At 33.1% G+C, this 69,073-nt stretch overlaps 1 pseudogene; it reads left to right on the top strand.

Annotated features, from left to right (window-relative positions):
• Nucleotides 1-9,618: 9,618 nt before the first annotated feature.
• Nucleotides 9,619-16,882, top strand: LOC131183248 (ribonucleoside-diphosphate reductase small chain C-like; annotated as a pseudogene).
• The last annotated feature ends 52,191 nt before the right edge of the window (nucleotides 16,883-69,073 follow it).

The following is a 69,073-nucleotide window of genomic DNA, read 5'->3' as shown; positions in this document are numbered from 1 at the left end:
TTATTTAAGCATATTTGCATGAAATTTAAAGAAATAAATTAGAGTTTATTACTAACCTTTGTGTAGCAATTTCTAACTCCCCTTTTCTCCAATTTGCTTCCTTTTCTTCTATTCTTTCCTTGCTCAAACTTCTTTTCAAGTTTCCAAAACAAGTTTTAAGTAATAAAATTGGGGAAATCTATGGTTACTTTGAAGGTTTGAAAGCTTAAATTTAAGCTTTCATGGAGGATTTTGAGAGAAAGAGCTTGGGAGAGAGAGGGACGGCAAGGAATGGAAGACCACTTTTTTTCTCTTTTCTTTTCTTTTTCTTTTTTATGTCTTAGGAAGACCACAAATTTAAATTAAATAAATTTTAATTATAATAATTATTGCATCATGCATGAGGTCATGCATGATGTCATCACTTTTTTACTTTTCTTTTTCTTTTTTTTTATTTATTTTTCTATTAGTTCTTTAATTTAATTTTCGATTCTGAAATTTCCTTTTCTCCGATTTTATTTGACAGTTAGGTCAGGAGTCAGCTCTCGGGGTCAATTGACCAAATTGCCCCTCGCCGGTTCAACCCAGTTTGAAAATAATTCAATATTTCTTCTGGATCTCTGACCTAATTATTTGACTGGCTTAAAATTCTTTTTCGTGATTTTTCTCTTTTCCACTGTGTTCGTAATAGTCCTAAGGATCGCGGCATCATATTTTACGGTTCAAAATTTGAGTTTAAATCGACCTTGCAATCCTTCCCGAGAAGGTCACCCATCGCTGTGACTCTCGGCTCATTTAACTTCTTATGTTCTGTTTTTCTTATTTGTACTTAACTAATTGACAATTACTAATTATTTGTGTTTAGAGCTTATCTATTTGTCTTAAGTGTGGTTCTAATCCCCTTAATTGTCCGGACCGACTCCGGTCACCGAAACAGTGAAATATACTAGGCCATACAAATAGGAGTGTTACACTACAGCCGCCATTTCCAAATCATGGGTGGGGTAGTTCTACTCATGCCTTTTTAGCTACCTTGAAGCATAAGCCACTACTTTTTTATTCTGCATCAAAACACACCCTAAGCCAACTCTGGAGGCATCACAGTACACGGTATATCCTTCACCACTCATCGGTAATGTCAACACAGGGGCGTTGGTTAGACACTCCTTAAGCTTCTAGAAACTCTCCTCACAATCATCTATCCAACTGAATAGAACATTCTTCCGAGTTAACTTAGTTAGGGGAGCTGCTATCCTGGAAAAATCCTACACAAAACGCCTATAGTAGCCAGCTAGGCCTAGAAAACTTCGCACCTCAATGACTATTGTAGGCCAAAGCCAATCAGTTACAGGCTCAATTTTCTTGGGGTCCACTTGAATGCTTTCACTTGAAACCATGTATCCTAAGAATGAGATGCTTTCTAGCCAAAATTCACATTTTAAAAATTTGGCATATAGCTGGTGCTCCCTCAAAGTCTGCAGCACCATCCTCAAGTGCGCCACGTGTTCTTCCTAGGTCCTAGAGTATATCAAAATGTCATCTATGAATATGATGACAAAACGGTCCAGGAATGGCCTGAACACCCTGTTCATCAACTCCATGAAGGCTGCTAGTGCATTAGTGAGTCTAAAAGACATCACCAAGAACTCATAACTCAACTCAACTCAACTTAACTAAGCTTTTATCCCAAAAATTTGGGGTCAGCTATATGGATTCGCTTTCTCCACTCTGAACGATTTTGGGTTAAATCCTCAGAAATGTGTAATGCTTCTAGGTCATGTTGTACTACTCTCCTCCAAGTCAATTTAGGTCTACCCCTTTTTTTCTTTCTATCCTCTAACCTAATGTGCTCTACTTGTCTAACTGGTGCGTCCGTATGTCTACGCTTCACATGACCAAACCATCTCAATCTCCCTTCTCTCAACTTATCTTCAATTGGCACCACTCCTACCTTTTCTCTAATACTCTCATTGTGGACTTTATCTAGTCTAGTATGGCCACTCATCCACCTTAACATTCTCATCTCTGCAACTCTTATCTTAGATGCATATGACTCTTTCAGTGTCCAACATTCACTACCATATAACATAGCCGGTCGTATGGCTGTACGGTAAAATTTTCCTTTCAATTTATTGGGAATCTTACGATCACCTAAAACTCCCGTGGCACGTCTCCACTTCAACCATCCGGCTTTAATCCTATGACTAACATCCTCGTCATATCCCCCATCTACTTGAAGGACTGAGCCTAGATATTTAAAGTGATTACTTTGGGACAATATCACTCCATTCAAACTAACTCCTTACCTATCACCAGTTTGGCCTTCACTGAACTTGCAATGCATGTATTCTATCTTCGTTCTACTTAACTTAAAACCCTTTGACTCTAGAGTACTTCTCCGAAGTTCTAGCTTTCTATTGACTCCATCTCGTGTCTCATCTATCAGAACAATATCATCCGCAAGCGTCATGCACCAAGGAATACTCTCTTGTATATGTTTGGTCAGTTTATCTAAAACTACTGTAAAAAGGTAAGGGCTTATGGCTGATCCTTGGTGTAATCCAATTGAGATCGAAAAATCTCTTGTGTCCCCTCCCACTGTGCGCACAATAGTTGTTGCTCCTTCATACATATCTTTCAATACTTGTACGTACCTAATAGATACCCTCTTTTATTCTAACTCCTTTCATAAGACCTCTCTTGGAACACTATCATAAGCCTTCTCCAAATCAATAAAAACCATGTGTAGATCTTTCTTCACATCTCTATATTTCTCCATCAAGCTTCTAATGAGAAAGATCGCTTCCACAGTTGAATGACCGGGCATGAAACCAAATTGATTGAGAGAGATAGAAGTATCATGACGTAGTCGATGCTCCACAACTCTCTCCCACAACTTCATAGTCTGGCTCATGAGTTTAATCTCCCTATAGTTTGAACAACTCTGTATGTCTCCTTATTTTTAAAAATAGGTACTAAAATACTCTTTCTCCATTCATCAGGCATTTTCTTTGAGTTTAGAATCTTATTAAATAATTTAGTTAACCATGCCACTCCCATATCTCCCAAATACTTCCACACTTCAATTGGTATTTCATCGGGTCCACAGGCTTTACCCACTTTCATTCTCTTAAGTGCTTCCTTTACTTCTAAAGATCTAATCCTTCTAGTATAATTCACATTCTTTTCTATTGTTCTATAATCTATATTCACACTATTACTATTTTGACTATTATTAAAGAGATCATTAAAATAATTTCTCCATCTTTCTTTAATGTCCTAATCTTTTACCAACACTTTTCCTTCTTTATCCTTAATGCACCTAACTTGATTGAGATCTTGACATTTCCTTTCTCTCTTCCTTGCTAATCTATAAATATCTTTCTCCTCTTCTTTAGTTTCAAGTTTCTCATATAACTTTTCAAAGGCCTGTGCTCTTGCTTGACAAACTGCCTTTTTTGCCTCTTTCTTTGCTATATTGTACTGTTCATATGCCTCATTATTATCACATTTAGGTAATTTCTTATACCATTCCCTTTTTCTCTTCACTGCCTTTTGTACTTCCTCATTCCACCACCATCTCTCTTTTGAGGGTGGTCCATGTCCTTTAGACTCTCCAAGTACTTTTCTAGCTACTTCTCTAATCTTTGATACCATCTGTATCCACATATCATTGGCCTCTATGTCCAGCTTTCATACTTCGGACTCGAGAAGCTCATTTTTGAACTTCACTTGCTTTATTCCTTTGAACTCCCACCACTTTGTTTGTACTACACTATTTCTTCTGACCTTACTTGAATTGCTCCTAAACTTGACATCCAAGACCACCAACCGATATTGACTTGTTAAAGCCTCTCCTGGAATGACCTTGCAATCCTTGCATAGAGCTCTATTTGTCTTCCTAGTTAAGAGGAAGTCGATTTGGCTCCTATGTTGCCCACTTTTGAAAGTCACTACATGTGACTCTCTTTTTATAAAGTAGGTATTTGCTAGTATTAGGTCGTATGCCATAGCAAAATCAATGATGTTTTTTCCCTCCTCATTTCGACTGCCAAAACCAAAACCTCCATGAACATTCTCATAACCTTGTCTATCACTTCTTACATGTCCATTCAAATCTCCACCAATGAAAACATTCTCTTCATTCGGTATGCTTTGCATTAAATCATCCATATCTTCCCAAAACCTTTGTTTACTCTCACTATCTAGTCCTATTTGTGGGGCATAAGCACTAACTATATTTATTGTTTCTCCTTCTAGTACTAACTTTACTAGCATAATTCTATCTCCTACTCTTTTCACAGCTATTACTGTGTCTTTCAATGTCCTATCTATGATTATGCCCACTCCATTCTTGTTTCTCTCCTTTCCGGTAAATCATAGTTTGTACCCTGAATTACCCACTTTCTTACTTTTCTCTCTTACCCATTTAGTCTCCTGAATGCAAGCAATATTCACCCTTCTCCTTTCCAAGGTATCCACAAGCTCCATTAATTTTCCTGTAAGTGATCCAACATTCCAAGTACCAACCCTGATCCTCCTCCTATCCTCCTCCTTCCTAATTGGTCTCTTTCTATGATATCTTCTATTGTTTTCTATGTCTATCTTGTGTTCTGTTCCACTATTTATTCTACTATCTGTCCTATGGACTAACTTCTTTACCCACACCCGTCCATGATGTGGGAACCCTTGCTCACTTAACACCACACCCGGGCGCCGGCATGGTGCGTCGCTTTCGGTGAATGCCCTACACCCTTGCATATTTCTCACTACACCCAGGCTCCGATGTAGTGTGTCGTTAGTAGAGGACGCCCCAACGTTTATATCATTTGAATCCATATCATAGGGTGTGATGAAATTTTTACGCTGGTTGTCACCTACCGCAACCCTCCTCCTTTATCCGGGCTTGGGACCAGCTAAGCGCAAACTACTTAGGCGGAGTTCACCAAGAACTCATAATGACCATATATTGTCCTGAATGCTGTTTTGGACACATCCTCATTCCTGATTCTCAACTGATGGTAGCTTGATTGTAGGTCTATTTTGGAAAAGAATCTAGCCTCTTAGAGCTGATCAAACAGATCATCGATCCGAGGAAGTGGATACTTGTTCTTCACAGTCACCTTGTCCAGCTGTCTATAGTCAATACACAACCTCAATAACCCATCTTTCTTTCTCATAAATAGAATATGAATGCCCCAAGGTTAAGTTCTCAGACGTATGAAACCCTTGTCCAAAAGCTCCTATAGTTGCTCCTTTAGCTCTTTTAATTCTGCTAGTGCTATCCTGTAAGGCGGCATTGATATGGGGTTTGTACCCGGCACAACATCAATGCAGAACTCTATTTCCCTTTCTGGTGGCAACCCTGAAAGCTCCTCGGGGAAGACATCCATGAATTCTCTAACAACAGGAACTTTTTCCATGTTGACACCTTCTATAGATGTATCTCTCACCAATGCCAAATACCCTTGACATCCACGCCTCAATATTTTTCTAGCACTAATTGCTGAAACCAAATTATATGGAGCCACGTTCCTGTCACCATCAAAACTAAACTCTTCCACACCAGGTATGTGGAAATACACCTTTTTGTTCCTGCAGTCTAAAGTGGCATAATGAGTTGCCAACCAATCCATTCCCAAAATTATATCGAAATCCATTACTGGTAGAGGAACCAAGTCTGCTGGGAGGATTCTTTCATCCACTACTACTGGGCTACCCAAAAAAACCATATCTACATCAATATTATCACTAAGCGGGGTAGCTACAGCTATAGGGCATTCTAAAGTTGTAAGGTTCCTACCCAATCTCATGGCAAAAACTGGGGAGACAAATGAGTGCATAGCACCCGGATCTATCAAAACACGAGCCTCATAGGAATAGACAAGAAGAATACCTGCCACAATTGCATTGGAAGCCTGAGCATCCTGGTGGTCAGGGTGAAAACCCGAGCTTGACCCCTACCCTGTGTTGTAGAACCCTGATACTGACTTCTACCTCTTGATCTGCCTCCAAATCCATGTCCTCCTTGTCCTCGGCCCTGTTGGGCACTGAACTGACTGCCTACTATGCTGGAAGCACCAGGATACAGCAGACGAGGAACATTTGCAATAGAACCCTGTGAACCCATCTGTGGCTCACTAAACACGGGGCATTCTCTAGCAAAGTGACCTTGTTGGCCACACCTGAACCCATCATACAAGGTCCTGAATGTCCTCTTCCATATTGTGCGCAAGGTGCAAGAGAGGATCCTGAACCAGACCCAAAACTGCTGTATCTCGAACTGTGACCACTGTTGGATCTGTACCCTGGTCTGAATCCTTGAGATTTGTGTCTAAAACCACTCTTCTTGTTCCTATTTCTTCCTCTTTAATGACTTTGGCCTCTGCTATCCATAGTATCCATGTGGGGAATACCTGAAAAACCCTCTGCTCTATTTTTCTTTGCCCTTCCGCTGTCATCTCCTGTATAGCTAATGTCAATCTGTCGGGCTCGATTAACTACCATAGCAAAAGACTGATCAGATATTATGGCTAAGTTTGCATACCTCCTGTCGAGCTCCTTTAAGAACCTTTTCACCTTCATACTTTCTGTAGCCACTGCTGTAGGGGCATATCTGCTCAATTCCAAAAATTCTGTAGCATATTCATCTACAGACATGCCATTCTACCTTAAGGCCTTAAAGGCCCACTGCTTTTGATCTCTAAAACTTTCTGGCACAAACCTGTTGATAAACAGTTCCACAAACTGGGTCCATGACAAACTTTCCATCTCAGGTAATATATAGTCATTTATCCATTGTCTAGGCATAGGCCCCATGACATGCTGCACACACTCTATAAGTCTCCTATCAGTCAACTGCAACTCTATCCCTGCCTGTTTGCAGGAATCCAAAAATCGATAAGCATCGTCTGACACATCATAAGTACTAGACACCAACTTCTTGAAATTAATTATTTGTTTATAAGGTTCCCCTCTTGGTGGGGTAGACTGCTGCTGTTAGGGAGGGTGGACCATATACTGTGCCATCATATCGACGGTTCTCTGCAAACCAGCTAGAGTAGCTGCCATTGGGTCCATGGGACTCGGGGCCATAAAAGACTATTCCTGAACTGGTGGTGGCTGATCCTCTACTTGAGTAGCTCTAGGCCTCCTACCCCGCCTCCTCGGGGTAGGCATCTCATCCTGTGCACACCTCGTCAGGCACATCTGGTTCTGGTGCAGTGGCAGCTCTCCTGCTTCTACGCATTTTCATAAAATTCAACAGCATTAGCCCACAAAAATTTCAAAACGGCATGTTACACAACTCTATAGACTCATTTACACACAATTATATAAAGCAGAAACTAGAAGCAAAGATGACAATGCAAGACGAATGTGGACCCTATATTCCGCATGTGACTCCTATTAGACTCTTCCCAACACTTTAGATAATTTTTCCCTATGAATCTGGAGCCTAAGCTCTGATACCACATTTTGTCATAACCCAACCTATGGGTGGGACCGGCACTAGGACCTGGGCCAGCCTAAAGCCCCGAAGGCCTATAATAAGCCTAACTATTCCTCAAGCCAACTCTAAGGCCCATTTGAGCCCAATTTTAAGAATTCAACCAGACAGAATTCAGTCATAAAATGAACCATTTAACGGGGAGTTTTTGACTCACCTGACCTATAAACACAATATATAATCATCTAGGGAGCTCAGCTCACCCTCCATATAATCATGATGCCATAAAAATAAATGGGAGCTTGGCTCCCTCATTCAGTCCAACATATATGCATTTAATAAGTTTACAGGTCCAACATGGCAATTATATTACAGACCCAAATTAAATAAATATTTCTAACACATGCGGAATTCTAGGAGTTAACAGAATTATACAAACATTAATAGATGACCTGTGAAGGAGAGAAGCAGGTTAGAACTCAACAAGAAATCTTCTGTATCCTGGAAAAATAAGGTGAACAGGGGTGAGCGTTCGACTCAGAGAGTAAAATATCAATTTTAACCATAATCTCTATAGCTATCTAAAGCTAATGCACCCTGTGAAGTGAAATGCAACATCGTTATAATTTTCATACAAGCCACATCAAAAAGGCAATTTGGAGCACTCACACACCCGATAATGTCAAACAATACACATATGGGAGCTGATTCCCTATACAGCCCTCTTAATCCAACCTCTGCCAGCGAAGATCTCAAGCCGGACTTTCGCTTAATAAACTAAATATGGGGTCCCAGCGAAGATCTCAAGCTGTGTCTACCCCAAAGGACTGGGTCCTAGCGAAGATCTCAAGCCGTGTCTACCCGTCCTGTCCATATCCAGTACCATATCACACGCACACCAACGTACACACACTGCTCCAAATTTCCACAAACAATACCCATGGCAATTCATCAATTAAGAATGCAATATAAAACATGCCTAGTGTTTAACTAAATAGATATATACATATAAGTGATGTATGAGCATGCTTGAACATAGAGTAATATCAAAATTACAATTAAAATTAATATTTTACTCACAGACTTAACCGCAGTTACTGTGGCGGCTGGGCGGAGGAGGAAGGCTGTCCCAGCTCACCTGATAATTTTATTACAATTATTTAATACATTTTACTCAATACAAATTGAGAAAAAACCAAAGATGTCCTAAGTCGTGCCGAAAATCCAGCAGAGTTTTCCTTATACCTAGGACTTACCCAACTTGTAAAAGGGCTTAAAACGTACTTTTATATGCGCAAACCGTACATCCACAACTCAATCACATCACACAGCCCCTCCTGGGCCCATCCAAATAGTCATCAATCACAATATGTAAAATTACAATTTAGTCCTTATAATTGACCCTTTTGCAAAAACTACCCAAATAAGCTCTAAACATTCTAAAACTTTGCCCCGCGGTCCTTAGCAATATTACTAAGTTAATGCAAAAAGAATCATAATTTTTTGAACCACCATGAATATTTTATGGATTTTTAATTCAATTCAAGCATTAGACAATTAAGAAAAAGCAAGGTTCGGATTTACCTATACCGATTTCAACCCCAGGGACGCGCTCGGGATGTTTGACAACGGTGGGATAGCCAAAATCTCGACCCAATTTCAAGACTTTTTCGGTAGCCTGTCTGTCTGGCAGGAAATTTACACACCCGGGCAACCGTTGAATTTTCGCGAATTAAAGGTACCTACACAAAGCCCACAACACGAGGGTTAGTATATAATTTTTATGAAATTTTCTAAACTCATTTAGTGCTCGAAAAAATACTACGAAGTTTCGCGGGACCCATCGAAAAATGGTGTCGAAAAATTTTGAAATTTATATTGCCGCGAAGCTCTCGACGAGTGAAGCGCTCTGGTACTCTCAGTTTTCTCGTTGGATTCACGGTTTGTGAGAAATCTAGCCCAAAAATTTAAAATGGGCTAAAACTTTTCGGACAAAAATTGGGCAAACTGCTCAATGGATTTTGGTGTTCTTGGTATCTATAGAAAGCTCTCGAGGTGTAGATGAAGTTTAACACAAGAACCAGTCCGATCGGTGGCTGGATTGGCCGAATTTTGGCCGAGAAGCCGAAACGGTGCCCGAGCAAGGGAGGATTTCACGCATTGTTTCTGGCCACCTGGAGCGCTGGCCGGCGATGGGGAAGGGTTGGGGCAACGCGCCGGCAAGGTGGGGAGGCTGGGGTGGAGGCTGGTCGGCGAGGGGAGGTGAGAGGAGAGAGAAAACGGGAGGGGAAGGAGGGACGTCGGGCGCACGCGAGGGAGAAAGAAGAAGAAAAAGAAAAGGCCGGTTCGATTCGACCGGTCCGATCCGGTCTGGTTCGATTCGGCCTGTCCGATTCAAGATACAAAATTTTGAATTTTTACTCTGCCTTAGGACCGAAAACGAGGCCCAAAAATTCTGAAAAAAATTCTAGAAAATCCAGAAAAATTCGTAGAGTCTAAATATATTTTTAATTTTGTCACTTGGTCTTTAAATTAATTTTTAAAAATCAACAAAGTTTTATATTTTTGGAAAATCGAACCCAATTTCTAAAATTCGAAAAAATTTCAAATAATTTCCTAAAATTTAAATAAAATAAAATATAATATTAATATTTACTCACAAAATAATAAATTTAAAATTAAGGGTGTTACACTATAAATTTATTTGACATTTCTTAATAATAGTACAGTATATCATATGTATATTGTTTATGTCAAAGAGATATGTACACTTATTTTTAACTGAATATAAACGCCTTCAAATTCAAGGAAGACATGAAAATGATGTGTCATACTTCAGTTGCAGTAGTTTGATGCATGTGCATTTATTAGATGAATTTAATTAAAGGCTAAAACTTGGAGCATGATAAGTAAACTTAAAATATAAGATCAAGGGCAATATTGGGACATTTATATTTATAGAAATAAATTCTAAGATAAATTTAGATGCTTAGAAATTTGCTATGTATAGTAGAAAGTCATATGGACTAAATAATTTAATCAAATTAAAATTGTACAAATGCTCTTAATTAATTCTAAATATTAATTTGTAGAAATTAATTCTAAGCAATTTAATCTTCAAAATAAATTTAATTTTAATCAAGGATTAAGGCTTGCATGGCTTGCATTTCTAACTTTTAACCAAAACTGATTGCTTGAGAGTTTGGAGGAAGAAGTTTTTCTCACATTTAGTGGGTTTTTTTTTTTTTTTTTGGGAATGAAATTGGATGTCCGGAATGGGATAAAAAAAACCATATATAAAGTTATATGAACTTTTTAAGTAAAATAAGCTCTTGTAAAGAAATGGTAAAAATCATTAAAAGTGAAGTTATTAAGTTCTCAAAATAATTAAAACATTGTCAAGTGGACAACATAAAATTACTTCATGCATACAATTGATGCTCAGTAGGCAATTTAAAATCCTAAATATATATGCACATGGAGAATACAAATAGAAGATTTACTTAGAAGTAGAATAAAAATAATTAAGAGTAAAGAAATTTGATGATGTGTACCTGATAGGCTATGTAAAAAATTAAAAGCATTTTTCCAATAGGCATTTGTACACACATATATATATATGACAAACAGAATAATTATTCGAGTACTCATTGCTAATGGCACATTTAAGAGCTTCTCTTGAGTAACAAATCAGTTAGTGTCAAATTTTGTAAATGACAATAAAATCTCATGTAGCTAACAGTATTCTTGTAAATATGATCGCAAAATAAGGCATAAATAATGATGACAAATTTGTGAAATTGACCAAACTTTAAGGCCATTCAATATCAGTAAAAAGGTGGCATGTTACATAATTCTAGGTAAAAATAAAACAACAATAGGTGGTAATATTGTAGAATTTAGCTGCTAAAAAAAATATTGTAGAATTTAGCTTAATCATGTGAGCCCATTAATCAGTCGCCCATTTTGTAATTTTGAGCAAAAAATAGCCTTTTCATCATCAATGAATCAATGGCTCGAGCCAAAATTAACAATGTAGGGTACTTCTCTACATATAAAGGATGACCGAGAGCAATAGGAGCACGCCTAATTGCCTCATCTTAATATTTCGAAGATCAACATTTTTCATAAATTTAAAACTTCAAAAAACAAAGAAATTAAAACGTTCAAGTAGAAATTATTTTTTTCAATCTCACTTGGACAAATAAGAAATAAGATAGATAAGAAATAATGAACAAACCTCTAATTATTTTTAAAGATTCTTAAACAGTGTGATAAACTTTATTGGCTGGGTTGTCACAAACTACAAGCCATCCACTTATCTGATACCATTCTACCAATCTCAATGTAAAATGTGAAAAAAAAAAATTGAAGAAAAGACATGACTTTTTGTGCTGATTCCTACAGACGGTGCCACTGTTGCGGTCCATGGAAATTCCATGTGGGTGTGGACTTGCAAAATAAAAAATAAATGGGTCACAGATCCACTAGATATGAACCCAGTGAGACTCTCCGACGCTCAAGTTAGAACTGAGCTAATATGAGAAAATAGTGTATCAGATTGATTAGGGAGAAGAACATACCTCTATAGATGATCTGATCTCTTTATATAGGATATAAACAATAGTTAGTTATGGTAAGTCAATTATATAATTATATGAATATTATTAGCTAACATAATTCTACCAATATTGATTGTCTTTAATTAAGATTCTTTGTTTTTTATTGAGTGGGTCTTACCGTAGTTGAACCAACTAAATGAATCTCATAGCTGAACCATTAAATATGATCAGACTCATAAACTATTTAAAAACTCGAGTAACTGGATATATATAGTTTGATACAAGATTAACAAGAGAAAATATTTATTACTAATATAGCTGCCCAATATATATATCAAACACCCCATTAATTGTTTAATCTTGTACCAAACACATTCTTAGAAAAGAATAACATACTACAAATAATTGAGCAGCTCAAAACACTTAACACGTAAATTTCTGACCTTCAATTTCTCATAAAATTCTATGGAACTATCATAAACCTAGTAACCTATCAAGTACCAACCAAGTTGGGCAAATGAAGACATGAATAAATAAAATAGAGAAAGATGCAAAGAGTCAAAGGAATGCCATAATCATTCCTTGGCAAAATTTTCCAAAACATTGATGTTGGTTAATGCAACAATACAAGCCATAATGAATGAATAATAAAAGAAAGAGGCTTTGGCCGCTTGTGACAAATTTGGAATTGGTGGGTGAAATTTCACAATTAGATTTGAAAAAATTATTAGGTGTACTTGAGCACTTAATTTTAGAATTCCTTACATTCATAAAAATATGAGTTTTTTCATAAATCATAATAAATGAATTCTACATCTACATGAGCAAAAAAGCACATACTTCATATGTATCGTAGAATTTGCAATTGCATCCCTAGCTCTCTAGTCGATCCTCTAATTGATCCTATCATTAAATTGTGTAGGGTTCACTAAAAAAAAAATTAGATTAGCAACTGACCAAATCAGTTGCTAATATATTATAATCGGTTGTTAATCGATTTAGCAATCGATTCAGTCGGTTGCAATGAGTGCTTGCAAATAGCAACAATCAAATCAGTTATTAAATTAATTAAATTTAAAAAAATAAAACTTTTGGTACAAAACTATCGATTGCTAGCAGCAGCTGATTTTAACAATCAAAATCGGTTGCTAATAACAACTGAAACATAATAGTTACAGAAAATTTAGTGTCTTTAATTTTATAATTTTGCAACCATTTTATAAATCGATTACTATTTGCAACTAATTTAGCAACTGAAAAGTCGGTTGCTAATTTAAAAAAAATTATAAAAAAATTAAATTTTCAAATAATAAATAAAAAATTCAAATGAATAAATTTTTTAAAAAATTACTAAAATAATAAATTATTAATGAAAAATTAGTACTAAAAATTAATATAAAAATATTATAAAAAATTACTAATAATAACTATTATACAAAATATTAACAAAAATTAAATATAAAAAAGATATTTACACGACAAATTACTAAAAAAAATTACCATTTTTATATTATAACAAAAAGAATTACTAAAAATTAATACTACAAATAATTTACTAACAAAAAATATATTTGTACAAAAAATTTTTATTTTATGGCAAAGAAAAATAAATTAAATAAAATAAATGAGAAAAAAAAAAGATGATGAAGAAGAAAAATATGAGAAAGAAAACGATGATAAAAAAAATAGTGGAGAAAGAAAAAAATGATAAAAAAGAAAATAGATAAGAAAGAAAAAGATGATAAAGAAGAAAATATATAATAAAGAAAAAGATAAAAATGAAAATAGATGAGAAAAAAAGAGATAAATAAAATAGATGAGAAAGAAAAAATTATGAAAAAAATATGTTAGAAATGAAAAGATAAATAAAATATATAAGAATAAAAAAGATGACGAAGAAAATGAGAAAAAAGAGAAGAGAGAGAAAAAAAAAGAGAAGTGGAGAAAGAAAATAAATAGTGGGGAAAGAAAATGAGTAGTAGTTTATATAAATGAATTAGCAACTTATTTTAGCAATTGATTATCGGTTGCTAATAGAGAAAAAAAAAATGAGAAGTGGAGAAAGAAAATAATTAGTGGGAAAGAAAATGAGTAGTGGTTTATATAAATGAATTAGCAACCGATTTTAGCAATCGATTATCGATTGCTAATTTCTTTTAAAAATTGGAAGAAAATTTTAGGGAGAGATGATTTTGCAATCGATTCATAATCGGTTACAAAAATCAGTTCGTATTAGTAACCAATTAGCAAATCAATTACAAATCAAAATAATAATAAAAAAAAAGCACCGAAAAGTTTTTGGGGGAAAAAATTGGTTTCAAAACAACAACTAATTCGCAAATTGATTGCAAATCAAAATAAAAAAACCAAAACAAAGGGCGAAAATTTTTTAGGGGAAAAATCGGTTGCAAAATCAATTGCTATCGGTTTCAAAAATCAGTTGTTTTTTGTAACCGATTTGCAAATTGATTGCAAATCAAAAAAAGAAAAAAAAATTAGGAGAAATTTTTAGGGGAAAAAACTGGTTGTAAAAATCAGTTCTCATTAGCAACTAATTTGTAAATTAGTTAAAAATCCGAAAAAAGAAAACAAAAACTTGGGTGGGAATTTTTGGGAGAAAAATTTAGAAACTGGTTTGAATTTAGTTGCAAAAATTGATTGCTATTAGCAATCGATAAGGAATTATTTGTAAATAATAATTGATTTTAGCGATTGATTGCAAATCGGTTATTAATAGTAACCTATTTTTACAACCGATTACAAATCAATTGCTAATTCTGAAGTCAATGAAAATAATTTTTTAATTTAGCAATCAATTCTCTATCGTATGTTATGACAGGCATGCAAATTTAAGGCACATTCATAAATCGCACAATCACACAGTATAGAAAAGAGAAGAAGAATAATATATAATTTAACGTAGTTAAACCGTAATGTCTACATCCATAAGCAAGATAAGAGAAAAAAGTTTCACTATAATAAAAAGAGCAAGATACAGTCATTTAAAACTCTCAAACCCTAACCCAGTGTGTTTCCCAAATATCTCACAACTCTATCACAAATGGTAAAATATTACAATGTTTACACTAGTTCATACTGTGGGAGCGTTGCTCCCACAACCACAAAGAGATTATTGGTGGGCTTTGGGCCCAGGCCTCTCAGCCTGTGCCATCCGCTACCACCACAGATCTTATTTTTTATCCTAATCGGGTCGCAATGCTAAACTTTCGGGTCGAGTCATAATTCGGGTACATGAAACATATCCAAAATTCAAGTCACAAAAATAACAGTATATTTAAAATTTTTCTAATATTGATTAGCAACCAATTATAAATCAATTATTAATAATAACTGATAAAAATCGATTTAGTAACATATTCTTGAATCAGTTACTAAATTAAAAATTAACAATTTAAAAAAAAATAATCAATTGCTAAATTAAAAATTAACTATTTAAAAAAAATAAATTATAAATTAATTATAAAATTGATTGCTAATAGCAACCGATTTCAATCGATTATAATAATTGATTACAAAACTAATTATTTTTTGCAGTGTTTGTTAATTAATTTAGATATCTATAGCTCGTTATCTTATAACAGTGCGTCATCATTGCCTTAAAGCTAATAAATTTATATCTTTCATGTGAACTAGTTAATAATGATATTTGATGCACATGTAACAGAATTTTGTTGCTCGGTTAATAATATTAATATTAAATAATTTTAATATTATTTTGTTTGAAAGTTTTCCAATCTATAATTTAAAAAAAATGAATATAAAAGGTTAATATATATATTTTGCAAGAAGATATTTTCAAGAGAATGTCACGTGATATTCTCTTTTATAATATTATCACGTAGCTAACACATGATATCCTGTATTGCCAATCAATAATATTTTATAAAATTTTAATTTATCGTCTAAATTTATCTTTAATACTTCTTTTTTTTTTTTTTTAGTGAAGTCTAACCCCAAACTTTATTTAGTCCCATCACACACTCTGACTTTTATTTTGTGGTATTATTAAACCCCTACTGTTCTAGGTAGCAATGTGCATGAATTAACATCCAGTTGAGCGATTGAAAAGTAAAAAAAAAAAATGATGACATGGCATTGATAAATTAAAAAAAATACTAAAACTTAGCTCCTTTCTCCTACATCTTCTCTCTCCTAGGGATTTAAAATCCCTTACCACCATTGCTGCAGAGAATTGTAATTTTTCCCTCTCATCTTCTCAAACCAGAGATAAGCTCACATTTTTCTTCATGTTAGATTGTTTTTCCTTATTAACCATCCACTATATCAAATAGTCTTTTGCTAGAGACCTATATCAAAGACTACAATGAGTAAAATCACTTGTTTCATGTGATCAAGACTATCCCTTGTGTCACTAAAAAGCTTGAGTGGATGGTCAGATAGATCGACGACCCAAAGATTTTCATAGAGAGGTTGATCGTTTTTGCCTATGTGGAAAGGATAATTTTTCTCTAATTTCTACGTGATATTCTGGCTAAAAAGGTGCGAGTCAATGATGGGATTAACATTCTCAAACGAATGATCTCGCAAGACAGAGGCTTGCGTTGCAATTTTGCTTACTTGCTATACAAGTTGTTGAGGAAGAAGTTGAGTAAGGAGCATGTGAAGGGGATAGTGCACCTCCTTATGCATTGGTGGGGAAAAATGGAGAGCTGATGAGCTAATACATTGAGTTTCTGGTGGATAGATTGTTGGGTTTGCTTGGGTGTGGGAAGATCTACAATGTGGCTAACCTATTTGATTGATGGAGTAAATTTTGCTAGAAAGAAAGATGAATTTCTTTTAGAAGAAAGTGAAAGATGAATTTCTTTTAGAAGAAAGTGTTTCAGATATTTTTTGGTATGTCAGATATTGAGTGTATTACCTAGTTTGCATTTTTGACCTCTGAAATCAAATGATTGTGAAAACTGATTTTACTGTACGCAGCTTTGTCAATTACACAATTAATTGAATATAAGGGATTGATTTGATTGCTTGAACAATGAATACAATGCCTTTGAAAAGTAAATATAAGGCTTTTGTAAATTAAATGCGACAGTTGAAAAATTAAATGCTGATAAAAGTAAAGGATAGATTGACTATTAGAGTCGGATTTGATTGATTGGTTGAGTGTAGGAGTGAGCATATTTCGGCTCAAATTGAAAAATCGAACTGAATAGAATCAATTCGGTTCAATCAGTTCGATTTTAAAATTCAATCGGTTCGGTTCGATTTATATTATAAAAATTTCGGTTATTTTGATTCTGTTCTATTTTGAAGAGAAAAAAATCAGTTAAACCAAACAGAATCAAATAGTAATTTTATATATTCAAATTGAATCAAATCGAACCAAATCAATTTTTGAATTGATTTATTTTTATGGAGAATTTATGAATTATATTTAATTTTATATATATATATATATATATTGTTTAATTTCATTTATTAATAATTATTAGGTTCAAATCAAAGTCAAAATTAGACCAAATAACTTGAAAATCAAGTCTAAATTAAAAAATTAATCAAAAATCAAAACCGATTAATTTGAACAGAATCGAACTGAAATAAAGTGGTTTGGTTTGATACGATTTTTCATCCATTTCGATTCGGTTCAATTTCTAAAATATATAATTCAATTTTTATAATTTAATTCGGTTCGATTCGGTTTGAACCGAATGCTCACCCTTAATTGAGTGGGGGGCTTTCATGTTGCTAGCTATTTGATATTTACAATTCTTCTTACAAGTACCTAGAAGAGTCTGAAAGATCCATCTTCATGTTCTACAATTGATGAAAGTTATCTTCCCACTATTTGTAAGACTATAACCTCTCTTAACTTCTCATAACCTTCTTTAATTGCTTTCCTAGCTAACCACCCATATCGACTAACTTCTTTTGATATTTATCTCCACCAAGATTTATCCACTAATTTATCTGAGACTTTTAATTAATTAAATTAATTTAATAAAAAATTAATTTAATTAATAATGGGCTTAAACACAAAAAGTCACTTTTTTGGTGTGAATAGAAAGTAGTATTAGAAGGCAACGATTATGTCCAGCTTTAATGGAAATGATGGGATCCAAAAATTTTAAGATGAATGAGATACATGTATGTAATATCAAAAGAAGTTAGTCGATAAATTTGCGGATGTTACTAATTTTTTTTATAAAATTTAGAGATAAATTTTAGTAAACACTAAAAGAAATCTTTCCTCTTTAGTAAACACTTCAAGAATTTCTTACCAAGGAGATGATAATAAAATTCGTCTCCATAAATTAAAAATTAAAAATTATATCATCTTTATAGTTGTCATTTTTATTATTTAAACAGTGTAAGATGCTCTTCATATTTATAAGTCCATATATAAATTCATGACTTTTATTAATTAAAAAATTATAATTTTATTAGATTTAAATTTCATATTTTAAATTTTTCATCAAACACGAGGACATTGAATTTGCCAATGATTACATTTTTAAGGAGAAAATTGTATGCCTTAGGCTTTTACGGGCTTTTGGCAAAAAAGGTGTAATAAAAAATACAATAATATAAAAAAAGAGTGAGTTTAAAAATAATTATCAAAAAGGGGTGAATTATACTGAGTTGAACGAGATGAGTATGTGACGCTAACTATAATAGCGTTTTTAAGATCCGGATGCTATTTAAAATGGCGTCTGCATCAAAAATTTAAAAGGAGAGCTGGACGCTATTCAAAATAGCGTCTAACTTTCCTTGAAATAATAAAAAATTAATTTAAAAAAAGTTTAAAGGTTGGACGCTACTTATAGTAGGGTCTAACTTTTTTTTTAATTTTTAATAATTTTATTTTATATTTTAAATAAAATATAAATATTATTTTAATAAATAAAATTATAATATATAATATTATATATTATAATATTTTTATTATAAATATTATTTTTTAATTTAAAATTAAATTAAAATTTAATAAAATAAAAAATTAAAATTAAAAAATTAATAATTAAAAAAATTTAAAAAAAGTTGGATGCTAGCGTCTAACTTTTTTTTTAAATTTAATTATTTTATTTTATATTTTAAATAAATTAAAAATATTATTTTAATAAATAAAATTATAATAATTAATATTATATATTATAATATTTTTAATTATTTTATTTTATATTTTAAATAAATTAAAAATATTATTTTAATAAATAAAATTATAATATTTAATATATATTATAATATTTTTATTATAAATATTATATTTTTAATTTAAAATTAAATTAAAATTTATTAAAATTAAAAATTAAAAATTAAAATTAAAAGAAAATAAATAATTAAAAAAGTTTTAAAAAAATTGAACGCGACTTGTAGTCTAATTTTTTTCAATTATTTTATTTTATATTTTTATTATAATTTTTTAATATTTTTATTTTTTTATTTTGTTATAAAATATAAAATAAAATAATTAAATTATAATATATAATATTAATTATTATAATTTTATTTATTAAAATAATATTTTTAATTTATTTAAAATATAAAATAAAATAATTAAAAATTTAAAGAAAAGTTGGACGCTAATTAAGCAGCGTCCAACTTTTCTTAAATTTTTTTGATTATTTATTTTTTAATTTTAATTTTTAATTTTATTAAATTTTAATTTAATTTTAAATTAAAAAATAATATTTATAATACAAATATTATAATATATAATATTACATATTATAATTTTATTTATTAAAATAATATTTATATTTTATTTAAAATATAAAATAAAATTATTAAAAATTAAAAAAAAGGTTGGACGAGTATCCAACCTTTAAACTTTTTTTTAATTAATTTTTTATTATTTCAAGAAAAGTTGGACACTATTTTAAATAGCGTCCAGCTCTCCTTTTAAATTTTTGATGTGGACGCTATTTTGAATGGCGTCCGAACTTTAAAAATGCTATTATAGTAAGCGTCGCACACTCACTTCGTCTTCATTCCTTTTTAATAATTATTTTTAAACTTATTTTTTTTTATATATTATATTTTTTATTACACTTTTTTTTATCAAAAGCCCAGCTTTTACCTTGTACTAGTAACAAATTTTAGGTTGGAAAGTAAGAGAGAGAGAGAGAGTCCAAAATCTCACATAGAACAAACAACTTTTGAAATTTGAGAAACTTGAGCGCCACGATGTGTCCCCAAATCAATTCAAGTGTACATTTCCTTTGCCACCGATTTATTTCCCATTTAGTACATACCATCCAAAATAATTCTGTTGCATTTTAATTCTTCAAAAATTTACTTTTCATTTTCCTTCAAGGTAAACCTTTTGCAATAAGAGGAAGACAAAAGTATAAATCATTCCCTTTTCATATAATTTTTTATTAGAATTAATCATAAATTAGTCCTTATAACATATAAATTAAAAACTTTAATAAATTTTCGTATTTTTATGAGAAATATTTAATGTTTGATATTTGATTCCATCAAAAGAATGGTCCCTTCTTTCAAATTTGTTATTAATTTGCGTACCATCTTTTTAATTTAAAACAATTAAGTCTTTTAAAATTTATTTTATTAACATAATGGTTTCTTCATTTAAATTTTATATATAAGAAATTATCTATATTATATTTAAAATACTAGAAATAATTATATTTTAATCATAAATAGTTATATATTACAAATAACTATATAATTAAAATAATATAATTATTTATTAACTTAAATAACATATAATTATTTAAATATAAAAATAAAAATAATTAATTACAAAATAATATGCTTTTCTAAATTCTTAATTTTTGTTGCAGTCTATAATTTTGTAAATAAATTATTTTACTTATAGCGATATCAAATAAATAATTAGAAAAATTCTTTTAATGTCATTTTTCGAGAAAAATAATTATACAAGAAAGCTATTTTTATATTTGATTTAACATAATTTATTTTAACAATACATAATTATACATAAATGTAATGTACAATTTATAAATTTTTAAGAAAAATATTTGTTAATCTAATATTTAACTTATTTATGTAAATATATATATTTTAAATTCATTATTTTATATTTATTAATATTATTAACAAATATTTATTATAGCAATTATTTTGTATTTAATAAAAATATATATTCGGTAATTATGTAATTTTTTTTTAACAAATAAGTAAAATTTTTAATATAGTTTAAAGATTAATAATAATAATAATAATTATTATTATTATTATTATTATTATTATTATTATTATTATTATTATTATTTGAAAATTGAAAGTGGTTTGAATTGCCTTAGGGATAGTGATTTGTGGACCTCCAAATGATGTTTGTTCTTTGAAGGTGATAAAGTATTTTTAAGAATTTTGGTAATTATAGTTTAGACCCACCTCTCTTCTTTTGCTACAATTTTAATTGCAGACAAAAAAAATTTTTAAAAATTCAATGGGATCCATCCGTCATTGGATTTTTCATTTAAAAGCCATTCTTCTTACCATGTTTTACAGATTTTTTTTAATTATTATTTTTTAAGTGCATTCAATAGCTATTATTAGATGATAATTTTAGACACGTAAACAAAAATAAAGGATGATTGTTATGTTTATCCACATTTCTATTGTATAAATCACTTTATGACATATTAATTGTTATGCCGTGTCATCGGACAGAGCTTGAAGATAATATCTAAAAGAATAATTAAAAAAATATATATTTTCTTATATTTATAAATACTTAGATAAATGATCTCTTTTTTCATGCAGTTACTCGTGACTACTTCTATATCGATTTTCTTTTTATTTTTATTATTTTCTTGTTTTTTATTTTCTAATAATTTCTCAAATCTAGATTCATTTAGAATAGATCTAAGTTTCTCTCCATAGATTTGTATCCTTTAAAAATAGATTTGAGATTTTTTCCTCAATATTAAAGTCCTACTTTTCCTTCTTATTGAGGTTTTATTTTTTTTTTCCCCTTAGTAAGATTTTGTTTTTATCCCTTGGTAAAATTTTGTTTATTTTTTTTCAATATTTGAATGTATAATTTGACAATTTGAAATACAACGTAAATTATTGATTTCTTATTGATTATTATTTGTTAGTTTTACAACCATTGCAAGTGCACGGATCGCTAACAAATAATAAAGTGATGAGTAGAGTATCGTTTTCACGAGGACCGTGTTTAGTATTAAACTATAGTGATTTTAATTATCTAGACAATCGAGTTATAGAGAAATAATAATTAAATCTAAACTAAAAGAAATAAAGTCCAAAACAATTATCTAAACTAAAATATCAATGGGTGAAAACAACCCAGAGTTAGGAGTTCACACTTCAATCAATTGTGAAATCAATCTAATTCATTCAATAAATGGGAGATTTTTACTTTGATGGAAATTAATCATAAGGTATCCTAGATCCTTTCTCATGGTATCTAAAGTGTATTTCAATTAGAGCCAAACTCTACTTTCATTGGTGATTAGTCCTAACAAAAACCCTTTGAGATCTATGATTAATTTTGGAACTCCACAAAAGTTATCAGCCTATCTCTATGTCAGATTTCCTAGGTTCAAAATCTTGATTTCCCAATTCTAATCTTCACATCTCAATTCATCAATCAGTATCTTAGATCATGGCTAGGTGGGTACTAACACATAGCATGCAATGAGAACACAAGAGATTAAATCAAAGAATAAAATTCTCAATGTATTAAATAAAATCAAATAAGATTCATAATTAAATTGAGAGTGCTACACTCTAACCCTAGAATAAAGAAGCTGCTCACACATTGTGAGTTTTACAATCAAGTTTATAAAAAGATAAAGAGAAGACATAAGAAAAAAATAGAGTGAAAGAACCCAGAAGGAGAATTGCGCCTTGGACTTTTGAAACTTCAGTTGAAAATCCCCTCTAGCGATCTTGCAGATCTTGTTTCTCCCTTACCTCCCTTGAAGTTGATGTGCCTCCTTGAATGTAAATTGGCTCCCCCTCTCAATTCTTGACTTGTTATATTTATATCTAGTGTAAAAACCCTAGTTTCAGAGTCTTAAAATCCTTAGGAGTCCATTTGGGTCGGGTTGGAAGAAAGAAAAGTCGCATCAGAATTTCTGTCAGGGCATTTTACACCGGGCGTGTAGTGTTACAAGCCCCACCTTGTGTAACTTTTTGCCACTTCAGTTTTTTAGCGTTCTTTCATCCAGAATGTTACACAGGGTGCAGGAAATTACACGGGTGTATTTACATGGGCCATGTAATGTTTTTGGCCCTATATTCTTCATGTTTTGACCCCCAAATCTCTTCTAAACTCATCTTTGATTCTAGAACCACATAAAAACACCTGATAAAATATAAAAAATCAATAAATTGAGTTGGATTAACATGTTTTCTAAAATAATACTAAAAACACGTAAAAATAAACATGAAAGGAGACTAAATGCCAACTAAATGCAATGAATGTTAACCTTAAATGTCTATATAATTTCACATCATCAAATACTCCCAAACTCAAACCTTTGCTTGCCCTCAACCAAACCAAAACTTTAAAAAAAAAACTCATTGGGGTACCTAGAAACATAACCAAAAACTTAACTGGCGCATAATTGAACACTCTTCAACCTTCATACCAAATTCCCACTTTTAAGGCATAAAGCCTTAATAGTTGCTTGCTAGAACCTCATTCCCTTTATGGTGTTTCAACTAATTATTCTTCTATACAAGGCCATTAATAAGTCACAAATAGCATGTTTCATCAGGATAGACTTAAGAAACACTTACTCCCCAAATTTGCCTCTATTATAGGTAATTGTGATGAAGTGACTCAATTCCAACTCCATAGGTATATCTCAATTTCCTATCTCCACTAGTGTAGCATACACTTTTCAAAAGATCAAAAGGTCTTTAAAAAGAGTTGTAATGGAGCTAAAGGGATAATGACTTAGTTGCCAATGAAAGATTTTTAGGGAATGCAAATATGAGGATAGCCTTTATGCATAAAATACTAAGTATACTAAGTTTGTTTCTACTGATTTTGTATGGAGAAGAGGGGCTTTTGGTTTTTATAGTGCTAAGTATGCCTCCGTGGTACTTCCTTTTTTTTGAATCAAACCTCTCCCCCAAACCCATTGCTTTTGCTAGGTTGGAGAGGGATTTTTTTTTCTTCTTTTTCTTTTTTTTTTTTTGTTTTTTCTTTTATTTCAATTGCATACTTGCACTCTTTCTTAAGTTTTACATCCTCTCTCCTTATTTTCTTTGGCATCTAGCAAGCTTTTTACTTTGTTCATTAGGCTTCCTCAAAAGGGTAAGGTAGGTGTTTAGGCTAGGGGCTAGGTAAATAATATGGGTAAGTAATAAATTCTAAAGGATAAATATAGGCTACAAGTTGACTGCAAGGGATATATATTTTAATTATGGGTGATTAAAGCTTAGTAAAGCTATATCAAGGAATGCCTTAGTTATCTCTTCACCAAGCATAAACTAGGATTTTGCCTCGATAGGTCGAAAAGGCATGTTATAGAGCCGGTGAGGCATTTTTAGGTTTCTTGTATTTCAAAAATTTTCTCCTAATTTTGCAAGTTCAATATGACTGATTAATGGCTATGAAAGGGTTTAACTAGTTTAACTCTACTTAGGTGATTTAATTTTTCACAAACAACATATTAAAGCCTTTTTGCCTATCCAGTTACATTTATTCCTCTTTCCCAGAGAGTCCAATTATTAGCTCATCAAGGTTATAGTTATAATTCTAAGTTAAAAGCCTTTTGAAAAAGTCCAAAATTTTCAAAAATTTTCTAGATTTTTTATACAAAAATATAATATAGACATAATAAGGTGATGAAATGCAATATATGAATGCAATGCATGAAATGCACGCTCAAACTCAAATTTGACATTGTCCTCAATGTTATCTAGATATCACAATCAGGTCAAGAGCAACATTATAAATGAAATAACAAGGAAAAGCTAATGGATATAAAATACTTCCCCTTGAAGCTTGTCTTCCATTGAAAATTTGTGAGTTTGATCTCTATTGCTCCCTTCAAGTGCTTCTTGAACCTACAAAGTGAACAAACATCGAAATTAAGATTGGGAGGGTGATAAAATAAAAGAAATAAACAAATACAAAGTTTAAATTTAAAACTTGGGTTGCCTCCCAAGAAACGCTAATTTAAGGTCATTAGCTTGACCCATTTTAGAATTGCTAATCAAAAAGCAATTTTCGCCCATAATAGTTGTCATGTAACACCACATATGAGTCTTGATTTGTGGTACCCCTAAGATTGGCAAGATCTGAAATAAGATTGCACATAGCATGAACAACACATGGTTTAGCGTGATATGCTTGGGATGAAGACTGCTTTAGCTCATGAAGGACATATGATGATGTAGGAGGTGTCCATGATAGAAAAGGGTTTTTTGGTGGTGTATGTGTAAACATCATTAATGAACTCAAATTGATAGTTTTATCAATTTCTTCATTTACCACCTTTACTCCTAATTTGTCTTCATGTAGGTAACTTTCCAATGACCCCCCAACTATAAAGGAGTTATTTCCTTCATCTCTAGGTTCCACTTCTTCTTTCTGTAACTTCTGTTCTTGTGGAAACTCTACTAGTAAGTTATCTTTATAGGAATTTTGTTCCTGAGATTCAACTTCTTCTACAGTTTCAAATTCCCATGAAGCTTCTTCATTCTCCCAACTTTGTTCATTTGATTCCTCCTCATAAAGAAATAGTTCATTATTTACCATTAGATTGTCAAAATATTCCAATGGAGCTACCATATCTTCAAGTCCCACTCCCTTCTGTAATTACAGCTCGAATGGTTAGTGTGAAATATTAGGTTGATAAATGTCTGGAGGGCATTAGTGACTCCAACCCTACAGTGAAGGATCCCAATACCAATGATGAATAAAATCTGTCATGTCATTTAACAAGTGAATGGCATCCTCATGGTCTCTTTGAAGAACATGATCATTGGTAGCCCAAGCTCCATAATCTACCCAATTCCTTATTGCTTCATCCAAACCATTGTAGAAATTGAGAGTGAGTTCATAATTTGAAAGACTATGATTGGCAAATTGCTCTACCAATTCATTAAATCTTCTTTAAGCATTGTAAAAAGGTTCACTCTGTTGTTGAATAAAACTTGTAAAGATTTGTTGATGAAACATCTCAATGTACCTCACAAAAAAAACAAGTAAAAATAAAATTAGACAAGAAATAAACTATAAAAGAAATAAGAATGTTTAGAATAATCAAATCACTAATCATTCGATATCAAGCACTGGTCCTTGGCAATGGCGCCAAAAACTTGTTTGCTGATTTTACAACCACCGCAAGTGCATGAATCGCTAACAAGTAATAAAGTGATGAGTAGAGTATCATTCCCACGAGGATCGTGTTGAGTACCAAACTGTAGTGATTTTAATTATCTAGACGATCGAGTTATAGAGAAATGATAATTAAATCTAAACTAAAAGAAATAAAGTCTAAAACAATTATCTAAACTAAAATACCAATAGATGAAAACAACCTAGAGTTAGGGGTTCACATTTCAATCAATTATAAAATCAATCCAATTCATTCAATAAATGGGAGATTATTACTTTGATGGAAATTAATCCTAAGGTATCCTAGATCCTCTCTCACGGTATCTAAGGTGTATTTCAACTAGAGCCAAACCCTACTTTCGTTGGTGATTAGTCCTAATCAAAACCCTATAAGATCTATGATTAATTTTGGAACTCTATAAAGGTTATCAACCTATCTCTAGGTCAGATTTCCTAGGTTCAAAATCTTGATTTTCCAATACCAATCTTCACCTCTCAGTTCATCAATCAATATCTTAGATCATGGCTGGATGGGTATCAACACATAGCATGCAATAAGAACACAAGAGATTAAGTCAAAAAATAAAATTCCCAATGTATTAAATAAAATCAAACAAGATCCATAATTAAATTGAGAGTGCTACACCCTAACCCTAGAGTAAAGAAACTACTCACACATAGTGAGTTTTATTATAAAAAGATAAAGAGAAGACATAAGAAGAAAATAGAGTGAAAGAACCCAGAAGGACAATTGTAGCCTTGGACTCTTCAGCTAAAAATCTCCTCTAGCAATCTTGCAGATCTTGTTTCTCCCTTGCATCCCTTGAAGTTGATGTGCCTCCTTGAATATAAATTGGCTCCCTCTCTCAATTATTGACTTATTATATTTATATCTGGTGTAAAAACCCTAATTTCAGAGTCCTAGAAGCCTTAGGAGTCCATCCGAGTCTGGTTAGAAGCAAGAAAAGTCACATCAGAATTGCTGTCAGGGCATTTTACATGGGGCGTGTAGTGTTACATGCCCCACCCCGTGGAACTTTCTGCCACTTCAGTTTTTCAGCTTTCTTTCATCCATAAGGTTATATGGGGTGCATGAAATTACACGGGTATGTTTACACAGGCCATGTAATATTTTTGGCTCTATATTCTTCATGTTTTGACCCCCAAATCTCTGCCAAACTCATTTTAATTCTAGAACCACATAAAAACACTTGATAAAATATAAAAGTTAATGAATTGAGTTGAATTAATATGTTTTCTAAAATAATACTAAAAATACATAAAAATAAACATGAAAGGAGACTAAATGCCAACTAAATGCAATGAATGTTAACCTTAAATGTCTATATAATTTGACATCATTAATTATTTTGTTTATGAGAACATTAAACTATACTTATTTTATTATTCTTATTAATAAAATGTCAAATTTCTCCTCTATACATACTTAAATATAATATAAAAAATACTTTCATTGCACCTAAAAATTAATAACAAGTTCATTAAGTTATTAATTCAATCTGTTTTATTCACTGATTCTTTAAAAAAAAAAAAGATAGTGAGACATAATTTTAAATAAAGAAAAATTTAATAAAATTAAATATTTTTATTTTAAATCAAGAAAATCAATATATAAAAATATTAATCAAATTAATGTAAGATAATAAATATATTTAATCGTAATTTATACTTAATTGATCTTATAGTTACTAATAAATAAATTTTTATCATTATATAAATATTATTATTTTAAGTATAATTTAAAAATTTTAATTAAAAAATTTAAAGGTGATGAGGAGGCATGGGTTTGGGAGCCATTGTTCCCTCTAATCTCATGTAACTCCAACCTTGCATGTCATCGATTGATCCACTAATTCAATTTGATACATTTATAATATGCTTTATTAATTATGTCATGACTCGACTCGTGATCTGTTAAAATGTTTTGAATATAATCATCCATTAGTGAATTTATAAATATTTATAGATTTATTATTTTATTCTAATTTGTTTGTATTTGTTATCTTATTAATGAATTTGTTTAATTAAAATTTAATTAATTTGTGTGTTTATATAACAAATTGAAATTATAATTAATTATTTTTTATTTATAAATTAAAATATTGAATAGTTAAATGTTCAAATATTATTTACTTGTTTCATTTTTTATTTTTTTACGTATTATTAAATTTATGTTTAATTGAACACGATAAATTTTATGATATATATTATTTCATAAATATCAAAAATTCTTGAATTGTATCCAAAATATATAAAAAAAATTATGTTGAAACATGTTAAACGGGTTATGATGGATCATGTCAAAAAGTATTAAATACATGTTTAATGAATAAAATTATATCTAATTCACCTGAAATGATTTAATAGTAATTATAATATGCGTGTTATGTTATGTAATTCATATAATAAAAAGATTATATTTATATTTAAAATCTTATCATATTACATTAATCCTATTATATTCATGTTAGACCTAATATTATTTGTGTCTTGTATTCACATGACGTGGACATATCTATTAATTTGAATTGTCGTCCCTAGCTATCATCTCCAGTTCATAAAGATGGAATTTTTTTTTCTTAAATTATGGGCTTAATGCTAGTTTATTTATTGATGTATCATTATACTCATTTAACATGCATTGAAAAATTAAAAATTTATTAGTTTTAAAATATATTATAATTCTGATAAGAAATTTGTCTCGTCCTCTGTTGTCTCATACTGTCTAATTAAAATAAATATTGATTATGAGAGAATTAGGAAATATGGGTTGATTGTCTTTCTTGGATTTAGACTTGTCACCTTCCATCGATTCAGAAGAAGATATACTCCGAACAGATGAGCAGCAGAATGAAGAATATTTAAAAAAAATTTAATAAAATTTATTATTATTTAATTATATTTTTTAAACTATATAAAATTTAAAATAAATTTATTTTTATGAGTGGAAAGTAGTATAAATGAGTGTACAGTAAATCAAACCATTAAAAGGAGGAGTAATTTTACTGTACATCCATGATTTTATATTATAATGTTATATAAAATGACAAACTAATTATAGGTTGAAATATAGATTAAAATAGTTTTTAAATATATAACTTAACAAATATTAATGTTTTATTTTAAATAATTAAAATTTAATTAATTATTTATATAATAGGTGTTATATTTAATTAATTTTTAATTATTTTATATATATTTAATTAATTTTCAATGTTTCTCTTTTTGAACAATTAATCGATTAATTAAACTACCGGTATATTCACTGAACTCTTTATTAAATCAATCTTCGAATCGAATCTAATAACATTATAAAACTATGCATATTTCTAAACAAAATTCATCTAAATTATTTTATGCCATTACAAATTGGACGGATATTGTTCCATTTTGTTTATTAATGTCGTTAATTAATTTCAATAAATTTACTTAGCTAATTAATTTATTTATTCAGTTGATTTTTTAAATTTTTTATGAAGTCAAATTTAATTGTATGTAGGGGTGGCCATGGTCTGGTTTCGAACCGGAACCGGTTCGGTCAAAATCGGATTGAAACCGATCAAAACCGGAACCGACTTCGAACCGGACCGAAACCGTCATTCTATGGTTTGGTTCAGGTTCATAATTTTTAGAAATCGTGAACCGGCGGTTCCGAACCGGATTGAACAGATGATTCCGAACCGGAAAAAAACTAGCGATTTAAATACAAAAAAATTCAATAAATACTTCACTCTACTTCTAATTCATATATATATATATATATATATATATATATATATATATATATATATATATATATATATATATCATTAATTCTCTACACAATTATTCTCTACACTCTCTTTAATTCTTAATACTTTTTCAATTTCTCTCAAATTTTCGAAATAATTATTTTCTACATTTCTTTTAATTCTCAGTACTTTCAAAATTCCCCTGCTTTATTATTTTTATTCTATCTCAATTACTCTGTTATTATTTTATATCTTCAATAAAATTTTCAACACCCTCCATTTTGATTTTTTTTTATATTTTTTAATTATCAATTATCATATAATTTTTTTAAAAAGGGTAAGTAATACTCAATTCAACTCAATTCAACTAAGCTTTTATCCAAAAAATTTATTGGGGTCGGCTATATGGATTCTCTTTCTCCACTCTAAACGATTTTGGGTTAAATCCTCGGAAATGTGTAATGCTTCTAGGTCATGTTATACTATTCTCCTCCAAGTCAGTTTAGGTCTACCTATTATTTTCTTCTATCCTCAACCCAATATGCTCTACTTGTCTAATTGGAGTTTTCCTATGTCTATGCTTCACATAATCAAACCACCTCAATCCCCCTTCTCTCAACTTATAACTGAAAATTTTGATTCCTCTAAATCCTAAAGGGATACATAGGCAAAATTAAATTCATACACCTTTTTCTAATTTTTGTAATAAGTTCAAGTTTTTGCTTATTAAATTTTTCTTAAAAATAAGTTATTTTTATTCTTATTTTTCTTATTTTATTTTGATTGAAAGATTTCTAAGAAAAATTAAAATATTTTAAATGTAACTTAAATTCTAAATCAATAAAATTTTCCTCTAATTTTTTCCTTTAAGTCGCTCTTAAACCGCTCCTAAATCACTTTCAAACCGTCTTGAACTGTCATTTTTCGAACCATCCTTTAAACCGTTTTAAACCGGGGCTCGAACCGAAACCGGCGGTTTAAGAACCGTCTTTCAAACCGTCCCATGACGGTTTAGTTCAGGTTCATAATTTCATTGATCCTGAACCGGCGGTTCAAGAACCGTAACCAACGGATCCTGAGCCGTGGCCACCCCTAATTATATGTATTTATTTTAAATTAAAATTTCAATAAAATATTTACTCTTTATTATTCTTAATATGGATAAGTATTTCATTTTTAAATTATTTTTTGTTGATATAAATTTTTCAGTTTTTATTACTATTAAATATGTATATTTTATTATATTATTTTCCTAAATTAATGATATTGTATATTTTAAAAGAAATACTATAAATTGATTTTAAAAAAACAACAAAATTTTTTAAAATAACAAAATTTAAAATATTACATTATGCGCCTCAAATTTTAGACAATAATTTATAAATTCTAATAGAATCATCAGCTTCATGAATAAATGTAGAGAAAATAAATTAGACATAACTTTACTCAATAAGTAATTTTAGGGGAGGAGATTTATCCAAATTTTATATATAACTTAAACACTTCATTCCAAACTAATCTAAAACAACACACACCCCCTCACGCCTATATACGAATACCTAGTGTGTGAAATTTGTAAGTAAATATAATTATGAGTGATTCAATATTAAAATAGAGTATATTATGATACTATATAGAAAAAATAAATCAAGTTTAGTTATACCTAAAAACTAGTTTAAGGAATTAAAATTTATTTAAATTTTATATAAAGCTCAAATTATGTGGATAATATGAAACAATTTTTTATATTAATATTATCAATTTCTTAAAATTTTCTGTCAGCCCTACCTCTAACTTCTTTTCTTTTTTTTTTTTTTTTTTTTGAAAAGCCTACCTCTAGCCTGGTTGCCTTTTGGAGTGAGTTGGGATACCATAAGCCAAATTTCATGGGTAATTTAAAAATGTATTATCCAATTTAATAATTTATTATTTAAGGAAATAAAATTTTTTAATGTAAGACTGCTACTTTATCTCTTATCTTGTTAGTGAAAATTGACGTCATACATTAATAATTATTTTTCATGTTAGTTATTATTGATAGATAGGCCGTCATAAATATAATTTTTAAATTATTTTAAAATTCATTTCTCAATTAAAATAAATAAAAAATCATATTATTTTTCTTAAGAAAAACAATAATATTTACATAACATGTTAATAAAATAAATAAATAATTGTAAATGTTTATAAAACATTAAACTGCCTTTAAAAGCATGATTTTTATTTTAAATAAGTCAAACATAAATAAAGATTTTAAACTAATTAGTCACAACACAGTGTGTCCCATTTTTTTATTTTTATAGTGTAATTGCTTTGATAGGAGTACACTAAATATACTTTATAATTTATTCTATATATTTTGTTGTCGAGCCTTCCCTAAACATGTGTGTATATTTATCTTCGATAAGAAAAAGAATTTAAATATTTAGTTTTAAAATAAAATTATAAATAAAAATATATTTTACATAAATTATTAATTAAATATATAAATTTAAATAATAATAATTGTAATAACCTGAATTTTAAAAATATAAATTTTATATTTTTATATATGGTATTTAAATATTATTTTAATATTATCTAACTAATTTATAATTTTAATAAAACTTTCATTTATATATTTGTAATGTTATTTTTAAATATATTTTATAAATTATTTAATAGTCTAATTTTAATTAAAATAATTAGTTATAAATATTGATATTAAATCAATTAACAAAATATATTATTACATTATTGTTAACCTTAGTTCTAAGATTTAATTTAATTGTTATTAATGTGATTATTATTATTATTATTATTATTATTATTATTATTATTATTATTATTATTATTATTATTATTATTTAATTATATCTATATTTGTATTTTAGGGACCCAATTAAAAAGGATTTTGGACCCATTTGAATATACCCAAAAAGTTTAGGGACTGAAAAGCGTAATTAAAAGTAAAAAAAAACCCATAAATTTTAATTTGCAAATAGAACCCCCCCCCCCCAAACAAAACCTCTCTCTTTTTCTCTCGCGTCTCTCCCTCTCCCTCTCCCTCTCCCTCTCCGTTCATTGTGTCTCTAGCCAGACTAATGATGGGTAATGGACAAAAAAGCTCCGACGAACCTCCAGCGGCCCTCAGCTACACTGGCGACCCTCCATGGATGATGAACAGCGGTGGATGGCACGATTTTCCAGTGAAGCACACAAGGAGTAAGGCGAATAGTCTTTCACCTTTTTCTGGTGATTCTGACAACGGATCGAACAGAAACCACCAGCGTTCAACTCCTCTTCCTCTGGGTTAACAGATTCGACCAAACCCACCCCTTATATTCGCCGGAATTCGACGAACCTAGGAGAGAGAAATCAAAACTTCTAGGGCCGATTCTGGCCAATCCGACCATTGGATTGGCAATCCGAGACCACTGATGAACTCAGCGCATCAAAACCTTCGAGATGAGATCAACCCTGCTCTGATTAGACACCGTTTAAAAAAGACAATCATCAGACGGTCCAAATCACTTAGTGAGATTTTTTACTTTTCTGGATGCTCAAAAATTAAATATAATTATATGATAATTATTAACAATTTTTGGGCTTCGTTAAGATGCAATTAGATTGACACTAGCTCACCGACACTCGGGACCGAGTTTTTAGCCCAGTCTGAGTGTTCGATGTACTGTATCAGAAAGGGGTCATGTTTGCAATTGTTCCTAGCATTTTCAGACATTCCGAACGTGTTTTAGGTAGCAAAATTTGCAAAGGTAGTCCCTAACTCAAATTATATAGTTTCTTCTTTGTTTAAGCTAGCTGGTAAAATCTATAAAATATTCCTGACTTAGTAAAATTAAGTAAAATGACTTTAATTAATACAGGAATTATGTAGAGGATCTCTAAAAATATTTTTATAATTTTTTAAAGTGCTAAAAATAATTATTTGGACTATAGAGGAGTTAGGGACCTGAGCTGGAGTTTAGAGGTTTGAACCTAAATTAGGATCCTTGTAGACCCCGGATGGGCATTATAATTATTATTGTGGGCCTGAGGCCCTGTTTGTTGCAGTTGTTGTATTTTTCTTGCAAGGAGGTTAGGTCCAGTTATAGGAAAGACTCACAAAATTTCTACGACCTTAGGAATTATTATTACTTCTTTAACTAAATTAATTGGTTAATTTTATTAGTCTTTTGATAAAGGTCAATGTGTATGTTTAAGTGATCGGTGCCGGCCATCTTCTCCTTCCAGCTGGACTAGTTACAATCAAATCGACCATTCTATGAGTTAGATATTAATTATTCTTATAATTTCAATATTAATTATATATCAGCATGCTCATGCATTCTATAAATAATTTATTATGCACATAATTAGTTAATATATTAGGGGCATTTTAGTTAATGTATATTTAATTATTATTATTTATTTGTGATTGTCACTTTGAGGATAATTTGGAGCTATGAGTGTGTATTAGCATGAGTATGGTATGGATATGGATATGGGTACGACGGGTAGTTACAACTGGAGCTTGACTCACTGGGACTCGATCCTTATATATATGGATAAGTCAGGGTGAGTACGACTTTGAGTTGATCTCGTTAACCCCCTGCACTTGGATTATTAAGCGAAAGTCCTGCTTGAGTTGACCTCGTTGGCAAATATTATATTAACAGAGCTGTATAGGAGATTAGCTCCCATATATGTATTGATGTGATACACTGGGTGTGTGAGTAGCTCCAAATTAACTTCTCGTGCGAATATTAGATGAATTATTATTTTATGTGATAAATGTGCATTTCATGATAGGATTGCACTAATTTTAGATAGTTATAGAAATTACACTTATAATCAATATCTAAACTCTTTGAGTCGAACGCTCATTCCCATTCAAATATTTTTCTCAGGTTACAGGAGGAGCGAGTTTATTTCTTCTAGTCTAACATGTATTTTCCTTTGCAGGTTGTGCTTCTTAGTTTAATAATTTATTGTGTTTACTTTTTTATTTATTTGTTTAGTAACTAGAACTCTACTGTGACATTGGTTTGTATATATATTGCATTAATTAATGAAAAAATTTATGATATTAAATAGTTTGTACATGATGGATATCAGGGTTAAGCTGGGCTCTCCTAGTTTTGATTTCCTGATAAAAATCGGGTTGAGTTGGCCTAAAATAAATTTATAACATTTTATTTTATTTACATGTTGGGCCTCAATTTTGGTCCTGGTTATGGGTTTGGGAATAATAAGGCTTACTACAGGCCTTGGGGGCTTTTTGCTGGCCTAGGTCACAGTGTCAATCCTGCCCATGGAATCAGGTCATAACAAAGTTAATATCAGAGCCTAGGCTCTAGATTCATAGGAAAGTGTGTACCTGGAGCATCACATGCGGAGTATAGGTTCCTGTTTCGTCTTTTTTTGTAATTTCTTATTTCTAGATTCTGCGTTATTCCTTGGATAGTGTAGGAGTGCTTCAATTCAATGTCTTAGTTTTTGTGGAGTACATGGTAATGTGAACTTAAATTAACAGGCGTGTTGAGGTCAGCCATAGGGATACATACTCTAAGATGTCGTGTTCCTGTCAGAATAGAGCTAATTGGCATGCCTATCTAGTGTAAGGCATGAGTACGTAAAGGTGGGTTATAGCAGTATAGCTACCCTAGATAGTGGTAAAGGTACCACTACTGGCAGTTATTAGTGGATAGCTCACCAAGGCCGCTTTATGGTATCAGTGGTTACAGAGAGATAAGAGGTGGGGAAACTTGTCTGTTATGACGTACTATAGTAACTATGCAATGTTCTCGGTGTTTATGCTGTAAGTTACATATTACGATACAGACATAGGATTGTTGTATAGAACTGCGTGCATCCCCAATGTGTATCCTAAGGGTATTGGAGACAGTTTTTGTTTTGGTATAATTATGCTAGAAGAGAGTTTTTTATCTGTAAAGGAGTTGAGAACTCCTAGTTAGGGGTTCAAAATCCTTGAGCTAGAATATAAAAGGTCACAATTTAGCGGTAACTAGAATCAGTGACTCAGTTACCCTGGCATGAGCTAGAGTTATATTAGAAGTTACCATAAAAATTAAAGGTTTTGGTATAGTCATAAAGTAAAGGTAACATCTACAGAGTGAGACCATTTGGTCTCCAATATGGGGTTTGGAGAGTTTTGGCATTACAATGGACGTTTTGCCTAAAGTTTAATAAAAATAGTATCTTTTTTGTGTGGCAGCAAGGTATAGAGTACGACTTTGCTTCCCTAATAGGAGACTGGATGCTATGAATGATATTCAAAGCCTGTGAAATGATGCTTTAAGGAGTTTGCGGTATAATGAGAGAGCAGATAGCCTAACATAGTTGTGTCAAGGTAGTAGATACAATACCTCTTTTATAGTTAGTTGTGATATAGGGTATGGTCTTATCCTTTCAAAAGAGACAGAAGGTTATTACTGTTGATGGTGACCTGCAGAATGGTGTCCCAAATGGCATTGTAGAGTGTGGTAAAGAGTTATTAGCTTAGATATCCTGAAGAAGGTACAAGTTCCATTGTAAGAACCATAAGTGATCAGAGCATAATGGATGAAAAGCCTGTGAATTGAATGACGGGTTATGGTACCTAATATCTTAAGTTTTGACTAATTGAGTGGATATGAGAAAATAGAACCTCTACAGATCCCCTCCTTGAGGTAGTAAAGGATAGTATGTAATCTAAAGGATAGGAACGGAGATGACACAGTGAATGCATGGCTGTAAGTCCCTGAGTTCCTTTTCAACTTCTTATTGCTTAAGACAAGAGTATACTCTAAATAGAATAATGTTAAGGGTAGTAAGTCAGCAAAAACAAATTATAGAATGCCAATAATAGAAAAAGTATAGAAATGAAAATATAGATAGTTAGTTACAGGTGCAGTATAACCTAAATGTCAATGGAAGTACTAAATGGAGTGATTAAAGGACCAATTCGAAGTAACATCGAAGTGTAGCTGACTTAGTTGAGATAGTGAAAAGGTATAAGTTTTTGACATGACAATCAAGTCCAGAAAGAGAATAGAGTTAAAGAATAAAATAGTTAACGTTCAGTTTTGGGTAAGGTAAAAGGAGTTGGCTAAAGAACAAACTGAAAGGCCTAAATTAGGATATGATTAGGAAAAGTAGAGTCAAAATATAGAGGAGGCAAAATGCGGTTCTTAAAAAGGTAAATGACGTAAACAGAAAAGTAAAGATAGAGAGCTTGGAAAACGATGACATTAGGAAGAATGTTTGTCATGGTATAGAACCAAAAAGTGCAGAACTTAAAATAAGTCATAATTAATGCAGTGTTAGGAGCTAGAACATGGAGCTCATTGTGACACCCTTTACCCGTCTACAATATAGCCGAGCAAATTATGCCACACAGTGTACCGGAACACCATATTTTATCTCAATTATTTTTATCCTTCCTTAATTTATTTCTTCATGGTTATGAAGTGTAATTTGTGAAATTTAACTCATTTAAGTTATTTATTGAAATTATAAATTCATTTGAGGCTCCGAAAATTTTGGTTCAGGTTCATAATTTTTAGAAATCGTGAATCGGCGGTTCCGAACCGAATTGAACAGATGATTCCGAACCGGAAAAAAACTAGCGATTTAAATACAAAAAAATTCAATAAATACTTCACTCTACTTCTAATTCATATATATATATATATATATATATATATATATATATATATATATATATATATATATATATATATATATATATCATTAATTCTCTACACAATTATTCTCTACACTCTCTTTAATTCTTAGTACTTTTTCAATTTCTCTCAAATTTTGGAAATAATTATTTTCTACATTTCTTTTAATTCTCAGTACTTTCAAAATTCTCCTACTTTATTATTTTTATTCTATCTCAATTACTCTGTTATTATTTTATATCTTCAATAAAATTTTCAACACCCTCCATTTTGATTTTTTTTTATATTTTTTAATTATCAATTATCATATAATTTTTTTAAAAAGGGTAAGTAATACTCAATTCAACTCAATTCAACTAAGCTTTTATCCAAAAAATTTATTGGGGTCGGCTATATGGATTCTCTTTCTCCACTCTAAACGATTTTGGGTTAAATCCTCGGAAATATGTAATGCTTCTAGGTCATGTTATACTATTCTCCTCCAAGTCAGTTTAGGTCTACCTATTATTTTCTTCTATCCTCAACCCAATATGCTCTACTTGTCTAATTGGAGTTTTCCTATGTCTATGCTTCACATAACCAAACCACCTCAATCCCCATTTTCTCAACTTATAACTGAAAATTTTGATTCCTCTAAATCCTAAAGGGATACATAGGCAAAATTAAATTCATACACCTTTTTCTAATTTTTGTAATAAGTTCAAGTTTTTGCTTATTAAATTTTTCTTAAAAATAAGTTATTTTTATTCTTATTTTTCTTATTTTATTTTGATTGAAAGATTTCTAAGAAAAATTAAAATATTTTAAATGTAACTTAAATTCTAAATCAATAAAGTTTTCCTATAATTTTTTCCTTTAAGTCGCTCTTAAACCGCTCCTAAATCACTTTCAAACCGTCTTGAACTGTCATTTTTCGAACCATCCTTTAAACCGTTTTAAACCGGGGCTCGAACCGAAACCGGCGGTTTAAGAACGGTCTTTCAAACCGTCCCATGACGGTTTAATTCAGGTTCATAATTTCATTGATCCTGAACCGGCGGTTCAAGAACCGTAACCAATGGATCCTGAGCCGTGGCCACCCCTAATTGTTTGTATTTATTTTAAATTAAAATTTCAATAAAATATTTACTCTTTATTATTCTTAATATGAATAAGTATTTCATTTTTAAATTATTTTTTGTTGATATAAATTTTTCAGTTTTTATTACTATTAAATATGTATATTTTATTATATTATTTTCCTAAATTAATGATATTGTATATTTTAAAAGAAATACTATAAATTGATTTTAAAAAAACAACAAAATTTTTTAAAATAACAAAATTTAAAATATTACATTATGCGCCTCAAATTTTAGACAATAATTTATAAATTCTAATAGAATCATCAGCTTCATGAATAAATGTAGAGAAAATAAATTGGACATAACTTTACTCAATAAGTAATTTTAGGGGAGGAGATTTATCCAAATTTTATATATAACTTAAACACTTCATTTCAAACTAATCTAAAACAACACACACCCCCTCACGCCCATATACGAATACCTAGTGTGTGAAATTTGTAAGTAAATATAATTATGAGTGATTCAATATTAAAATAGAGTATATTATGATACTATATAGAAAAAATAAATCAAGTTTAGTTATACCTAAAAACTAGTTTAAGGAATTAAAATTTATTTAAATTTTATATAAAGCTCAAATTATGTGGATAATATGAAACAATTTTTTATATTAATATTATCAATTTCTTAAAATTTTCTGTCAGCCCTACCTCTAACTTCTTTTCTTTTTTTTTTTTTGAAAAGCCTACCTCTAGCCTGGTTGCTTTTTGGAATGAGTTGGGATATCATAGGCCAAATTTCATGGGTAATTTAAAAATGTATTATCCAATTTCATAATTTATTATTTAAGGAAATAAAATTTTTTAATGTAATACTGCTACTTTATCTCTTATCTTGGTAGTGAAAATTGACGTCATACATTAATAATTATTTTTCATGTTAGTTATTATTGATAGATAGGCCGTCATAAATATAATTTTTAAATTATTTTAAAATTCATTTCTCAATTAAAATAAATAAAAAATCATATTATTTTTCTTAAGAAAAACAATAATATTTACATAACATGTTAATAAAATAAATAAATAATTGTAAATGTTTATAAAACATTAAACTGCCTTTAAAAGCATGATTTTTATTTTAAATAAGTCAAACATAAATAAAGATTTTAAACTAATTAGTCACAACACAGTGTGTCCCATTTTTTTATTTTTATAGTGTAATTGCTTTGATAGGAGTACACTAAATATACTTTATAATTTATTCTATATATTTTGTTGTCGAGCCTTCCCTAAACGTGTGTGTATATTTATCTTCGATAAGAAAAAGAATTTAAATATTTAGTTTTAAAATAAAATTATAAATAAAAATATATTTTACATAAATTATTAATTAAATATATAAATTTAAATAATAATAATTGTAATAACCTGAATTTTAAAAATATAAATTTTATATTTTTATATATGGTATTTAAATATTATTTTAATATTATCTAACTAATTTATAATTTTAATAAAACTTTCATTTATATATTTGTAATGTTATTTTTAAATATATTTTATAAATTATTTAATAGTCTAATTTTAATTAAAATAATTAGTTGTAAATATTGATATTAAATCAATTAACAAAATATATTATTACATTATTGTTAACCTTAGTTCTAAGATTTAATTTAATTGTTATTAATGTGATTATTATTATTATTATTATTATTATTATTATTATTATTATTATTATTATTATTATTATTATTTAATTATATCTATATTTGTATTTTAGGGACCCAATTAAAAGGATTTTGGACCCATTTGAATATACCCAAAAGTTTAGGGACTGAAAAGCGTAATTAAAAGTAAAAAAACCCATAAATTTTAATTTGCAAATAGAACCCCAAACAAAACCTCTCTCTTTTTCTCTCGCGTCTCTCCCTCTCCCTCTCCCTCTCCCTCTCCGTTCATTGTGTCTCTAGCCAGACTAATGATGGGTAATGGACAAAAAAGCTCCGACGAACCTCCAGCGGCCCTCAGCTACACTGGCGACCCTCCATGGATGATGAACAGCGGTGGATGGCACGATTTTCCAGTGAAGCACACAAGGAGTAAGGCGAATAGTCTTTCACCTTTTTCTGGTGATTCTGACAACGGATCGAACAGAAACCACCAGCGTTCAACTCCTCTTCCTCTGGGTTAACAGATTCGACCAAACCCACCCCTTATATTCGCCGGAATTCGACGAACCTAGGAGAGAGAAATCAAAACTTCTAGGGCCGATTCTGGCCAATCCGACCATTGGATTGGCAATCCGAGACCACTGATGAACTCAGCGCATCAAAACCTTCGAGATGAGATCAACCCTGCTCTGATTAGACACCGTTTAAAAAAGACAATCATCAGACGGTCCAAATCACTTAGTGAGATTTTTTACTTTTCTGGATGCTCAAAAATTAAATATAATTATATGATAATTATTAACAATTTTTGGGCTTCGTTAAGATGCAATTAGATTGACACTAGCTCACCGACACTCGGGACCGAGTTTTTAGCCCAGTCTGAGTGTTCGATGTACTGTATCAGAAAGGGGTCATGTTTGCAATTGTTCCTAGCATTTTCAGACATTCCGAACGTGTTTTAGGTAGCAAAATTTGCAAAGGTAGTCCCTAACTCAAATTATATAGTTTCTTCTTTGTTTAAGCTAGCTGGTAAAATCTATAAAATATTCCTGACTTAGTAAAATTAAGTAAAATGACTTTAATTAATACAGGAATTATGTAGAGGATCTCTAAAAATATTTTTATAATTTTTTAAAGTGCTAAAAATAATTATTTGGACTATAGAGGAGTTAGGGACCTGAGCTGGAGTTTAGAGGTTTGAACCTAAATTAGGATCCTTGTAGACCCCGGATGGGCATTATAATTATTATTGTGGGCCTGAGGCCCTGTTTGTTGCAGTTGTTGTATTTTTCTTGCAAGGAGGTTAGGTCCAGTTATAGGAAAGACTCTGCCAAAATTTCGGCACGACCTTAGGAATTATTATTACTTCTTTAACTAAATTAATTGGTTAATTTTATTAGTCTTTTGATAAAGGTCAATGTGTATGTTTAAGTGATCGGTGCCGGCCATCTTCTCCTTCCAGCTGGACTAGTTACAATCAAATCGACCATTCTATGAGTTAGATATTAATTATTCTTATAATTTCAATATTAATTATATATCAGCATGCTCATGCATTCTATAAATAATTTATTATGCACATAATTAGTTAATATATTAGGGGCATTTTAGTTAATGTATATTTAATTATTATTATTTATTTGTGATTGTCACTTTGAGGATAATTTGGAGCTATGAGTGTGTATTAGCATGAGTATGGTATGGATATGGATATGGGTACGACGGGTAGTTACAACTGGAGCTTGACTCACTGGGACTCGATCCTTATATATATGGATAAGTCAGGGTGAGTACGACTTTGAGTTGATCTCGTTAACCCCCTGCACTTGGATTATTAAGCGAAAGTCCTGCTTGAGTTGACCTCGTTGGCAAATATTATATTAACAGAGCTGTATAGGAGATTAGCTCCCATATATGTATTGATGTGATACACTGGGTGTGTGAGTAGCTCCAAATTAACTTCTCGTGCGAATATTAGATGAATTATTATTTTATGTGATAAATGTGCATTTCATGATAGGATTGCACTAATTTTAGATAGTTATAGAAATTACACTTATAATCAATATCTAAACTCTTTGAGTCGAACGCTCATTCCCATTCAAATATTTTTCTCAGGTTACAGGAGGAGCGAGTTTATTTCTTCTAGTCTAACATGTATTTTCCTTTGCAGGTTGTGCTTCTTAGTTTAATAATTTATTGTGTTTACTTTTTTATTTATTTGTTTAGTAACTAGAACTCTACTGTGACATTGGTTTGTATATATATTGCATTAATTAATGAAAAAATTTATGATATTAAATAGTTTGTACATGATGGATATCTGGGTTAAGCTGGGCTCTCCTAGTTTTGATTTCCTGATAAAAATCGGGTTGAGTTGGCCTAAAATAAATTTATAACATTTTATTTTATTTACATGTTGGGCCTCAATTTTGGTCCTGGTTATGGGTTTGGGAATAATAAGGCTTACTACAGGCCTTGGGGGCTTTTTGCTGGCCTAGGTCACAGTGTCAATCCTGCCCATGGAATCAGGTCATAACAAAGTTAATATCAGAGCCTAGGCTCTAGATTCATAGGAAAGTGTGTACCTGGAGCATCACATGCGGAGTATAGGTTCCTGTTTCGTCTTTTTTTGTAATTTCTTATTTCTAGATTCTGCGTTATTCCTTGGATAGTGTAGGAGTGCTTCAATTCAATGTCTTAGTTTTTGTGGAGTACATGGTAATGTGAACTTAAATTAACAGGCGTGTTGAGGTCAGCCATAGGGATACATACTCTAAGATGTCGTGTTCCTGTCAGAATAGAGCTAATTGGCATGCCTATCTAGTGTAAGGCATGAGTACGTAAAGGTGGGTTATAGCAGTATAGCTACCCTAGATAGTGGTAAAGGTACCACTACTGGCAGTTATTAGTGGATAGCTCAGTCAAGGCAAGTTTATGGTATCAGTGGTTACAGAGAGATAAGAGGTGGGGAAACTTGTCTGTTATGACGTACTATAGTAACTATGCAATGTTCTCGGTGTTTATGCTGTAAGTTACATATTACGATACAGACATAGGATTGTTGTATAGAACTGCGTGCATCCCCAATGTGTATCCTAAGGGTATTGGAGACAGTTTTTGTTTTGGTATAATTATGCTAGAAGAGAGTTTTTTATCTGTAAAGGAGTTGAGAACTCCTAGTTAGGGGTTCAAAATCCTTGAGCTAGAATATAAAAGGTCACAATTTAGCGGTAACTAGAATCAGTGACTCAGTTACCCTGGCATGAGCTAGAGTTATATTAGAAGTTACCATAAAAATTAAAGGTTTTGGTATAGTCATAAAGTAAAGGTAACATCTACAGAGTGAGACCATTTGGTCTCCAATATGGGGTTTGGAGAGTTTTGGCATTACAATGGACGTTTTGCCTAAAGTTTAATAAAAATAGTATCTTTTTTGTGTGGCAGCAAGGTATAGAGTACGACTTTGCTTCCCTAATAGGAGACTGGATGCTATGAATGATATTCAAAGCCTGTGAAATGATGCTTTAAGGAGTTTGCGGTATAATGAGAGAGCAGATAGCCTAACATAGTTGTGTCAAGGTAGTAGATACAATACCTCTTTTATAGTTAGTTGTGATATAGGGTATGGTCTTATCCTTTCAAAAGAGACAGAAGGTTATTACTGTTGATGGTGACCTGCAGAATGGTGTCCCAAATGGCATTGTAGAGTGTGGTAAAGAGTTATTAGCTTAGATATCCTGAAGAAGGTACAAGTTCCATTGTAAGAACCATAAGTGATCAGAGCATAATGGATGAAAAGCCTGTGAATTGAATGACGGGTTATGGTACCTAATATCTTAAGTTTTGACTAATTGAGTGGATATGAGAAAATAGAACCTCTACAGATCCCCTCCTTGAGGTAGTAAAGGATAGTATGTAATCTAAAGGATAGGAACGGAGATGACACAGTGAATGCATGGCTGTAAGTCCCTGAGTTCCTTTTCAACTTCTTATTGCTTAAGACAAGAGTATACTCTAAATAGAATAATGTTAAGGGTAGTAAGTCAGCAAAAACAAATTATAGAATGCCAATAATAGAAAAAGTATAGAAATGAAAATATAGATAGTTAGTTACAGGTGCAGTATAACCTAAATGTCAATGGAAGTACTAAATGGAGTGATTAAAGGACCAATTCGAAGTAACATCGAAGTGTAGCTGACTTAGTTGAGATAGTGAAAAGGTATAAGTTTTTGACATGACAATCAAGTCCAGAAAGAGAATAGAGTTAAAGAATAAAATAGTTAACGTTCAGTTTTGGGTAAGGTAAAAGGAGTTGGCTAAAGAACAAACTGAAAGGCCTAAATTAGGATATGATTAGGAAAAGTAGAGTCAAAATATAGAGGAGGCAAAATGCGGTTCTTAAAAAGGTAAATGACGTAAACAGAAAAGTAAAGATAGAGAGCTTGGAAAACGATGACATTAGGAAGAATGTTTGTCATGGTATAGAACCAAAAAGTGCAGAACTTAAAATAAGTCATAATTAATGCAGTGTTAGGAGCTAGAACATGGAGCTCATTGTGACACCCTTTACCCGTCTACAATATAGCCGAGCAAATTATGCCACACAGTGTACCGGAACACCATATTTTATCTCAATTATTTTTATCCTTCCTTAATTTATTTCTTCATGGTTATGAAGTGTAATTTGTGAAATTTAACTCATTTAAGTTATTTATTGAAATTATAAATTCATTTGAGGCTCCGAAAATTTTGGTTCAGGTTCATAATTTTAGAAATCGTGAATCGTGGTTCGAACCGGATTGAACAGATGATTCCGAACCGGAAAAAAACTATCGATATAAATAAAAAAAAATTAAATAAATACTTCACTCTAATTATAATACATATATATATATATATATATATATATATATATATATATATATATATATATATATCATTAATTCTCTACACAATTATTCTCTACACTCTCTTTAATTCTTAGTACTTTTTCAATTTCTCTCAAATTTTCGAAATAATTATTTTCTACATTTCTTTTAATTCTCAGTACTTTCAAAATTCTCCTACTTTATTATTTTTATTCTATCTCAATTACTCTGTTATTATTTTATATCTTCAATAAAATTTTCAACACCCTCCATTTTGATTTTTTTTTATATTTTTTAATTATCAATTATCATATAATTTTTTTAAAAAGGGTAAGTAATACTCAATTCAACTCAATTCAACTAAGCTTTTATCCAAAAAATTTATTGGGAATTACTATATGGATTCTCTTTCTCCACTCTAAACGATTTTGGGTTAAATTCTCGGAAATATGTAATGCTTCTAGGTCATGTTATACTATTCTCCTCCAAGTCAGTTTAGGTCTACCTATTATTTTCTTCTATCCTCAACCCAATATGCTCTACTTGTCTAATTGGAGTTTTCCTATGTCTATGCTTCACATAACCAAACCACCTCAATCCCCATTTTCTCAACTTATAACTGAAAATTTTGATTCCTCTAAATCCTAAAGGGATACATAGGCAAAATTAAATTCATACACCTTTTTCTAATTTTTGTAATAAGTTCAAGTTTTTGCTTATTAAATTTTTCTTAAAAATAAGTTATTTTTATTCTTATTTTTCTTATTTTATTTTGATTGAAAGATTTCTAAGAAAAATTAAAATATTTTAAATAACTTAAATTCTAAATCAATAAAATTTTCCTCTAATTTTTTCCTTTAAGTCACTCTTAAATCGCTCCTAAACCGCTTTCAAACCGTCTTGAACTGTCATTTTTCGAACCGTCCTTTAAACCGTTTTAAACCGGAGCTCGAACCGGAACCCGCGGTCTCCCAAACCGTCTTATGACGGATTGGTTCAGGTTCATGATTTCATTGAACCTAAACCGACGGTTCAAGAACCGTAACCAATGGATCCTGAGCCGTGGCCACCCCTAATTGTTTGTATTTATTTTAAATTAAAATTTCAATAAAATATTTACTCTTTATTATTCTTAATATGAATAAGTATTTCATTTTTAAATTATTTTTTGTTGATATAAATTTTTCAGTTTTTATTACTATTAAATATGTATATTTTATTATATTATTTTCCTAAATTAATGATATTGTATATTTTAAAAGAAATACTATAAATTGATTTTAAAAAAACAACAAAATTTTTTAAAATAACAAAATTTAAAATATTACATTATGCGCCTCAAATTTTAGACAATAATTTATAAATTCTAATAGAATCATCAGCTTCATGAATAAATGTAGAGAAAATAAATTGGACATAACTTTACTCAATAAGTAATTTTAGGGGAGGAGATTTATCCAAATTTTATATATAACTTAAACACTTCATTTCAAACTAATCTAAAACAACACACACCCCCTCACGCCCATATACGAATACCTAGTGTGTGAAATTTGTAAGTAAATATAATTATGAGTGATTCAATATTAAAATAGAGTATATTATGATACTATATAGAAAAAATAAATCAAGTTTAGTTATACCTAAAAACTAGTTTAAGGAATTAAAATTTATTTAAATTTTATATAAAGCTCAAATTATGTGGATAATATGAAACAATTTTTTATATTAATATTATCAATTTCTTAAAATTTTCTGTCAGCCCTACCTCTAACTTCTTTTCTTTTTTTTTTTTTTTTTTGAAAAGCCTACCTCTAGCCTGGTTGCCTTTTGGAGTGAGTTGGGATACCATAAGCCAAATTTCATGGGTAATTTAAAAATGTATTATCCAATTTAATAATTTATTATTTAAGGAAATAAAATTTTTTAATGTAAGACTGCTACTTTATCTCTTATCTTGTTAGTGAAAATTGACGTCATACATTAATAATTATTTTTCATGTTAGTTATTATTGATAGATAGGCCGTCATAAATATAATTTTTAAATTATTTTAAAATTCATTTCTCAATTAAAATAAATAAAAAATCATATTATTTTTCTTAAGAAAAACAATAATATTTACATAACATGTTAATAAAATAAATAAATAATTGTAAATGTTTATAAAACATTAAACTGCCTTTAAAAGCATGATTTTTATTTTAAATAAGTCAAACATAAATAAAGATTTTAAACTAATTAGTCACAACACAGTGTGTCCCATTTTTTTATTTTTATAGTGTAATTGCTTTGATAGGAGTACACTAAATATACTTTATAATTTATTCTATATATTTTGTTGTCGAGCCTTCCCTAAACGTGTGTGTATATTTATCTTCGATAAGAAAAAGAATTTAAATATTTAGTTTTAAAATAAAATTATAAATAAAAATATATTTTACATAAATTATTAATTAAATATATAAATTTAAATAATAATAATTGTAATAACCTGAATTTTAAAAATATAAATTTTATATTTTTATATATGGTATTTAAATATTATTTTAATATTATCTAACTAATTTATAATTTTAATAAAACTTTCATTTATATATTTGTAATGTTATTTTTAAATATATTTTATAAATTATTTAATAGTCTAATTTTAATTAAAATAATTAGTTGTAAATATTGATATTAAATCAATTAACAAAATATATTATTACATTATTGTTAACCTTAGTTCTAAGATTTAATTTAATTGTTATTAATGTGATTATTATTATCATCATCATCATCATCATCATCATCATCATCATCATCATCATCATCATTATTGTATTTTCTTTATTATTTAATTATATCTATATTTGTATTTTAGGGACCCAATTAAAAAGGATTTTGGACCCATTTTAATATACCCAAAAAGTTTAGGGACTGAAAAGCGTAATTAAAAGTAAAAAAAAAACCCATAAATTTTAATTTGCAAATAGAACACCCCCCCCCCCCAACAAAACCTCTCTCTTTTTCTCTCGCGTCTCTCCCTCTCCCTCTCCGTTCATTGTGTCTCCAGCCAGACTAATGGTGGGTGATGGACAAAAAAGCTCCGACGAACCTCCAGCGGCCCTCAGATACACTGGCGACCCTCCATGGATGATGAACGACGGTGGATGGCACGATTTTCCGGTGAAGCACACAAGGAGTAAGGCGAATAGTCTTTCACCTTTTTCTGGTGATTCTGACAGCGGATCGAATAGAAACCACCAGCGTTCAACTCCTTTTCCTCTAGGCCACCAAATTCGACCAACCCCACCACTTATTGTCGCCGAAATTCGGTAAACCTAAGAGAGAAATCGAAACTTCTAGGGTCGATTCTGGCCAATCCGACAGTCTGATTGGCAATCCGAGACCATTGATGAACTCAACGCATTAAAACCTTCGAGATGAAATTGACCCTGCTCTGATCGGACACCATTTGAAAAAGACGATCATCAGATTGTCCAAATCACTTAGTGAGATTTTTTACTTTTCTGGATGCCTGAAAATTAAATATAATTATATGATAATTATTAATAATTTTTGAGCTTCGTTTAGATGCAATTAGATTGGCACTAGCTCACCAACACTCAGGATCAAGTTTTTGGCCCAGTCTAAGTGTCCGATGAGCTGTCTCAGAAAGGGGTAGTGTTTGTAGTTGTTCCTAGCATTTTCAAACATTCCGAACATGTTCTAAGTAGTAGAATTTGCAAAGGTAGTCCCTAACTCAAATTGTATAGTTTCTTCTTTGTTTAAGCTAGCTGGTAGAATCTGTAAAATATTCCTGACTTAGTAAAATTAAGTAAAATGACTTTAATTAATACAAGAACGATGTAGAGGACCTCTAATAATATTTTTATAATTTTTTAAAGTGCTAAGAATAATTATTTGGACTATAGAGGAATTAGGGACCCGAGTTGGAGTTTAGAGGTTTGAACCTAAATTAGAATCCTTGTAGGCCCCGGATGGGCATTATAATTGTTATTGTGGGCCTGAGGCCCTGTTTGTTGCAGTTGTTGTGTTTTTCTTGCATGGAGGTTAGGTCCAATTATAGAGAAGACTCTGCCAAAATTTCAGCATGACCTTAGGAATTATTATTGCTTCTTTAACTAAATTAATTGGTTAATTTTGTTAGTCTTTTAATAAAGGTCAATGTGTATATTTAAGTGATCAGTCCGGCCATCTTCTCCTTCCAGCTGGACTAGTTACAATCAAGTCGACCATTCTATGAGTTAGATATTAATTATTTTTGTAATTTCAATATTAATTATATATCTGGCATGCTCATGCATTCTATAAATAATTTATTATGCACATAAATAGTTAATACATTAGGGGCATTTTAGTTATTGTATATTTTTAATCAAGATTCTTTCTTTTTATTAAGTGGGTCATATAGTGGTTGAATCAACTAAACAAATCTCATAGCTGAATCATTAAACATGATTAGGCTCATGGGCTATTTGAAAACTCTAGTAACTGGATCAAATATATATATATAGAGATATATTTTTTTGGGGAGCTATGTCATTAGTCCCCCCATTGAGTACGAATCTTTAGGTTCGTAGTACTTAGACAATAAAGTTTTTGCCATCGTCTTACAATTTTTGGAGTGTGAACTATCACCTTGAACTTGATAATGACGGACTATTACCTTAGTTGGATTTTCACTTTTCATTTACTTATCCTAGCAGACTATTGCCTTAGGTGGGCTTGCACTTTCATTTGTTTACCTTGGCGAATTATTGCCTTAAATAGGCTAAGCACTTTTATTTTTTTTCGCTCTGGCGGACTATCGTCATAGATAGGCTAAGCACCCTTAGTTATTTAACCTGGCAGATTATCATCATAGATGGGCTAAGCATCCTTAATTTATTTAGCCTAGCGGAATATCACCGTGGATGGGTTAAACATTCTCAGTTTATTTAGCCTGGCAAACTATCACCGTGGATAGGATAAGCACTCTTATTTTTAGCATGGTAGATTGTTTCCTTGCAAATGGTGAATTATCGTTATGGAGCTATTGGCTTTTTTGAAATTATCTGCAAAAATAATGCTTGTAAAAACATTTTTGTGAAGATAGTCACATGTAATTCAAGCTATATGTCATGACCCAACCTATGGGCCGAACCGGCACTAGGACTTGAGCCAGCCTAAAGCCCCCGAGGCCTGTAGTAAGCCTAACTATTCCTCAACTCAACTCTAAGGCCCATTTGGGCCCAATTTCAAGAATTGAACTGGACAGAGTTCGGCCATAAAATGGACCATTTAACGGGGATTTTTTGACTCACTCGACCTGTAAACACAATATATAATCATCTGGGGAGCTCAGCTCACCCTCTATATAATCATGATGCCATAAAAATAAATGGGAGCTTAGCTCCCTTCCCAATCCAACATACATGCATTTAATAAGTTTACAGGTCCAACATGGCAATTATATTACAGACCCAAATCAAATAAATATTTCTAACATATGCAAAATTCTAGGAGTTAACAGAATTATGCAAAAATTAATAGACGACCTGCGAAGGAGAGAAGCAGGTTAGAACTCAACAAGAAATCTCCTGTATCTTGGAAAAATAAGGTGAACAGGGGTGAGCGTTTGATTCAGAGAGTAAAATATCAATTTTAACCATAATCTCTATAGCTATCTAAAGTTAATGCACCCTGTGAAGTAAAATGCAACATCATCATAATTTTTATACAAGTCACATCAAAAAGGTAATTTGGAGCACTCACACACCCGATAATGTCAAACAACATATATATGGGAGCTGATCCCCTATACATCCCTCTTAATCCAACCTCTGCCAGCGAAAATCTCAAGCCGAACTTTCGCTTAATAAACCAAATACGGGGTCCCAACGAAGATCTCAAGTCATGTCTACCTCGAAGGACCGGGTCCCAGCGAAGATCTCAAGATGTGTCTACCTGTCCTGTCCATATCCAGTACCATATCACACGCACACCAACGCATGCACACTACTCCAAATTGTCACAAACAACACCCATAGCAATTCATCAATTAAGAATGCAATATAAAATGTGCCTAGTGTTTAACTAAATAGATATATACATATAAGTGATGCATGAGCATGCTTAAATATATAGTAATATCGAAATTACAATTAAAATTAATATTTTACTCATAGACTTAAACATAGTCACTGTGGCGGCTGGGCAGAGGAGGAAGGCTGTCCCGGCTCACCTGATAATTTTATTATAATTATTTAATACATTTCACTCAATACAAATTGAAAAAAAACCAAAGATGTCCTAAGTCGTGTCGAAAATCCAGCAGAGTCTCCCATATACCTAAGACTTATCCAACCTGCAAAAGGGCTTAAAACGCACTTCTATATCCACAAACCATGCATCCACAACTCAATCACATCACACAGCCCCTCCTGGGCCCATCCAAACAGTCATCAATCAAAATATGTAAAATTATAGTTTAGTCCTTATAATTGACCCTTTTGCAAATACTACCCAAATAAGCTCTAAAAATTCTAAAATATTGCCCCGCGGTCTTTAGCAATATTACTAAGCAAATGCAAAAAGAATCATAATTTTCTGAGTTACCACGAATATTTTATGGATTTTTAATTCAATTCAAGCACTAGACAATTAAGAAAAAGTAAGGTTCGGGTTTACCTATGCCGATTCCGACCTTGGGGACGCGCTCGAGATGTCTGACAATGGTAGGGTAGCCAAAATCTCGACCCAATTCTAAGACTTTTTCGGTAGCCTGTCTGTCTGGCCGAAAATTTACAAACCCGGGTAACCGTTGAATTTTCACGAATTGAAGGTACCTACACGAAGCCCACAACACTGGGGTTAGTACATAATTTTTACGAAATTTTCTAAGCTCATTTAGTGCTCAGAAAAATACTACGAAGTTTCATGGGATCCACCGAAAAACGATGTCAGAAAATTTTGAAATTTATATTGCCGCGAAGCTCTCGACGAGTGGAGCGCTCTGGTACTCTCGGTTTTCTAGTGGGGTTCACGGTTTGCGAGAAATATAGCCCAAAAGTCGAAATAGGCTAAAATTTCTCGGACAAAAATTAGGCAAACCGCTCAATGGATTTTGGTGCTCTTGGTGTCTATGGAAAGCTCTCGAGGTGTAGATGAAGTTTGACACAAGACCTGGTCCGATCGGTGGCCGGATCGGTCGAATTTTGGTCGGGAAGTCGAAACAGCACGCACGCGCAGGGGAGGATTTCGCGCGTCGTTTTCGGCAGCTTGGAGCGCCGGCCGACAGTAGGGCAGGGTTGGAGGGGTGCACCGGCGAGGTGGGGAGGCTGGGGTGGCTGCTAGCTGGTGAGTGGAGGTGAGAGGAGAGAGAAAACGAGAGGGGAAGGAGAGACGTCAGGCGCGTGTGAGGGAGAAAGAAGAAGAAAAGAAAAGGCCGGTCCGATTCGATCAGTCCGATCCGGTCCTATTCGATTCGGCCGATCCGATTGAAGATATAAAATTTTAAATTTTTACTCTGCCTTGGGACCGAAAACGAGGCCTAAAAATTCCAAAAAAATTTTAGAAAACCCAAAAAAATTCGTAGAGTCCAAATATATTTTAAATTTTGTCACGTGGTCTTTAAATTAATTTTTAAAAATCATCAATGTTTTATATTTTCAGAAAATCAAACCCAATTTCTAAAATTCAAAAAATTTCAAATAATTTTCTAAAATTTAAATAAAATAAAATATTAATATTTACTCACAAAATAATAAATTTAAAATTAGGGGTGTTACATTCTTCCCCTCTTACAGAAAATTCGTCTTCGAATTTTACACAAGGCAGAATAAAGTATAGAATTACACATGGAATAGATAAGGGTACTTGCTACGCATGTCCCACTCTGACTCCCAGGTCTTCCACTGACTGGCTCCTCCATAAAACCTTCAAGAATACGTGATCGCCTACTGCAAACTCTACATCCCTCCGTCTAGGATCTGCATAACTCTTCTACCTACTGAAAGCTATTTTCAATTGTTCCCTGATTAAAGGAACTATCTCTGAAGTGTACTGCACTAGGTCTACATCATGCACCCTCGCTTCTCCCATTTTCGTCTAACACAAAGAAGACCTACACTTTCTGCCAAATAACGCCTCATAGGGTGCCATCCCTATGCTAGAATGATAACTGTTGTTGTAGGCAAACTCCACCAATGGTAGCTGATCATCCCATTGACCTCCAAAATCCAAAACACATATGCAAAGCATGTCTTCCAGTGTTTGGATTGTCCTTTCGAACTGCTCATCTGTCTGAGGGTGGAAAGTGGTACTAAAGTTCAACTGTGTGCCAAGTGCCTCTTGCAACTTCCTCCAAAACCAAGAAGTAAACTGGGGCCCTCTGTCAGATATTATGGAAGTAGAAACTCCATGCAATCTGACTATTTCTCGAATATAGAGCCGAGCGTACTGTGCAACAGAATATGTGGTCTTCACAGGCAAGAAATGAGCTGATTTAGTCAGACGGTCTATAATTACCTATATCGAATCATATCCTCGTGTGGTACGAGGCAACCCAGTCACAAAATCCATAGTAATCATTTCTCACTTTCATTCTAGGATAGAGAGCTCTTGCAGCTTCCCTGACGGCCTCTGATGTTCAAATTTCACCTTCTGACATGTCAAGCACTTGGACATAAAGTCTGCTATGTCTATCTTCATACCATTCTACCAATAGCTATTTTTCACATCATGGTACATCTTGGTGGAGCCTGGGTGGACATTGTATAGTGTATAGTGTGCCTCTCGCATGATTTCATTTCTGAGATTATCCATGTTGGGCACACATATCCTAGAACCTTGCATAAGGGCACCATCATTGGCAAATCCAAACTCAGCACCTTCACCCTGCTGTACTCTTTCTATGATCTTCATCAATTGCTGGTCTCTGTGCTGGGAAACTTTGACTCTATCTCTCAGATCTGGTCTCACTGAAAAATGGGCCAACAATACCCCCTCATCTGAAAGATCTAAGATCAGACCTTGATCCATCAACTCATGTACTTCCTGAATCAAGGGTCTCTTCTCCGCTGATATGTGCACCAAGCTGCCAGAAGATTTTTTGCTCAAAGCATCTGCTACTACATTGGCCTTCCCAGGGTGGTACTGGATGGTACAATCATAGTCCTTCAGAAGCTCCATCCATCTCCTCTGTCTCAAATTTAAATCCCTCTGTTGGAAGATGTACTTCAAACTCTTGTGGTCAGTGTATATCTCGCACACTTCACCATACAGGTAATGTCTCCAAATCTTTAGTGCAAAGACTATATGTCACACCTTACCCCTCTGTAAGGCATAACATGATCCTGTAGAATACCTAATGAACTACCGAACTTCACCTACCGATAACTCATTAAGTACCCTACAAGGGATTTTAAAACAATTCTCTTACTTTTATAAGTGGTGAGCATTTCTAAATAGATATTAAAATCATTTATTCAAAGTTTTAAAACTAGTAAAATTTTTGTCACATTTTATTTTTCTGCAAATTTTATAAAAATTTCAGCAGAGTGCCGTCTGTATTTTGAGAAAACAGTTCTTCAAATTCCTGTAAAAAGTTCTTCCAATAATTTGTCTCAACAACTTCTTCAAATTCACAATCATCCCAATCAATTTCAACATCATTTATCAATTCCCAAAATTCAACAATCATCAAAATACTATTAATCAATTCTATTCAGATTAAAATAAAATACTTTCATTCATATTTCATTAAAGATAAAATAATTTATATACATCATTATAAAAATTTACATTAAGAGAAATCCAAACCAAAATTTATTACAAGCTTTATACAACTGCTCATAACTAATTTTACATGTCCATACATTTACATATATTACATACATCAAAATAAATTTTTATAATCAGGGTATAAAATATACCTGATAACTTTAAAGCAGGTAGCTCCTCAATCCTTAGCAGCTCAATCTGCTTCTCCTCTAGTCTCTATATCTACGACAGCAATAATAGCCATCGCTGAGTACTAGGACTCAGTGGTGCACAACATACTAAAATAAACTTTATGCGGAATTTAAATCACATTTATTCAAAATTTAAATTGAACATGGGCAATACATTCAAAACATTATTTATAAAATTTTAATCCAAACAATTTCATTTCAAAAGTCTCAAAACACATTTCATAAAAACACACAGTTATATCATGCCATTCAAAATAAATATAATCTCAATAGCTAGAGGCTAAGGAGAAATCACATCACAAGGCTAGCTAGCTCAAATATATGGGAACCCATTCTTTTTCTTCTTCTATTGGCACACACCTCAATACTTCAACCAGAGAAGGAATCAAAATTCGAAACTAATTTCCCCCACTAGTCATGCTAGTGAGGTATTCAAATATATGGTCATGACACTATGGTTTCAAAACTATCTTAACAATTCACTAAACATTTGATGCCATTTCAAATATATACAATTAAACTTTCAACAATTTAATTTGAAAGCATAATAAATATTTCAAGACAATGAGATCACAATTCAATATTTCAATTCATTCAAAACGATGTGCAGAAGAAAATTTACAAAAATTCTATGTTGTGCACAAACCTTATACGAATTGCCTCTTGACCTTGACTCGACACCTCGGGTTCTTTCCCGGTATTCTTTTCCACTAAAACACACAGTTTCACAGTGTTTCAGTATTATAACTTATCATAAATCCAAAAATAAATTTAAATTTACTTTTACCTAGCTTTAATATGCTAAACTTGGCATTCTTTAAAATTTGTGTTTCGGGGTTACTATTCACTACACTATTCAAGTCAATTTGTTGACTTTCTAATACTTAATAGGTATGGAAATTCTAATTTCACTCACATACCACATTTTGGTTACTAAATTTTTTGGTTTTGGTTTTTTACTCAAATTTTAAGTCCTTTACGCAAAATTTTAAATTTTCAGTTTTAATGTCTTATGTTGCACTATTCCATTGGTCATTTTGCTGTTAGAATTTGGCAAAATTTTCTTCATAGAAATTGTTCCTTATTGTCTTAACTTTATTCTCCTTTTTGAATCACACCATTTAGAGTTTTGTAGCTCAAGTTATAGCCATTTGAATTATAGCTGCCGGATTAGACTTACCCAGATTTCCGGGCACTAAAACTGGTTCTGGCAGTTTTAAGTCACCAACTTTGGGTGGCTAAATGACTTGGTTAAGTGCATAATTTGAGTTTTTATTCTTCATAAAAGTTTTAGGTCTATATCTCAGCTTTCTACTGGTAAAACTTCAAGTCATTTAGACCTGCCTAGCCCAAGTTATGGCCAAATGAACCAACACTATTCATTTGGTCATTTTTGTACAGGTCAGATTGCCTAATCCAGATTTGGTCAATTTGTTCACTAGGTTTTAGTCACTTTTTGGGCATGATTCCTAAATAAAAAATGTGTCATTTTGTGTCTAGTTTCATTCCTAATTGGTATCATACCAATTGGACTTGTAAATTTTCAGTTTTGGTCCCAAAAATGGACCTTGGTCCTATTGCCTGCAGCATGACCCTAAGCAATCTGAATTTGCATTTGGTTCCAACACTTCTAACATACTCCAATTGGTCACAAATGACCATTTCTCATCTCAAACCAAGTCCAACACACCATTTAACACATTCTCACATTTTTGTCTTCCAAACCCTAGGTGCCAAAACCCTAGTTCATGCCATTGATTAATTCCTAATCAAATCATTACACTAATCACATATTCAACATTACCCAAGCTCCAAATCATATTATAACTTCATCAAACACTCCAATTCCCATCAACCCTAGGCTGGCCGAAATTCATAGGGTTCCTTAACATATCATTTTGTTTCATTTTACACAATTTCTAAGTTTATTTAAGCATATTTGCATGAAATTTAAAGAAATAAATTAGAGTTTATTACTAACCTTTGTGTAGCAATTTCTAACTCCCCTTTTCTCCAATTTGCTTCCTTTTCTTCTATTCTTTCCTTGCTCAAACTTCTTTTCAAGTTGCCAAAACAAGTTTTAAGTAATAAATTGGGGAAATCTATGATTACTTTGAAGGTTTGAACGCTTGAATTTAAGCTTTCATAGACGATTTTGAGAGAGAGAGCTTGGGAGAGAGAGGGACGGCAAGAAATGGAAGACCACTTTTTCTTTTCTTTTCTTTTCTTTTTCTTTTTTATATCTTAGGAAGACCACAAATTTAAATTAAATAAATTTTAATTATAATAATTATTGCATCATGTATGAGGTCATGCATGATGTCATCACATTTTTACTTTTCCTTTTTCTTTTTTTTATTTATTTTTTTATTAGTTTTTTAATTTAATTTTCGATTCTAAAATTTTCTTTTCTCCGATTTTATTTGACAGGTAGGTCAAGAGTCAGCTCTCGGGGTCAATTGACCAAATTGCCCCTCGCCGGTTCAGCCCGGTTTGAAAATAATTTAATATTTCTTCTGGATCCCTGGCCTAATTATTTGACTGGCTTAACATTTCTTTTTCGTGATTTTCTCTTTTCCACTGTGTTCGTAATAGTCCTAAGGACCGTGGTGTCACATTTTACGGTTCGAAATTTGAGTTTAAATCAACCTCGCAATCCTTCCCGAGAAGGTCACCATCGCTGTGACTCTCGGCTCATTTAACTTCTTATGTTCTGTTTTTCTTATTTATACTTAACTAATTAACAATTACTAATTATTTGTGTTCAGAGCTTATCTAATTGTCTTAAGTGTGGTTCTAATCCCCTTAATTATTCGGACCGACTTCGATCATCGGAATAGTAAAATATACCAGGCTATACAAATAGGGGTGCTACACTACAGCCGCCATTTCCAAATCATGGGTGGGATAGTTCTGCTCATGCCTTTTTAGCTACCTTGAAGCATAAGCCACTACTTTTCTATTCTGCATCAAAACACACCCTAAGCCAACTCTGGAGGCATCACAGTACACGGTATATCCTTCACCACTCATCGGTAATGTCAACACAGGGGCATTGGTTAGACACTCCTTAAGCTTCTGGTAACTCTCCTCACAATCATCTATCCAAATGAATGGAACATTCTTTCGAGTTAACTTAGTTAGGGGAGCTGCTATCCTGGAAAAATCCTACACAAAACGCCTATAGTAGCCAGCTAGGCCTAGAAAACTTCGCACCTCAATGACTGTTGTAGGCCTAAGCCAATCAGTTACAGGCTCAATTTTCTTGGGGTCCACTTGAATGCTTTCACTTGAAACCACGTGTCCTAAGAATGAGATGCTTTCTAGCCAAAATTCACAATTTAAAAATTTGGCATGTAGCTGGTGCTCCCTCAAAGTCTGCAGCACCATCCTCAAGTGCCACACGTGTTTTTCCTAGGTCCTAGAGTATATCAAAATGTCATCTATGAATACGATGATAAAACGGTCTAGGAATGGCCTCAACACCCTGTTCATCAAGTCCATGAAGGCTGCTAGTGCATTAGTGAGTCCAAAAGACATCACCAAGAACTCATAATGACCATATATTGTCCTGAATGTTGTTTTGAACACATCCTCATTCCTGATTCTCAACTGATGGTAGCCTGATCGTAGGTCTATTTTGGAAAAGAATCTAGCCTCTTGGAGCTGATCAAACAGATCATTGATCTAAGGAAGTGGATATTTGTTCTTCACAGTCACCTTGTCCAGCTGTCTATAGTCAATACACAACCTCAATGACCCATCTTTCTTTCTCACAAATAGAACATGAATTCCCCAAGGTTAAGTTCTCGGACATATGAAACCCTTGTCCAATAGCTGTTGTAGTTGCTCCTTTAGCTCTTTTAATTCTGCTGGTGCCATCCTGTAAGGCGGCATTGATATGGGGTTTGTACCTGGCACAATATCAATGCAAAACTCTATTTCCCTTTCTGGTGGCAACTGTCGCAATAGATTTTGCGGTCGCCTGGACGATCACTCACCGAAGTGGGAAAAAGTGAGGAGTCGCCACCTTAGTTTTGAGGGAAACTAAAGAAAACCATTTGAGAAGTTAAATTAAAAATGAAACCACTTCAAAACAGAGATTCTAAGTTCGGGGTCCGTAAACGGGTGGGGAAGGTGTTAGGCACCCCACCTCGTCCCTTAATAAGGGTAAGTAGATTTAATTCTGCATTCTTTATAAATTAGTTAGGAGGGCTTGGACGACAATGTTAATCCTTTTAGTAAAAGGAATATTTGATTTTTCACTAAATTTGGATCACCCAGATACATAAGTAAATGAGACAACCTTAGTGAACGGGTGTGAGAATCGGATAAGAACTCTCCTCCGATCTCTTTTAAGTTGTTTATTAAAATTTTGAGGAGACCGGATAAGAACCTCCTCCGATCTCTTTTAGAGTTATTTATTAATGTTTTGAGTTGAGACCGGATAAGAACTCTCCTCCGATCCCTATTTAATGTTTATTAAAATTTTAAAGGGAGACCGGATAAGAACCCTCCTCCGATCTCTTTTAGAGTTATTTATTAATGTTTTGAGTTGAGACCGGATAAGAACTCTCCTCCGATCCCTATTTAATGTTTATTAAAATTTTGAAGGGAGACCGGATAAGGACTCTCTTCCGATCTCTTTCAGATTACATCAGAGCACGGAAGGGATTTCTCCGATCTCCCGGATTTTTAATTTCAACTACATGGCATAAGAGCCTAAAGCTAAGGATTCTGGCGTTCTAAGATGCTGGGGATAAGGCTTCTCGATACCTTTTGACTAGATAGAGAAAACTAAACTTGATTTACCGACCTTCCATGCGTTCATTTTACCAATATCTATTAATGACCGATCTACTCTGTTTCGTTTACTTTGGTCTTATTCCACTTTATGACATCTTTGTCGAATTGCTGTTTACGTCGGCCTAATAGTTTGGCTATCTTCCTGACGTGTTATTCATGTTCTCTCTTTTAAAAGAGACCCTTGAGTTGCAGTTACCTACGTTTACCCAACCACTTACATACTACTAGGAGTTAGAAAACTTGCTTTCAAAAAAAGATGAAGATTAATAAAAATGAACTGATCACTAAATAGATGATTTGGGAGTGTCATTCTTTGGGGATCGTTTGTGCAAAAATAATCTTGAAGAAAGTTGCAGATGTAAGAAGAACACAGGAAAATGCGGAAAGTAAATGCAGACACTCGATAAAACAGTGGTATGAGCTCTTACAGTAACATTCTTTGGGGATCGTTTGTGCAAAAGTAGAAAGTCACAGATGTGAGAAGAACAAAGAAAATGCGGAAAGTAAATGTAAGCACTTAATAAAACAGTAGTATGAGCTCTTACCTGTAAGGAGCCAAATCTACTAAAATAACTATGGGGTGTCAAATAGTGATAAGGCAACGGATTGATTGGCCTGAGGGGTGGTGTTCCTCGTGAACTGGAGGGTGCTTAGCTAAAATGCGATCAGATCAAGATGAAAAGAACCGAGTGGAATGAAGTTGAGCTTGGACAATGAAAACAGAGATGATAAAAGGCAGAAAGTGAGAGTGTGACCAGATAATGAACAAACTGGAAATGTAGAGTTCCAGTATTCAGAATCTTTTCAAGAAAAACACTTCGGAAAACTAGTTTCAAAAGTCTTTTGATTGACACTTCTAAGTAGCAGAGTAGCAAACTAAATGAAATTTCAGAGTTCCTCTGCTATAATAACAGCCTCTTGTCTATTTTTTTGCCCGTCCCTGGAACAGTTTTTATGCAGGTATTTATAGGAATCGGGTGCTCTTCGTGAAGGGTCAGGATTTATTTGAGGGAGATGGAGGGTCGAGATTTCGAAGGACATGATCGGAGGTTCAGGAATTAAAGAGAATCAAAATGAATGGTTGAGATCACTCTTCATAATATTTGTCCTTTTCTTCTTTCCATCTGACGGTCCCAAATTTCCTTGTCCGGAACGATCCGAGGGCTAAGAGCGAAAGACGCTGGTATTGTCGTCTTCTCTCTTGATCTAAGGGTTCCGGGTTTGTCCTTACAAGTGGGATCAACGGTGGAGATTGGGATGTACAGGACTGTCATGACATACCGCACTGTCAAGATTAAGTGGCGATTCTTAGGCGTGCGGTGGAGATCTCGTCTGCAACGCCTTAACTACCTCTACCGATTCGACGACGGTTATTGGAATTTGTCTTATTCTTTTTGCCTACCGATCCCTCCTCTTCGATCTTTTCACATGTTCTTTCCGACCTTTCATGCTGGTCTCCCACCTTCCGATCTACTATTCCGATCTTTTCCCTTCTTCGTGTCCGTCCGGTCAAAGTATTAATTGTCCTCGATTCCCGGCGTTAAGCCGTTTTTCGTCAAAGAATAAATGCTCATTTTCCCCTATATATACTCCTGTCGACAGAGACATTTCTTTCATCTGATTTCTCTCTTCCTTTCTTACTTTCCCTGTTCTAGCTGCTCCGGTGGAAGTTCTGGCTATATCTGTGGCTTTGATCTTTTTCCGATGGACTTCTTTACTCACCGACTGAAAATTTACGATCCCGGTGATCGAATGACCTTAACTGACGATGGTGAGAGGACCGGATTTGACCGATCTGTATTGCGGACCTTGGTTGTACCGATCTCGAGTCGCTCAACTGAGTTCATTCGGTTTCTCATCACATTGAGTGTTCCGACAGCGGTTTTCCTCCACATTGGGTGTTCCGACAGCAGGTCGGTTTCTGGTGGTAACATCGGTGACGATGTCTCTCATCTTCATGGGAGTCATAGTCACCCCATCTGAGCTGCACATCTATCCGATGTCAACAGCCGGTCTCCTGGTCAAACACGTCTTTTGATTCAGCCACGAGACTAGGCTTTGACATAGGCCTTTTAGATAGGATGTTCCACCGGTCTCTAGAGATCGCCCAAATGATGTAATCCTAAAATGTAATTAGATCTCTAGAGATCGCCCAAATGATGTAGTTAGACCTTTATTGTAGTCCGATCCCTAGAGATCGCCCAAATGATGTATTTTATTTTCAATGCAATCCGATCTCTAGAGATCACAGAAATGATGTGATCCAATTTTAGTGTAATCCGATCCCTAGAGATCGCCCAAATGATGTAATCCGATCTTTTGAAAATAAAGACTTTATTTTGTCGGTTATCATCTTATTATTTTTGCATTGATTATTTTCCGATCTAATGTGGTTATCCGATCTGGTTCTTTACCTGAATGACACTTAACTGATCCTTTATTCAAAATATTTAACTTATTATGCCGATCTCCAATTAACCGATCTCTGAACATTCGGATATTTGAGAGAAGTGTCAGAACAGCTGTCGAGTCCCACCAATCGATGCGCTGCCTAGAACCTCGCGAGCATTAAATGCTCGGACTAGTATAAATAGGGGTGGGAGGGTTAGCCAGTTGTTCTCTCATTCCATTTTCAATCCCCTGCTCACAACTTCGAAGTTCTCTCGTTTTCTCAAGTTCTTCCGACGCCGATCAGACTCTGGTAAGGGCTTTGATCCTCTTTTTAGTTTAAATTCTTTATTTCTTTTGAAAATGAGCGGTGCCGAAGGTCAGAGGGTGGCGAGCCCTCCTTCCATTCAGTTCTCGTGGTCATCGTCTGATGAAGAAGAGGCAGTCGGGCCGAGCGTTCAACAAGAACCTCCCAGGGCCTCCGCTCCAACTCGGGGGCGGGTCATACCATTAAGGCTCGCACCTTCTTCAGGGAGAGAGACTCTCCCTATAGACAAGCTACCGTCGGTTCTTCGAGAATCCGATCTGCAATCGTTTAGCCAAGAATATAACATTCGGCCTGATTCGTACGAGCTAATCAAGTGCCACGGCGATCTTCGTGTCGATCACTCCTTTGAAGAGAATGACATGGTTATGGTGTACGAGGAACAGTTAAAGGCCGGTCTGAGGTTCCCTCTAGACGACTTCTATAAGGAGGTCTTAAAACTTCACCGAGCGTGCATTGCTCAAATTCACCCCAACTCATGGCGGATCTTGGTAGCCTTCCGAGGTCTATGCCGAGCTAAGGGAATCAGACCTACGGCTAAGGTGTTCGCCGAGTTGCACAAAGCTAACTCGCGAAAGGACGATGACCATCGGTTCTTTTAGGCGAAGCCTCATTGCGGGCTCTTTTCCGACCGCCCTCATCTCTCAAGAATTGGAAGAACTGCTTCTTCATCCCGAGGAGCAAAGATCCGAGCCGCTTTGAGGACTTCCCCGCACTGTGGTACCAGGGGCCCTTGCTTCGAATCACATTACCTCGAGTCGAGGAAAGCTTAATAGTGATGGATCTGAAGAGTCAGGCCGCCACTCAAAAGTATTCTTGTTTGGATGCGGTGACTGCCGAACTGCACCATTGGACTATTCAATTGCTCACCGGCCAAGACCGCGAACTTCCGCTCTCGACCTCGGCATTGGTATTTTCTATATCTCGCTTCACGACCTTAGCGATCTCACTAACCTTTTCTTTGTGCAGGTATGGCGGGTGGTGAGGGTTCTAGGAAGCGGAAGAAGGAAAGAGAGATCTCCCGGAAAGTAAAGGAGATGAAGCGTTCGGAAATGCTTCGAACACCTGGTCGTGAACCTGGGGAAGTACAAGGAGACCCGCCTCCACCTTCGGATCTGCCGACCACTGAAGCTGTCCGATCTCCTCCTAGATCGGAAGAGCAGCCTCCGACTCTTTCAGTTGTTCCAAGCACGGAAAGGGGGCCTTCTCAATCTTCTGGGAGGACCTCCTCTCGTGGCGCCCAAAAGTTAATGGAGTCTCTGAAGAATAACCGGACTGTTCGGGAGAACCCCGGTTTTGCCCAAGTCTTGGGGTCTTCCATCTTTCTTCAGGAGGATCGGGACAGGCTATCCTCGAGCAGCCTTGATGATATCTTGACTCACTCCATGAGTCTGAATGTGGAGTGCCTGGTGAATCAGACCATGGTTTGGGAAAAGGTCCAGCGTCTGGGTAAGGAGATCGGGAAGAAAAATCAGGAATTGGCTTCCCTCCGATCCCAACTCTCATCCGCTCGGGATTATATATCTCAAGTTGAGGGACGGGCAAAGTACTATGAAGACAAGCTGGCCGAACAGACTCGTGTCCTGGCTGAAAGGGATCGGGCTCTCGGAGAAGTCCAGGCGCTTCAGGCCAACGAAGCTACTCAGGTCGCCCAACTCATCGAGGAGCTTAAAGAGAAAGACGAGGAGCTTAAGGCGAAGGATGAGGAGCTTAAGGAGAAAGACGAAGAGATGGTGACAGGGATAGCCGGAGCCTATGTGAATGCTCACAAGGACCTCTTGGCCGAACTCCAGAAGCGCTACCCTGAAGAGGACTTCTCCTGGATGGCCGACCTGGCTCCTGAGGGCGACGATGAGGACAGTGAGGAGGAAGCCGAGGGTGAGAGAGAGAGTGAGCAGACTAAATCAGCCGGGGGTGATCCTCACCAATAACTTGTACAAATTATGAAATGAAATGGAATGCCTCTTTGTTCAATGAATGGTTGTGATCGAAAAATCTCTGAATTGCCTAAGTATCTAAATGCAATTATTAATCTAAGTATAAGAGATCGGAAAGCACAATAAGCATGAGATCGGTGGGGAAGAAATGCTGAACGGGACTTGATTAAAATTGAAAATTTAACTTGAAAACTTAAGATCAGAACCCTCGTTAAACCGAACCAAAACCTTAGCTCTTAATCTTCCGAAAAGGAGATCGGCAATAAAACTGGTAAGAAAAGATCTAATGCTAGTTCACTTCATTTATCAACAGAGATCAGGGATATACCCGACGGGTCCGGAAATTCGACAGCGGGTTTGAGAGATCGGTAAATGATTTGAGAGATCGGCAGGGCTTTAACGAATGTTAGGACTTAGCATTGATTCAATTCCTTTTAAGGAGAGTTCGGAAATATGGTCATCTGGTAAAGAAAAATAAAGAGAAATCGAAAATGTCATTGGCTGGCCCAGGGAGACCTAGTGCTGGGGATCGGTTTCAAAGTCTTGTTGATTTTGGGGATCGGCCAAAATATAGTCGACAGCTGCCCCTCTTTACATAATTTCTATTAAAGGAAAGAAATTTCCGTATAGGAATTATGTAAAGATTCAGACTCATATTTTGGACGATTAAGTGTTTGAAATTAGGGAACTAATGACCTAGAAATTGTTAACAGAAGTTGAAGTACCAGAAAATTAAAATCAACTTAGACCAAGGAACCAGAGGTTGATAACAGGAAATTTAAATTGCTGGAAATTAAAATCAACTTAGATCAAGGAACCAGAGGTTGATAGCAGGAAATGTAAATTGCATGAAATTAAAATCAACTTAGATCAAGGAACCAGAGGTTGATAGCAGGAAATGTAAATTGCATTAAAATCAACTTAGATCAAGGAACCAGAGGTTGATAACAGGAAACTTAAATTGCATGAAATTAAAATCAACTTAGATCAAGGAACCAGAGGTTGATAGCAGGAAATGTAAATTGCATGAAATTAAAATCAACTTAGATCAAGGAAATGTAAATTGCATGAAATTAAAATCAACTTAGATCAAGGAACCAGAGGTTGATAGCAGGAAATGTAAATTGCATTAAAATCAACTTAGATCAAGGAACCAGAGGTTGATGACAGGAAATTTAAATTGCATGAAATTAAAATCAACTTAGATCAAGGAACCAGAGGTTGATAGCAGGAAATGTAAATTGCATGAAATTAAAATCAACTTAGATCAAGGAAATGTAAATTGCATGAAATTAAAATCAACTTAGATCAAGGAACCAGAGGTTGATAGCAGGAAATGTAAATTGCATTAAAATCAACTTAGATCAAGGAACCAGAGGTTGATGACAGGAAATTTAAATTGCTGGAAATTAAAACCAACTTAGATCAAGGAACCAGAGGTTGATAGTAAGAAATGTAAATGCAGGAAATTAAAATCAACTTAGATCAAGGAACCAGAGGTTGATGACAGGAAATTTAAATTGCTGGAAATTAAAATCAACTTAGATCAAGGAACCAGAGGTTGATAGCAAGAAATGTAAATGCAGGAAATTAAAATCAACTTAGATCAAGGAACCAGAGGTTGATGACAGGAAATTTAAATTGCTGGAAATTAAAATCAACTTAGATCAAGGAACCAGAGGTTGATAGCAAGAAATGTAAATGCAGGAAATTAAAATCAACTTAGATCAAGGAACCAGAGGTTGATGACAGGAAATTTAAATTGCTGGAAATTAAAATCAACTTAGATCAAGGAACCAGAGGTTGATGACAGGAAATTTAAATTGCTGGAAATTAAAATCAACTTAGATCAAGGAACCAGAGGTTGATAGCAAGAAATGTAAATTGCATTAAAATCAACTTAGATCAAGGAACCAGAGGTTGATAACAGGAAACTTAAATTGCATGAAATTAAAATCAACTTAGATCAAGGAACCAGAGGTTGATAGCAGGAAACTTAAATTGCATGAAATTAAAATCAACTTAGATCAAGGAACCAGAGGTTGATAGCAGGAAATGTAAATTGCATGAAATTAAAATCAACTTAGATCAAGGAAATGTAAATTGCATGAAATTAAAATCAACTTAGATCAAGGAACCAGAGGTTGATAGCAGGAAATGTAAATTGCATTAAAATCAACTTAGATCAAGGAACCAGAGGTTGATAACAAGAAATTTAAATTGCATGAAATTAAAATCAACTTAGATCAAGGAACCAGAGGTTGATAATAAGAAATTTAAATTGCATGAAATTAAAATCAACTTACAAGGCAAGTCTAACCCTGACACATGAAGTTCTTTTCCCTGACGAAGTGTACTTAACAAGATACCGAAGGCCGATGATTAATGGAGGAGGAGTTGCAAGACTTGACCTATGATCCCATTCCTTCGGATGCCCCTTTTCTGTTCCCGACTTTCTTCCTATTTTACGGAAAGCGCCCTTGCGGGTTTTCACTTTCTTTTCGTCTATTCGACCAGAAGCGCCCTTTCGGGTTTTCACCTCTAGTTTTTTTTTTTTTTTTTTTTTTTGAAGGCTACTTCCTGCAAATCTCATAATAAAGTACGTGAGGTTATCAATTTTCGAATTCAAATCTTATGGCAAAAATTTAACTAATTAATAGCACATTAAACAAAGAGAAAGGATAGTATTAAAAGCGAGTGAACAGGAAAACAAAAGTAGAAGGAATAAAGTATGACTTTATTAGGAAAAATAGACTTTCAAAGGAGAAGAAAAAGGTACAAAGATAGATCTCACATATTCCTTTTAGTTGGTTTTGAAGTCTTTTAACTGCCATTATTTCAAGTTCTCTGCAGCCTCATGCCATAATGGTCTCTTCTCCATCCTTGGTTTCATACCCTCTTCCTTATTTCTCCACTTTGGTTCTTGGGGCGCCCTTTCGGGTTTTCACTCCAAGTTTTTTTTTTTTTTTTTTTTTTTTTTTTTTTTTCAGGACGCCCTTTCGAGTTTTCGTCCTTTACTCAGTTTATGCATAATACCTCTTGACAGTGTCGGCATTCACGGGTCTCGGGAATTCTTCACCGTCCATATGGGTCAAGATTAAGGCTCCTCCGGAAAATGCCTTTTTAACCACATAGGGTCCCTCATAAGTTGGTGACCATTTGCCCCGGGGATCGTTTTGGTTCGACAGCACTTTCTTCAACACTAGGTCCCCGGGTTGGAATTCACGTAGGCGAACACCTTTATCAAATGCCCTAGCCATTATCCTCTGGTATAATTGCCCATGACATGCTGCTGTTAACCTTTTTTCGTCCAGCAAATTTAACTGATCCAACCTTGACTGGATCCATTCTGATTCATCAATCCCTGATTCCTTCAGAATCCTAAAGGAAGGAATTTCGACCTCAATAGGTAATACTGCTTCCATCCCGTAGACCAGTGAGTATGGAGTTGCCCCGGTTGAGGTTCTTACGGAAGTCCGGTATGCGTGAAGAGCATAGGGAAGCATATCATGCCAATCCCTATATGTGACCGTCATTTTCCGGATTATCCTCTTGAGGTTCTTGTTTGCGGCTTCTACCGCTCCATTCATCTGGGGACGGTACGGGGAGGAATTGAGATGCCGAATTTTGTATTGATCACATAATTCCTGAATCTTCGGACCATTCAAGTTCTTGGCATTATCAGTGACAATTTCATTCGGGAGACCATGCCGGCAGATGATGTTGCTTTTGAAGAATTTAAGGAACGTGTTCTGCGTGATGTGAGCATACGACGTTGCTTCGACCCATTTGGAGAAATAGTCGATGGCCACTAGGATGAATCTGTGCCCACTGGATGCCTTAGGATTGATAGGACCAATCACATCGATGCCCCACATTGCGAAAGGTCATGGTGAGACGAGGTTGAACAGTTTATGAGGTGGGACGTTTATCGGATCGGCATAGATCTGACACTTATGGCACTTCCGGAAATACTCGATGCTATCCTTCTCCATTGTGGTCCAAAAATACCCACGTCGCATGATTTGCTTAGCCATCATGTGTCCATTGGCATGGGTCGCACAATTTCCCTCATGTGTCTCAAAGAGGATTCTCTTTGCTTCTTTTGCATCTACACATCTCAGTAATTCGCCGTTAGAGCTCCTCTTGTATAGGGTTTCTCCACTGGGGAAGTATCCCAATGCTAATCTCCGAATCATCTTCTTTTCATTTTTGGTTGCCCTCGAGGAATTCTGCAGTTCTACAAGAGACTGTGATGTCATGATACCAAGGCTTTTCATCGGGCTCTTCTTCAATCGTGAAGCAATAAGTCGCTCATCCCTTGCTTTGACCC

Source organism: Hevea brasiliensis, chromosome 1 (genome assembly GCF_030052815.1).
Source record: "Hevea brasiliensis isolate MT/VB/25A 57/8 chromosome 1, ASM3005281v1, whole genome shotgun sequence".
NCBI lineage: Eukaryota > Viridiplantae > Streptophyta > Magnoliopsida > Malpighiales > Euphorbiaceae > Hevea > Hevea brasiliensis.
Note: the sequence above shows the minus strand (reverse complement) of the source record. Positions and strands in the feature narration are given on the sequence as shown.